Below are 71,698 nucleotides of genomic sequence, written 5' to 3'. Positions count from 1 at the left end.
GTTCTAGTGATGGGTGGAGACATGAATGCCATCCTTAATCACAGCTTGGACAGAAGCACTAGGGCATCCTGACCCCTTCAGGCACAGATAGCTCTAAAATCTCCGTGATAAGCATGGCTTACGCAAGCATGTCTACACTTACTACTCCCCAAGACATGGGACGCACTCACAAACAGACCTCTCTAGCCAGTTGCATCTGATGCTAGCATAGGCCTGATTAATATCTCTGATCATGTGCCGATGTTACTGATCTTAACTAGAGATGTCACCTGCAGCAAAACATTTATGTGGGGACTGAATCCAACCTTGCTCACAAGACAGCCCTTCAAAGAGAAAATGGTTGAGGACAATAGCAAATTTGTACGTAGACCAACAACCTGCCACAGACTCCATCAGCCTTCTGTAGGACACATTGAAGGATGTCTTACGGGGACTGTTAATTCAGGATGGCCTTTAAGAAAATGTGGGGGGCTGTGGGGAGGGGGGGATGTGGTTGGGAAAAATAATTAAAGGAGATAACCAGCCCCCATGGGGGCCTCCGTTCCACGCTATTATAATATAATAGGCCCCCAGGTACTGAGCCAGCTGTGCTGCTCCAGCTGCCCTCCCTGGAGGGGCTACATAAGCTGGCTGGCTGAGGTGGCCTGAGAGAGCCAGGGCCTGCAGGAGAGGCCACCACCACCACCACCGGGGAAGAGGCGTGCCTGCTGCTGCTGGGCCTGCTGCTGCTGCCGCTGCCACCACCACCAGGCCTTCCCTGTGGACTCCTGCCTGGCATTTTTAAGGGGATTTTAATTGTTTTGTTTGTTTGTTTTATTTTGTTGGGGGGGATTTTGTTGTGTTTTTAGGGGTGGGTAGCCTGCCTGATAGGCAGGAGCAAGGGGGCATGTGTCCACCTGATGGAGGCAGTGGAGGGAGTGTTGGGAGCCAGAACATACCGAGGCTGGGCGGCAGGCGCTGGCGGAGCGCGAGGGGCAGCCATGCCAGCTAAGGGGAACAATGGAGAGATGTGTAGTATCTGTCCCCTGCTCCGGGCCTGTCCAGAGCCAAAGGATGGCTGGGGGAGGCGTGACCCCATCTTCTGGCCTTCGTTTGCTGCTCTGCAATGCCAGGTCTGTTACCCAGAAAACCTCCCTCATCCATGACATGATCCTGTCATGTATTATGGAGACCTGGCTGGCCGAGGCTGCAGCTCCAGCCCTTGCAGCCATGTGTCCAGCTGGATTTTCATATGCACAGCAGCCGAGGGCTGGGGATCGGGGAGGGGGAGTGGCTGTTATCTACCGAGAGTCCTTGGTCTTCCCCAGACCCCCTCTCCGGGAGACCAAGGTTGCTGAGTGCATGTACTGGAGGTTGAGCCCGAAGGGCAGTCTGGGGATTCTGCTTGTGTACCGTCCACCCCGCTGCACGACTGACTCCCTGGCCGAGGTGCTTGAGGTGGTCTCTGATGTGCGTGTGCAGTCCCCTAACTTACTGGTGTTGGGGGACTTCAACGTACATTTGGAGGCCATCCTCACAGGAGCACCTCGGGACTTCATGGAGACCATGGCCTCCTGGGAGCTGCACCATATTCTAACTGGGCACCCATGTAGCCGGTCATGCACTAGACCTTGTGTTTGTTTCTGGAGAAGCGGGAGTGATCTGGAAGTCGGGGGTATATCCACCACCCCCTTGTCATGGTCAGATCACTATCTGGTGACGTTGGACTTCTCGGTTCCACACCCCCTCCGCAGGGGTGGAGGACCCATTAAAATGGTCCGCCCCAGGCATCTTATGGATCCAAATGGATTCCTGAACGCACTTGGGGATTCTCTGGGGCACACCAACGGCCACTCAGTCGAGACCCTGGTGGGTGGCTGGAATGCCGCAATCACTGGGGCATTAGATCGGGTGGCTCCGAAACGCCCTCTCCCCCTGAACAGGGCTCGGACTGCACCATGGTTCAATCCGCGGTTACGAGCTCTGAAACAGGAGGTGAGACAGCTAGAGCGCCGGTGGCGGAAGTCTCGCTCCAAAGACGATCAGACACGGGCTAGAGCTGTATCTTCAGCCTATCACGTGGCGGTGAAGGCAGCAAAAAAGGAATATTATGCTGCCTCCATCGCGTCTGCAGAGTGCTGTCCCAGGAGGCTGTTCCAAGTGGTCCGGAGCCTGGTCGGTCCTGTGGCTCCGGAACCACTGGAGCATTCTAAGGCCTCCTGTGAGGCCTTGGCAAGGCACTTTGCAGATAAAATTGATCAGATTAGGTGTGTTACTCTGCACACTGTGGATACAGTTAGTGAGCAAGAGGCGGCCTGTGGCAAACCGGTTTTGTGGGATCGGTTCCAGCTTCTTCCTCCTGATGAAGTGGACAAGGTGCTTTCATCGGTATGGCCAACCACCTGCTTACTTGATCCTTGCCCATCTTGGCTCATTATGGGCTGCAGAGAGAGGCTGGGTGAGGGGATCAGGGCGGTGGTGAACGCCTCCCTTGAGGAGGGAGTGATGCCAATAGCCCTCAAGGAGGCAGTGATAAGACCGCTCTTAAAGAAGCCCTCCTTGGATCCTCAACTTCTGAACAACTTTCGCCCAGTCTCAAATCTGCCATTTTTGGGCAAGGTGATTGAGCGGGTGGTGGCGGTGCAGTTGAAGGCACACTTGGAAGAAACTGATTATCTAGACCCATTTCAGTCAGGCTTCAGGCTTGGACATGGGACAGAAACGGCCTTGGTCACCTTGGTAGATGATATGAGGAGGGCTCTGGATAGGGGCGAATGCTCCTTCCTTGTTCTCCTCGACCTCTCAGCGGCTTTTGATACCATTGACCACGGTATCCTCCTGGACCGCCTGGAGGGGTTGGGCATTGGGGACACTGTATTGCGGTGGTTCCGGTCCTTCCTCTCCAGCAGGTACCAGAGGGTAGCACTGGGAGAGGAGGTTTCGGACCCGTGGCCACTTACTTGTGGGGTGCCACAGGGTTCCATCCTCTCCCCGATGCTATTTAACATCTATGTGAAGCCACTGGGGGCTATCATCAGGAGGTTTGGGGTGCAGTGTCATCAATATGCGGATGACACGCAGCTCTACCTCTCATTCAAATCTTCACCAAGGTTGGCCGTAGAATCCCTGTCCAAATGTCTGGAGATGGTGAGTTGGATGGGGAGGAATAAGCTGAAGCTGAACCCTGACAAGACCGAGGTACTTTTGGTGGGAGACAAGAGGAGGCTGGGGGATGTTGACCTGGTGTTGAATGGGGTACGGCTACCCTTGAAAGACCAGGTCCGCAGCCTGGGGGTAATTTTGGACTCCCAGCTGTCCATGGAGGCTCAGGTGTCAGCTGTGAGCCGGACAGCGCTGTATCAACTCCATCTGATATGGCGGCTGCGCCCCTTCCTTCCCGACCATCTGCTCCCATCGGTAGTACATGCCCTGGTCTCCTCTCGTTTAGACTACTGTAATGCGCTCTACGTGGGGTTACCCTTGAAGACGGTTCGGAAACTGCAGCTGGTACAGAACGCGGCGGCTCGCCTGATTAAAGGCAGCCGCCGGCGAGATCACATCACTCCAGTGCTGAAGGAGTTGCACTGGTTACCAGTTGTTTTCCGGGCCAAATTCAAGGTGTTGGTTTTGACCTTTAAAACCCTATATGGTTCCGGCCCAGCCTATCTTAAGGAGCGCCTCCAGCAACACCAGACAGGCCGCTTAACAAGATCAGCCTCAGATGGCCTTCTCTCTGTCCCATCAGCCAGGACAGCTAGACTGGTGGGGACGAGGGAGAGGGCCTTTTCTGTGGTGGCCCCCACTCTGTGGAACTCCCTCCCTAGGGAACTCTGTCATGCCCCCTCTTTAATGAGCTTCCGTCGTGCATTAAAAACGTGGTTGTTCAGGCAGGCATTTGGGGTGGGTTAGGGTATTTAAAAAAAAAATTATGGTAGAATTTTATTGTTTTAAATTGTTTTATGGTGTGTTCTACATCGCCCAGAGTGGCTGGGTGACCAGCCAGATGGGCGATTAATAAATTTAATAATAATGATAATATAATAATAATATTTCCTGACCACATCCCCCCTCCCCACGTCACACAGGGCCAAACCATTCACTTGCATTAACTTCCTCATATGCAAATTAGATAAAATGCTGCCTCTCGATTGGCTGCTCCCCAGGGGGGATAATGTTGTATAATCAAATGTTAGTGTACTGTTTTGAATTTTCCCATGCTCCCTAGCATCTTATGGTGCTAGGTGATCCTCCATACTAGGGCTGTCACAAAATGGCAGATTGTGCACAAAATGGCCACCATGGTTCAGAAATCCGAATCTGAGGCTTGCACAGCTCTAGTAAAGACCTAAATCTATCAGGGTCCTAATGCCCAACTCATTGCTTAAACAAAGTTGCAGTTCTGTTTACATACATCCTGGCCAAGAGACTGAATCAGTTCATCACACAGTACATCCATACGGATCAAATGGGGTTCATACCAGATCCTCAGATGGCTGATGCCATCTGACGGTCTTAAACGTTGTCCATCATAGCAACTCTACTAAATCATAGAATCATAGAATAGTAGGGTTGGAAGGGGCCTACAAGGCCATCGAGTCCAACCCCCTGCTCAATGCAGGAATCCAAGTCAGAGCATCCCTTCTTAAAGTGTGGTGCCCAGAACTGGACACAGTACTCCAGATGAGGCCTAACCAGTGCTGAGTAGAGGGGAACAAGTACTTCCCGGAATTTGGAAGCTATGCTTCTATGAATGCAGCCCAAAAGAGCATTGGCCTTTTTTGCAGCCACATCACATTGTTGGCTCATATTCAGCTTGTGATTGACAACAATTCCAAGATCCTTCTCGCTTGTCATGTGGTTGAGCCACGTATCCCCCATCTTGTAACTGTGCATTTGGTTTCTTTTTCCTAGGTGCAGAACTTGTCATTTGTCCCTATTAAATGTCATTCTGTTGTTTTCTGCCCAGTGCTCCAGTCTATCCAGATCACTTTGAATTTTGTTTCTGTCTTCCAAAGTATTAGCTATCCCTCCCAATTTTGTGTCATCTGCAAATTTGATCAGCATTCCCTGCACCTCCTCTTCCAAGTCATTAATACTAATGTTGAAGAGCACTGGGCCCAGGACTGAGCCCTGCGGTACCCCACTCGTTGCCTCTCCCCAGCTTGAGAAGGTCCCATTGATAAGCACTCTTTGAGTCCGATTCTGTAGCCAACTGTGGATCCACTGGATCGTTGTTTCATCTAGCCCACTTTGAGCTAGTTTGCTCATCAGGAGATCATGGGGCACTTTGTCGAAAGCTTTGCTGAAGTCGAGGTATATGATGTCTACAGCATTCCCACGGTCTACAAGGGAGGTTACTTGATCAAAAAATGAGATCAGATTTGTCTGGCAGGATTTGTTTTTGACAAATCCATGTTGGCTTCGAGTAATCACGGCATTGTTGTCAAGGTGCTTCCAGATGGATTCCTTTATGATCTGCTCCAGAATTTTCCCAGGGATTGATGTCAGACTGACTGGTCTGTAGTTCCCAGGTTCCTCCTTTTTACCCTTTTTGAAGATAAGGACAACATTAGCCCTCCTCCAGTCATCTGGCACTTTCCCCGTCCTCCATGATTTCTCAAAGAGAATAGACAGCGGTTCTGAGAGTTCTTCTGCCAGTTCCTTTATGACTCTAGGATGCAGTTCATCTGGCCCTGGAGATTTGAACTCATTCAAAGTAATGAGGTGTTCCTTGACCATATGCCTGACGATCTCAAGCTGCAATCCTGCCCCTTCAGCCTGTACTTCGCCTTTGCCTGGGGGGTCATAGACCCTCTTTTGGGAGAAGACTGAGCCAAAGTAGGAATTGAGCACCTCTGCCTTTTCTTGGTCATCTGTTATCGTTTTGCCCTCCTTATTTAATAGCTGAACCACCATTTCTTTCCTCTGCCTTTTACTATGCACGTAGCTGAAGAAAGTCTTTTTGTTGTTTTTAGCATCCCTTGCTAACCTCAGCTCATTCTCAACTTTAGCCTTCCTGACGGCATCCCTGCAATTCTGTGCTAGCTGCCTGTACTCTTCCTTTGTTACTTGGCCTTCTTTCCACTTCCTATATGTGTCCTTTTTTGTTTTCCGGTCATCCCTAAGCTTTTTGTGAAGCCACATTGGCTTCTTCTGTTGTCTTTTCTTCTTGTTGGAATTGCTTGTGATTGTGCCTTGAGAATTTCCTTTTTTAAAAGCTCCCACCCATCTTGGACTCCTTTTCTCGCTAGCATCGCTTGCCATGGGACCTTACTGATCATTGATCTGAGTTTATGAAAATCAGCTTTCCTAAAATCCAGGGTACGCGTTTGACTACACTCGGCTTTTGCTTCCCTTAGAACCAAGAACTCAAGTGCAACATGGTCGCTTTCCCCCAGAGTTCCTGTAACTGCTACTTGATCCACTAAGTCATCTCTGTTGGTTAGGATCAAGTCAAGGATAGCCGATCCTCTAGTTCCTTCCCCTACTTTCTGTAGGAGGAAGTTATCCGCCACACAAGTCAGGAATTTCCTGGAGGGGCCATGTTTTGCAGAATTTGTCTCCCTGGTCTCTGTTGTATACTTAGATACTTTAAAAGCCTTTTATCAGGTGGAATGGCCCTAGCTCCTCAAAACGGTTCAAAAAATGGGCATGCGTGAGCGTTTCCAGACAGCAGTGGCCCAGCTCTGCACTGCCTTGGAGGCACCTATCCATACAAATAAAATAGGCTCTCTATCTATACAGCTGCATAGGTGGATAAAACAAGGGTGCCCGCTCTCTCCTCTTCTTTTTGCCATTGCTATAGAACCCCTGGACAAACAATTTGTCATCACTCTAAAATTAAAGGGGTCATGATAGGGGCCACTATCCACTTGATTAATCTTTTTGCAGATGTTGTCCTTCTATTTCTTTCCAATCCCGAAACAGCTATACCAGCACTTAAGGAAACATCGGCCACTTTTCAACGCCATATTGGTCTTAAAATAAAGTATGACAAATCCAACTTATTTTGCCTACAAACACCACTTCACACACAAAAGAAACTTCAAAATATTTGAGACGCATCTGCTTAAAATGCCTGGCCATTCACATCCCAAAGGACTTGCAACAGCTGTTTCCACAAAATTACACACCAGTCATAAAATGCACCGATGTGCAGGTGATGCGATGTGCATGAAACAGCATTCCAAAGCAAAAATGACACATCCAGGCTATACATGTATTGATTATAAAATCATAAAAAATATATATATAAACAGATTTTAAAATGTGAAACGTTTCACAAGCCTCAGTCACAAATAAGAGTATACTATAACACCACAATATAAGTGGTATTTGTGACTGAAGCTCGTGTTTTACACCAAAACATTCACATTTTAAAATCTATTGATAAATGTGTGTGTGTGTGTGTGTGTGAATTTTAAATTCTAAATTAATTTTTTTTTAATAAATTGGGTGCGCTACTGGTGGTCATTTGTTTTGTTTGGAGTGTTATAAAATGGATGAAACATTAATTAAAAATATGGGCTAATACGAAGCTATCCATTTTGGGCACTCAGTAAAAATGATGATTCTGCCCAACTTCTTTTCCTTCTTCAAATAATTCCCATTCTCCCAATGGATAACACACTGAAAAAATGGCAACAAGTACTAGACAGATTTCTCAACAAGCGGGGAAAGTCTAGATTAATGAAGGCTGCGCAGTACTGGAGCCCAATAACTTGCTATCCCCAGAGTATGATTGTATTTTGCCCCTTTCTGGATCAAGCAATTAACAAGCATCATAAGAAATAATATGAGCATATCCTGGGTTTCTGTGGAAACATTAAATAGCGCCCTCCCAACCTAGCACTTCCCTTTAAGAAGCTTACCAGGCTGAAAGAAAGAGGGTTGAAAACCCCTTCTAAAAAGGAGAGCTCAAAATTTGAAAACCATGGGCCAAATTTCTTGCTCCCTCCCCCCTGTACCCAATTTTAGAACACCCTAACTCTGGAGGCGGTGGCTTAGTGGTTAAGACGCTGAATTGCAGACCGGAAGGTCAGCAGGACAGCAGTTCGAGACCCGAGTGCCGCGTGATGGAGTGAGCTCCCATCTTCAGTCCGAGCTCCTGCCAACCTAGCAGTTCGAAAGCAAGAAATTGCAAGTAGATAAATAGGTACCACTTTGGCGGGAAAGGTAACAGCGTTCCGTGCACCTGGGTGTTCAGTCATGCCGGCCACATGGCCACGGAAGTGTCTTCGGACAGCGCTGGCTCTTTGGCTTAGAAGTGGAGATGAGCGCCACACCCTAGAGTCGGACTCGACTGGTTGGGGACACCTTTACCTTTACCTTTAACTCTGGAGGACCAGACAAACCAACACAGCTCCTGAGTTGGAGGGAGAGGGGATTTCTCCATGGCAGAGACTTGCTTATAAGGGGACAACCATCTCCCACCCTATCCTGGAGGCTCGTCTACAAGGGGTGAGGGGTTTCCTGGCTACAAAAACCGAATAATAAATTTTGCTAAAACTTTAGCTAGAGAAGAAGGTATTCCTTGAATTCTAACAATCTTTGAAAATGCATGCTTACCCCAGAGTGGTTCCGCAAAAGATCTAGTCTCCATACTATATAAATGGTTAATCGATCTCATCTGTGGAAAGTCATCAGGGCTAAAATTAGTATGGGAAGCAGACCTGAAAACAACATTGGAACACCAATGGTCCCGACTCTGGTCTACCTGTACCCACTTCGCACAATTTCAGCGCAAATAATGGATGCCACAATGAAGGTAATTCACTGGTGGCACTTCACCCCCAACTGAAATACACAATTTTAACAGATCTCTTTCACCATGGTGCTGGAGAAGATGTGGTCACATTGGTTCTTTAATACATATGTGGCAATTAAGTCCAATAATTGTAGACTTTTGGAGCCACATTCTTTCTACAATATGTGAAATTACTGAACAGTGGATTAAAAATTGTGGAGCCCAACTCCTCCTTCCAGTTTTCAAACATGGGAACGAACATGTTCTGCATAACGACTTGTTTGCTGTTGTGCTTGCAGCTTCCCGACTTGAGATGGCATTAAATTAGAAATCATCTACTGGTCTTATCGATACAAAAATGGATGAGCAGAATATGGAACACTGCTCTTTCTGAAAAGCTGACGCATAGACCGAGACATAAAAGGGCTGGAAAACTGAGACTCCTTCATAGGCATGTGGCATCCATTCTCTGCATCTGCAAGTGCACATTCGGCAACCCTGGTGCCTCCACCCGCACAACTCCAGTTCTGGAGTGATGCATTGGAACACTGCTAGCCTCCTAATCTGTATCTGTTTGGGTTTTGTATTATATTTAAATTCAATGGAAAAAAAACAAAGGCAAAAAAATGGGAAAGAACCCTGGGCTTTGAGTGGACAGCCCCCCAAATAGAGGACTGCCTCCTGTAAAAGAGGACACATGGCCAGTTCAATGGGGCTCGAAATAAACGGCAAAAAATCAATGTGAGCATATGAAGGTCAGTACCCATCAGTCCCCCCTTCATGGAGCACTGCCTTGTTGTGGCGAAGGGGCTTGCGTAACTCAGTGAAGCCATCAGCTATGCCGTGCAGGGCCACCCAAGATGGACAGGTCATGGCAGAGAGTTCTGACAAAATGTGGTCCACTGGAGAAGGAAATGGCAACCCACTCCAGTATTCTTGCCAAGAAAACCCCATGGAACGTATCACAAGGCTAAAAGATATGACACCGGAAGATGAGCCCCTCAGGTCGGAAGGTGTCCAATATACTCCTGGGGAAGAGCAGAGGGTATTTCCAAGTAGCGCCAGAAAGAGTGAAGGGGCTGGGCCAAAGCCAAAAGGACACTCAGCTGTGGATGTGTCTGGCGGTGAAAAGAAAATCCGATGCTGTAAAGAACAATATTGTTTAGGAACCTGGAATGTCAGATCAATGAATCAAGGTAAGCTGGAGGTGGTCAAACATGAGATGGCAAGATTGAACATCGACATCTTGGGAATCAGCGAACTAAAATGGACAGGCATGGGTGAATTTAATTCAGGTGACCATCATATCTACTATTGTGGGCAAGAATCCCTTAGAAGAAATCGAGTAGCACTCATAGTCAACAAAAGGGTGGGAAAAGCAGTACTGGGGTACAATCTCAAAAACGATAGAATGATCTCAGTACGAATCCAAGGCAAACCGTTCAATATCACAGTAATTCGTCTATGCCCCAACCACTGAGGCCGAAGAAGCTGAGGTTGATCGGTTCTATGAAGACCTACAACACCTTCTAGAACTAACACCAAAACAAGATGTCCTCTTCATCATAGGGGATTGGAATGCTAAAGTAGGAAGTCAAGAAATCACCGGGATAACAGGCAGGCATGGCCTTGGTGTACAAAATGAAGCAGGACAAAAGCTAATAGAGTTTTGCCAAGAGAACATGCTGATCATAGCAAACACTCTTTTCCAACAGCACAAGAGGCGACTCTACACATGGACGTCACCAGATGGTCAATATCAAAATCAGATTGATTATGTCCTTTGCAGCCAAAGATGGAGAAGCTCCATACAGTCAGTAAAAACAAGACCTGGAGCTGACTGTGGCTCAGATCATGAGCTGCTTCTTGCAAAATTTCAGCTTAAATTGAAGAACGTCGGGAAAACCACTAAACCGTTCAGGTATGACCTCAATCATATCCCTGATGAATATACAGTGAAGGTGAGGAATAGATTTCAGGGATTAGACCTGATAGACAGAGTGCCTGAGGAACTATGGATGGAGGTCCGTAACATTGTTCAGGAGGCAGCAACGAAATCCATCCCAAAGAAAAAGAAATGCAAGAAAGCCAAGTGGCTGTCTGATGAGGCTTTACAAGTAGCTGACGAAAGAAGGGAAGCGAAAAGCAAGGGAGAAAGGGGAAGATATACCCAACTGAATGCAGAGTTCCAGAGAATAGCAAGGAGAGACAAGAAGGCCTTCTTAAATGAACAATGCAAAGAAATCGAGGAAAACAACAGAATGGGAAAGACTAGAGATCTCTTCAAGAAAATCGGAGATCTCAAGGGAACGTTTTGTGCAAAGACGGGCATGATAAAGGACAAAGAAGGCAGGGACCTAACAGAAGCAGATGAGATTAAGAAGAGGTGGCAAGAATACACAGAAGAACTATACAGGAAAGATCTGAATGTCCCTGATAGCCATGATAGTGCGGTCACTGAACTTGAGCCGGACATCCTCGAGAGTGAAGTCAAGTGGGCCTTAGGAAGCATTAGTAACAACAAAGCTAGCGGAGATGACAGTATTCCAGCCGAGCTATTTAAAATCCTAAAAGATGATGCTGTTAAAGTGCTGCATTCAATATGCCAACAAATCTGGAACACTCAACAGTGGCCACAAGACTGGAAAAGGTCAGTTTACATTCCAATTCCAAAGAAGGGCAACGCCAAAGAGTGTTCAAACTACCGCACCATTGCGCTCATTTCACATGCCAGCAAGGTGATGCTCAAAATCCTACAAGCTAGGCTTCAGCAGTATACGAACCGAGAACTACCGGAAGTACAAGCTGGGTTTCGAAGAGGCAGAGGAACTAGAGATCAAATCGCCAACATTCGCTGCATCATGGAGAAAGCAAGAGAATTCCAGAAAAACGTCTATTTCTGCTTCATTGACTACGCTAAAGCCTTTGATTGTGTGGATCACAACAAACTGTGGCAAATTCTGAAAGTGATGGGAGTACCAGACCACCTTACCTGTCTCCTGAGAAACCTGTACGAGGGTCAAGAAGCAACAGTAAGAACCAGACATGGAACAACCGATTGGTTCAAAATTGGGAAAGGAGTACGACAAGGCTGCATATTGTCACCCTGCTTATTTAACTTATATGCAGAGTACATCATGAGAAATGCCGGGTTGGTTGAATCAGAGGTCGGAATTAAGATTGCCGGGAGAATTATCAACAACCTCCGATATGCAGACGATACCACCCTAATGGCAGAAAGCGAAGAGGATCTCAAGAGCCTCTTGTTGAGGGTGAAAGAGGAGAGTGCAAAAGCTGGTTTGAAACTCAACATTAAAAAACCAAAGATCATGGCATCTGGCCCCATCACTTCCAGGCATATAGAAGGGGAAGAAATGGAAGCAGTGACAGATTTTACTTTCTTGGGCTCCAAGATCACCGCAGACGGTGACTGTAGCCATGAAATTAAAAGACGCTTGCTCCTTGGGAGGAAAGCTATGGCCAACCTAGACAGCATAGTAAGAAGCAGAGACATCACCTTGCCGACAAAGGTCTGTCTAATCAAAGCTATGGTTTTCCCAGTAGCAATGTATGGCTGTGAGAGATGGACTATAAGGAAGGCTGAGCGCCGAAGAATTGATGCTTTCGAACTGTGGTGCTGGAGAAGACTCTTACGAGTGCCCTGGACTGCAAGGAGGTCAAATCAGTCCATCCTAAAGGAAATCAACCCTGAGTGCTCATTGGAAGGACAGATACTGAAGCTGAAGCTCCAATATTTTGGCCACCTAATGCGAAGAGAAAACTCCCTGGAAAAGACGCTGATGCTGGGAAAGACTGAAGGCAAAAGGAGAAGGGGACGGCAGAGGATGAGATGGCTAGATAGCATCACGGATGCAATGAATATGAACTTGAGCACGCTCTGGGAGAGAGCGCAGGACAGGAAGGCCTGGCGTGCTATGGTCCATGGGGTCACGAAGAGTCGGACACGACTGAACGACTGAACAACAACAACCCATCAGTCCAGCACCCCCCACCCCCACTCAGCTACAGATCATCTTTATTTCCACACAGATTCCTACGACTTGCTTGATATTTTTCTAATAAAGATAAGGCATAAAGGAAAGGTGATCTCCTTCACAGGACATGTTTCTTAAGATCTAGGAATTGCTTACCAGCTTCCAAATCACACTATATTTCATCTGAAGATGACATTTAAAGTTTTTATTGCCCCTTGCTCACTTCAAAATTTCAGAAACCATTTTTGGGGATTTAGGGATGGACAACTTTAAGGTATCAGGCACAGTTGACCAGGAATGCCCCCTCCCACACATACATAAGGCTCACATTGAAATGAGTGGCTGTGATATTGATGCTATTATGCAGGTCTTATCATGAACCTCCAAACCAAACCCACCCTCATCCCCATGTACTTTGCCTACTAGAGGTTGTATCCAATAGTGTCATTCCACTAGTGCAAAGCTTCTACCACTTGCAAAACCCTGTTTTTATCCTTGCACAAGTATCAAATACAATACTTCATTTTGCTTGCACAAACTGATTCACAAGGCTTTGCGCAAGTTGTTGCACAAGGCATTGCACAACTCATTACAACTTCACTTGACTAGGTGTTGCTTGTGTTAATTTTGCTAGTTCTGAATTATATTCAACATTACACTAGATGAAAAACTATAAGAATCTATGTTGTGCAACAGCTTGCACACTGCATGAGCGACAGTTTCTGCAACAGCTTGTGCAATCAGAATCAAAGTACTGGATTTGACACTTGCATAAGGATACAAACAGGATTTCCAAAAGTGGAAAAACTTTGAATCGAGGAATGACTCTGCTGGATACAACCCTAGGCCCCATCATGCTTAGTGCTGTGCCAGTTCATTTGCCAAGCCCTGATGGGCTGCGCTCACCTCCGCGGCGACCCACTGTGTTGGCCTGCCAACCGCCGCTTTTTCCAGCCGAGATATTTCCAGACAGTTTGACAGTCATCTTTTCATATTAGGACCAGTGTGCCTTAAGGATTGCCTTTTAAAAACAACATATTTATTTATATAATTGTAAAGTTGTTTTTTAATTCAATGTTTTTAGTTATATGTTGTTTGTGTGTATTGCCTGTGTGCTTTTATGTGCTTTTTTTGTAAATGGCTTTTAAACTTTTTATATTGTATTTAATGTTTTAACTTCTGTAAACCGCCCAGAGAGCTTCGGCTATGGGGCGGTATAGAAATGCAGTAAATAAATGAATAAAGTGACAATTAAATAAAAATATTATTTTATGATTATGGTTTCATGGTTTATGATCATAAACTGCCCCAAGGGCATAAACCAGTTGGGTGGTATACAAACCTAAACAAACAAATAAATAAAAAAATAACATTGCTATGAGCAGTATGGACAAATTTGGCTCTTGGGCTGAAAGAGGTTCAGCACCCCAGATGTACATGATTGCACTGTTGGTGGTACAACTCTGTCATGAGAGTTTCTCCACCAAAGTGATTTACCAACGTTTTGTGTGTCAGGAGTTCACAGTGCAGGTTGAGGCAGCTTTGCAGTGAAGAACTATTTCAAGCTTAGCTGCCATGAACATCTGCCTTCTCCCACATGAGCCTATCCAGATGTTAATATCCTCTTTGGATCCCTCCACAGGTGAAGCAAACTGTGACCCAAGATAGGGCATGTTCAGCGGTGACAATAGAAGGCCCTCTTCAGGGAGTCACCTGGCACCACCAACCATGAGTTCTCCTTGATGCCAGGTGAAAACCTCTTTATTCACTCCATCCAGTTCAATCTTGCAATTTTAGGTCCGTGTTTTCAATTTGGTGTGATGACAATGGCTGTTTTTTTAAAAATATTATGCCCACCTGCTGTTTAAATATGTCATTTTACTGTTGTTTCTATGGTAATTGTGAGCTTCCATGAAAGCCTTTTGAGGGGACTGAGGGGCAGGGTACCGATATTCCAAGGGAACACTCAAATGGGGCGCATTCTGGGGGTGCAGCACAGAAAGGAGTTGCATGAGCACCCAGTGCTCATCTGAGCACATGCTGGCTGGGCATGATGGGAGCTGTAGTCCAACTCACCTGAAGGATGCCAGGCTGGGGTAGGCTGCTCTAATGTCTCAAACTGAAATCATAGGAAAGTGACCTATGAGTATACAAAGTCCCTCATCCCCTGAGTCTCTCTCCACAGGACAGCCACAAAATAGACACAGGTTTGAAAAATGTCTTAAACATTTATTTTACTGGCCCTCCAGCGATAACTCGCATACCATTTTTACATTTCCCACCAGCCATCAATGCAATTCAAATTCTTACCATTCTTTCAATATTTGAATGCTGATACAGCTAAACGCCAGCCACACAAACAGGGAAAAGATATGGCCATGATTGACGCTTCATAAATACCTCAGATTAGATAGACAGACAAAGCCATCCGCATGGAATTTGGGGCTTTTAGTGGTGTTTATGTAGGAAAACAAATAAAGAAATGCAATTTTGCATTCCAGAATCCCAAAATGAAGAAAATGGCTTCAGACAGTTTTTTCAGTATCTGACATGCTGTGGATTTAAGCCTGTTGGAATAGTTTTTGACAAGAAGCAGCACTGCCAAGATGGCATCACCTGACTCACTACAAATTAAGCATCACTTTTATTTATACAAGTGCAGAGGTAATCAGTCACTCCACCCACACTGACGAATTTCCTAGCCATCATTGACCTGAAACCTGCCCCTGCTGCCCATGGCTATGATGAGAAGTAGCGTGCACACCCCATTCCATTATGTAAATTTCCATTAACCATTATGCAAAAATGCCGAGAACCCGGATCAGAGCCATGGAGAGCCAAGCCCGTCTGACCCTGGCTTTTGAGGGAGATAGAATTGGGGGCGGGGTTAATTGGCTGGCACTGTTTATCTCTGTCCCTGTTGTGTTTTCAATTTTTTATGTTATGTTTTAATTAAGATTTTGTTTTAACCTGTATTTTATTGTTAGCTTGAGTGCCATTTTTTGGAGAAAAGGCGGGATATAAATAAAGTTAAAACCTTAAATTAGATCGACAGAGAGATCGATAGAGAGATAGATAAATGGAACGGGCTTTTACACACACATACACCCCTTCATGGATCACTGTCCCCTTCATGGATCACTGCCTTGTTGTGGCGAAGGGGCTGGTGTAACTCAGTGAAGCCATAAGCTATGCCATGCAGGGCCCCCAAGACGGACAGGTCATGGTGGAGAGTTCTGACAAAATGTGGTCCACTGGAGAAGGAAATGGCAACCCACTCCAGTATTCTTGCCAAGAAAACCCCATGGAACGTATCACAAGGCTAAAAGATATGACGCCGGAAGATGAGCCCCTCAGGTCGGAAGGTGTTCAATATACTCCTGGGGAAGAGCAGAGGGAATTTCCAAGTAGCGCCAGAAAGAGTGAAGCGGCTGGGCCAAAGACGAAAGGACACTCAGCTGTGGATGTGTCTGGTGGTGAAAAGAAAGTCCAATGCTGTAAAGAACAGTATTGTTTAGGAACCTGGAATGTCAGATCAATGAATCAATGTAAGCTGGAGGTGGTCAAACATGAGATGGCAAGATTGAACATCGACATCTTGGGAATCAGCAAACTAAAATGGACAAGCATGGGCGAATTTAATTCAGGTGACCATTATATCTGCTACTGTGGGCAAGAATCCCTTAGAAGAAATGGAGTAGCACTCATAGTCAACAAAAGGGTGGGAAAAGCAGTACTGGGGTACAATCTCAAAAACGATAGAATGATCTCAGTACGAATCCAAGGCAAACCGTTCAACATCACAGTAATTCAAGTCTATGCCCCAACCACTGAGGCCGAAGAAGCTGAGGTTGATCGGATCTACGAAGACCTACAACACCTTCTAGAACTAACACCAAAACAAGATGTCCTCTTCATCATAGGGGATTGGAATGCTAAAGTAGGAAGTCAAGAAATCACTGGGATAACAGGCAAGCATGGCCTTGGTGTACAAAATGAAGCAGGACAAAAGCTAATAGAGTTTTGCCAAGAGAACACGCTGATCATAGCAAACACTCCTCCCAACAGCACAAGAGGCGACTCTACACATGGACGTCACCAGATGGTCAATATCGAAATCAGATTGATTATGTCCTTTGCAGCCAAAGATGGAGAAGCTCTATACAGTCAGTCAAAACAAGACCTGGAGCTGACTGTGGCTCAGATCATGAGCTTCTTGTGGCAAAATTTTGGCTTAAATTGAAGAACGTAGGGAAAACCACAGGTATGACCTCAATCATATCCCTTATGAATATACAGTGGAGGTGAGGAATAGATTTCAGGGATTAGACCTGATAGACAGAGTGCCTGAGGAACTATGGATGGAGGTCCGTAACATTGTTCAGGAGGCAGCAACGAAATCCATCCCAAAGAAAAAGAAATGCAAGAAAGCCAAGTGGCTGTCTGAGGAGGCTTTACAAGTAGCTGAGGAAAGAAGGTAAGCGAAAAGCAAGGGAGAAAGGGGAAGATATATCCAACTGAATGCAGAGTTCCAGAGAATAGCAAGGAGAGACAAGAAGGCCTTCTTAAATGAACAATGCAAAGAAATCGAGGAAAACAACAGAATGGGAAAGACTAGAGATCTCTTCAAGAAAATCGGAGATCTCAAGGGAACGTTTTGTGCAAAAACGGGCATGATAAAGGACAAAGAAGGCAGAGACCTAATAGAAGCAGATGAGATTAAGAAGAGGTGGAAAGAATACACAGAAGAACTATACAGGAAAGATCTGAATGTCCCTGATAGCCATGATAGTGCGGTCACTGAACTTGAGCCGGACATCCTTGAGAGTGAAGTCCAGTGGGCCTTAGGAAGCATTACTAACAACAAAGCTAGCAGAGATGACAGTCTTCCAGCTGAGCTATTTAAAATCCTAAAAGATGATGCTGTAAAAGTGCTGCACTCAATATGCCAACAAATTTGGCACACTCAACAGTGGCCACAAGACTGGAAAAGGTCAGTTTACATTCCAATTCCAAAGAAGGGCAATGCCAAAGAGTGTTCAAACTACCGCACAATTGCACTCATTTCACATGCCAGCAAGGTGATGCTCAAAATCCTACAAGCTAGGCTTGAGCAGCATGTGAACCGAGAACTACCGGAAGTACAAGCTGGGTTTCGAAGAGGCAGAGGAACTAGAGATCAAATCGCCAACATTCGCTGCATCATGGAGAAAGCAAGAGAATTCCAGAAAGACGTCTATTTCTGCTTCATTGACTACACTAAAGCCTTTGATTGTGTGGATCACAACAAAATGTGGCAAATTCTTAAAGAGATGGGAGTACCAGACCACCTTACCTGTCTCCTGAGAAACCGGTACGAGGGTCAAGAAGCAACAGTAAGAACCGGACATGGAACAACCGATTGGTTCAAAATTGGGAAAGGAGTACGACAAGGCTGCATATTGTCGCCCTGCTTATTTAACTTATATGCAGAGTAAGTACATCATGAGCAACGTCGGGTTGGATGAATCACAGGTCGGAATTAAGATTGCCGGGAGAATTATCAACAACCTCCGATATGCAGATGATACCACCCTAATGGCAGAAAGTGAAGAGGATCTCAAGAGCCTCTTGTTGAGGGTGAAAGAGGAGAGTGCAAAAGCTGGTTTGAAACACAACATTAAAAAACCGAAGATCATGGCATCTGGCCCCATCACTTCCTGGCATATAGAAGGGGAAGAAATGGAAGCAGTGACAGATTTTACTTTCTTGGCCTCCAAGATCACCGCAGACGGTGACTGTAGCCATGAAATTAAAAGATGCTTGCTCCTTGGGAGGAAAGGACAGCATAGTAAGAAGCAGAGACATCACCTTGCCGACAAAGGTCTGTCTAATCAAAGCTATGGTTTTCCCAGTAGTAATGCATGGCTGTGAGAGCTGGACTATAAGGAAGGCTGAGCGCCGAAGCATCGATGCTTTCAAACTGTGGTGCTGGAGAAGTCTCTTACGAGTAAGAGTTCCCAGTAAGAGTCTGTAGTTCCCAGGTTCCTCCTTTTTACCCTATCTTCAAAAAGGGTAAAAAGGAGGAACCTGGGAACTACAGACCAGTCAGTCTGACATCAATCCCTGGGAAAATTCTGGAGCAGATCATAAAGCAATCCATCTGGAAGCACCTTGACAACAATGCCGTGATTACTCGAAGCCAACATGGATTTGTCAAAAACAAGTCCTGCCAGACAAATCTGATCTCATTTTTTGATCAAGTCACCTCCCTTGTAGACCGTGGGAATGCTGTAGACATCATATACCTCGACTTCAGCAAAGCTTTCGACAAAGTGCCCCATGATATCCTGATGAGCAAACTAGCTCGAAGTGGGCTAGATGAAACAACGATCCGGTGGATCCACAGTTGGCTACAGAATCGGACTCAAAGAGTGCTTATCAATGGGACCTTCTCAAGCTGGGGAGAGGTAAGGGGTGGGGTACCGCAGGGCTCAGTCCTGGGCCCAGTGCTCTTCAATATTTTTATTAATGACTTGGAGGAGGAGGTGCAGGGAATGCTGATCAAATTTGCAGATGACACAAAATTGGGAGGGATAGCTAATACTTTGGAAGACAGAAACAAAATTCAAAGTGATCTGGATAGACTGGAGTGCTGGGCAGAAAACAACAGAATGGCATTTAATAGGGACAAATGCCAAGTTCTGCACCTAGGAAAAAGAAACCAAATGCACAGTTACAAGATGGGGGATACGTGGCTCAACCACACTACGAGCGAGAAGGATCTTGGAATTGTCGTCGATCACAAGCTGAATATGAGCCAACAATGTGATGTGGCTGCAAAAAAGGCCAATGCTCTTTTGGGCTGCATTCATAGAAGCATAGCTTCCAAATCCCGGGAAGTACTAGTTCCCCTCTACTCAGCACTGGTTAGGCCTCATCTGGAGTACTGTGTCCAGTTCTGGGCACCACACTTTAAGAAGGATGCAGACAAGCTGGAGAGGGTTCAAAGGAGGGCAACAAAGATGATCAGGGGACTGGAAACAAAGCCCTATGAAGAGAGACTGAAAGAACTGGGCATGTTTAGCCTTGAGAAGAGAAGACTGAGGGGAGATATGATAGCACTCTTCAAGTACTTGAAAGGTTGTCACAGAGAAGAAGGCCAGGATCTCTTCTTGATCATCCCAGAGTGCAGGACACGGAATAATGGGCTCAAGTTACAGGAAGCCAGATTCCGACTGAACATCAGGAAAAACTTCCTGAGTGTCAGAGCAATACGGCAATGGAACCAATTACCTGGGGAGGTGGTGGGCTCTCCCACACTGGAGGCCTTCAAGACGAGGCTGGACAGCCATTTGTCAGGGATGCTCTGACTTGGATTCCTGCATTGAGCAGGGGGTTGGACTCGATGGCCTTGTAGGCCCCTTCCAACCCTACTATTCTATGATTCTATGATTCTATGAGTCCCCTGGACTGTAAGGAGGTCAAATCAGTCAATCCTAAAGGAAATCAAACCTGAGTGCTCATTCGAAGGACAGATACTGAAGCTGAAGCTCCAATATTATGGCCACCTAATGCGAAGAGAAAACTCCCTGGAAAAGACCCTGATGCTGGGAAAGACTGAAGGCAAAAGGAGAAGGGGACGGCAGAGGATGAGATGGCTGGATAGCATCACCGATGCAATGGATATGAACTTGAGCACACTCCGGGAGAGAGCCGAGGACAGGAAGGCCTGGCATGCTGTGGTCCATGGGGTCACGAAGAGTCAGACGCGACTTAACAACTGAACAACAACAACAACACACACACACACGTTTCCCATTTAAAAAAAATGTAATTATGGTTTTTATTTTCTGAAGTTTTTGTAAACCAATCATAGCAAAAAAAGAAAAAGAAAAAAAAGAATACCTGTCCTGATGCCTGGGAAAACTCCTTTATTGCAAGTAGTTTGGAGAGTTGGACCTAGGGTGTAATCCACAAAGAAAGCTACATTCCATCTGCCATTTGTGGGATCCCTTTGAGTGGGGACCAAGGTGACCAGTCTCTGGGGTGGTGGGCAGTTTCAGCCTCACTGCAACACTGTCCCAAGTGTAGTGCTTGACTTTCCCCCATACGTCTCTACTATTCACTTATATGGGAAAAAGTAAAATGCCATTATAACAGTGGAGGCAGGTTTCTTCCCCAGCTGTGTCTTAAAATAAATTTATACATTTAGGATTGTATCAGATGTTAGTCTCACTTAAGCCCCATTTATTTCAATAGGTCTACTCCAAGCAGACTAACATGGGATAGAACCCTTATATCCCATCTAAACCTGTATTGTTGCATGCTTATTTTCTGTCTCTTGGTCATGGCGCCACACTACCATAGGAGAGAAGGGGATTCAGATGTGCTTCTTTGCACATTCAAACAATGCAGGAAAGAGCTAGCCAGGCCTCCCACTGTTGGTTCCAACAGCCCCACCCTCTTGTGGAGTGTGCAAGAAGCGCCTCTAGGCATGCACAAAATTCTCCATGGGAGGAGGGGTCTTGGCGCAATCAGTGTGGAACTCTCCATGTGCAGAGAGCTCCTTCTCACTGTGCGTGGAATGGGTGGTGGTGGCATGGATGCTAGGTGGGTTGGCAACGGGGTTAGTCCCTGCAGTCTTGTGACACCCCCCTCCCAGCAATGTCACACTTTTTCAACGCAGGAGGGGCTTCATCTGAACCACTCCTCCATCCCCTAGGGTGCTGTCCGGAGGGGAGACAAGGTTGGGAGCAGCTCCTTTTCCCCTCTTACGGCCAAAACAGACATGACTTGAAATCTAGCCACTATATCTTGTGTTCCTGTTTATTCTAGAGTAGGTGTAGGACTCCCAGCCTGGAGTTTAAAAGCCCCCCCCCACAGGGGGGGTTCTAATCCAAATCAGGTCCCCTGCCCCCTACTCTAGAGTAAAAATGAAAGGAAGATGTAGCTTCGACACAGATTTCAAAACATGTCTGTTTTGGCTCTTAGGGCCAAACTAGGGGTGAGACCATTCACACAATTAGTAATTGCATATGTAGTAAATAGCAGGCACACAGGGTGGTGCAATTTGGGTCAGGATCCTGGCAGAGGGAGGGGGCTTTAACTCTTGGCTCCGTCTCCAGTTTAATTTGGAAGGAAAGCTTCTTCCATTGGCACAAATGAGAGATTCCCTTTCAATGCAAATGGAAGCTGCAGGTCCCAGTCTGGGTGGGAGCACAGCAGGAGGCAATGGATGACAGCTCTCCCCCCTGCCCCCCCACACCTACCATCTACTTAAAAGAAAATATTATCACAATTGTGAATTGTGTGTATATTTTCTCACTTGGCCCGTTTATGGTATTGCATTTGCACTCAATGCACTTTGAATACATTGTCTGATGTCCTTACAAAAACTTTGTATGGCCAGTATTATCTCCTACATAGTACAGAAGAGGGTTTGTTCTGGGATAATCCATGACCAAAGGCCACCCTTGGCTGAGAGTAGAACTGGGGATTTCCCATCTCACAGCTCCCAGTCAGACATTCCATTTGATCAGCTCTCAGACTTGAATGTAGTAACTAGAGTAACCCCATGGGAACCAGAGGTGTACATTGTAAAATGTTCCTATGGACTAATCACATGTGGTTCATAATGTGGGTGGGATGAAAGAACTACCTCCTCATCTTCCCTAAACAGCAGCCCTGTGGATTGCACCAGTTCTGACACCCTTCACACCTGACCCCCGTGGGTTACACCACCAGCTGGGAAGAGAGGCGTAACGGTGCACCATGCATTCACTTTCAGCACGGGTGGGAGGCAACGAGTAGCACAGAACTCAACTTGTCAAGCGCAGAATGCTATTTTCCCCTTGCTCCCCCTTATGTTTAGAACTACCCCTCCCTTTCAAATCCCTTATCCGCGAAGCCTTTCTTTCAAACACCCTCCAGCGTAATCCCAACTATAATGAAGCCTCAGTAAACCGACTGCATCCGCTCACCCTCTGCCTTGGTTACCCTCCTCTTTGTATTATCTCCCCTCATGAGACGGGGCCTGTCAACTTTTTGCTTATGTCATACTGTAAAACATTTTGTGTATTGAAATGCTACATCGACAGCATTGCTATTTGGCTGTTTAACATTACCACTGCATGCTGCACCTCTCAAGTCAGTTTCCTCTGAATGACAGCAAAACAGGCAACTTCCTGTTTTTGGACCACGGTCCTCCAGTCTGGAGCCCTCCAGATGTATTGGCCTACAGTTCCCAGCATCCCCCAGCCTACCCAGTTCCCACCTGGGCTCCCCCCTCCCCAATCCTCCTCTTTTGACACTCAACATGTCAGAGAGGGAATGGTGACATAAAGATCCACAGGGGCTGGAAGGGTGGATCTGAAGTCTGAGCTCTGATCTTTCCTAGGATTAGGATTTCAGCCCAAGCCTTCCCCTGGCTGAAAGGTGCCTTGTAGAACTCCATGACTAGCAAGAACAGATATTTTTTAAAATATGGAATAAATTATGCAAAAGAGCAAAAAAAGGAAGTGATGCAAAGAATTACATCTGCTTCCATCATAATTTATATCATTTACAGAATTAAGTTTTTCCTAGCCCAGAATTTGGCTTTTCCAGACATGATTGCTCTCAGGCCTGAACACGATTTGCAAATTCTAATAGATTCAAAATAATCAAACTTAAAATTCTGTTACAATGTAGACATCACAGGTTTTTCATTTTACTTTTAGTAACACTATGATTTCAGGCAAGAACAAGTAGGAGCATCAATAGCAGAAACTAGCAGTTTGGGTTTAAGCTCTTCCAAAATAGCATCTCAACCCATCCCTTTGAACACTGATAGTTCGGTAACCCTGGGCGGAATCCTGTGCTGCCAAGGTACCAGCTGGACTCGCTGCTCGTCCACTGCTAGTTCGGGGGTTGTGTATGAAACGCTAAACTACCACTGTGCAAGCGGTGGGTCCCGCTCGCATGACAGACTCAGCAGAGCGCAGCAGCACCATTGGATACTATCCTCTGTGTCTGAAGCTGTTGAAAGAATTATCCTAGCATAGGGTAAAATCTGTTTAAACACCACCGGATCTTGCCAAATTGGCAAGAACAGCCAACCTTGGGGGCAAGTGTGCAACCTCAAGCCACGTCCAAAGGAGCCAATGACGGTGCCACTGTGTGCATGGCTGAGCACTGAACTGCAGTTGCTGCCCCTTGGGCCTTGGTTTAATTCAGCTAAGGGAGCATGCCACATGGCAGGGGACAGCAAGACAACAGGCCATAATCGGGTACTTAGGTGCTCCTGATCTGGTCCAGAGAACCACAACATCTGCTGCAGTTGGCCACTCATAACTAGGGATGGGGGAGAATTTCTCCCCGAAACTTCGGGGGGCCGAGTGCCAACGCATTCGGTCCTCCGAAGGTTGTTCGGGGAGAAATTCTCCCCCCCCCCCGCCCAGGATGGGACTTACCTTTCACGAATGTCACTCCCGGTGGCGGTTCAGCAGGTCTTGGTCAGGGGCAGCAGCCGGTCTTTTGACCGGCCGCCGCCGCTGCCATTACAAAAAAAAAACAAAACCATGCCCCTGTGATAGGCTACATAACGATTAACGTAGCCTATCACGTCTAGATCTGCAAAGTCAGCCGTGATAGGCTACGTTAATCGTCACGTAGCCTATCACGGGTGACTTTGAAAAAAAAAAGAAAAAAGCGCGTACGCTAATGGCGGCCCCCATAGGGAGCCGCCATTCGCATTCCGTATTTGGTCCCTGTAGTCTACGTAAAGATTTACGTAGACTACGGCGAAAATAAGGGCAACGCAAATAGCCCCTATGGGGGCCATTAGCGTACGTGCTTTTTTTTTTTTTAAGTCACCCGTGATAGGCTACGTGACGATTAACGTAGCCTATCACGGCTGACTTTGCAGATCTAGCCGTGATAGGCTACGTAAATCGTTATGTAGCCTATCACGGGGCTTTTTGTTTTTGTTTTTTACTTTTCTTTTGAAGTTCGCGGCCGGGGAGACGGGGTGCTTCTCCCCGGCCTGAATTTCGGCCGGGCGAGGCGGGAAGCCTCCCCCCCGGCCTGAATTTCGGCCGGGCGAGGCAGGAAGCCTCCCCCCCCCCGGCCTGAACTTCGGGGGGAGAAGCGAAGCGCCTCCCCCCCCCCCGCGAAGCAAGCCGCGAGACCAGGTAAGTGACTTTCGTACATCCCTACTCATAACCTTCCCAGGCAACCTTTGCAGTGCTATGAAACACTGAAAAGGTTACAGGGGGTTTTCTGGTACTTTAAAGACTAACAAATGTATTCTGGCATAAGCGTTTGTGAACTATAGCCCACTCCGCTGCAATAGACTAACACGGGTACCCTGTGGGAAAAATGCAAAAATTGTGAGTTAAGGAAAAATATCCAAATGCTCGAGTAGCAGACCAATAAAGACTGCCAAAGATCAGTGACAAAATGTTTTATTAAAAAACCCTCCCTTTTCAATTTCAACAAAGAATGTTTTCAAAAGTTTCGAACTATGCTTGTAGGATGTTTAAAATCAAAATTAGTACAGTATTAAGTATGAAGACTATATACTTTACAAATCCTCAAATCAGCACAGGTGGGCTGTGCAAACAGATGAAGCACGGAGTTCATACGTTATTTGGTCCGTTGGGTGAATGGTGGAGTAGCATTTAAGTTTTATAAAACATCCTATATAAATAACCTGAAACTGTAACAGTACACCAAAATCCGTTTCTGACACTGACATCAGGCAATATGAGCTGACAAGAGAGCAAATTAACATTGCTTTACAGTAATGTACATTGTGCCGGTTGATGAAACACAACACACCTTCACTTTCAAAATTTTACTTTGTGGGTGTGAAAAATGGCGAGAACTAGGCTAGGCGATTCCTTTTCTAGCGGGAATTCAAAACCTCTCAGAAGCTATAAATGATAAAGCCACTTCACTAAAATGGAGTTTCGTTGTTTTCCCCTCCTGATTCATCATTCAAACATTATAAACAAAAGACATGCTTTGTTTTCATGACTGCTTAACAGTGTTTATAAACTAGATGTCTACTATATTTAGTACAGCTTATTGGAGAAGTTCTATATCCTACTGAATGAGAATGGCAGAGATTTTGCAAGTCAGAGGCAGCGCTTTTCTCTTGGAGCAAAGGCTAGTTCTGGACATTTCACACACCCCAACCACCCTCCCTCTTGGCCAGGCCCACTAGCTGGAACATTCCAGCACTCAGTCGAGTGCTATCACATCATCTTGCTCTTCAGCCGGTGGTTCTGAGCGCATCCTTTTTGTGCCAGTGTGTTCCTTATCATCTAGCTTCCTCTTGCGGCTTTTACTTTCTGTGTCATCAGCATTGCTGGAAGGACCTTCCTCAGTCTCAACAATCAGCACATCATCATCTTCATTTTGAGCTGGAAAAGAAAGAGTCACTGCTGTGCAGTCTAGTGCTGACAATATTAAAATATTTCAACATAGGGGCACTAGATATGATACACTTATACATAAACTAGGCACGTCACCTATTACAGGATGAATATATTATATCAAATCTTTCAAAAAACGACCAACACTGGAAGTGATGGTGTTGAATTGCCATCTTGCAAAATGATGGTTCAGCTCAATTCATAAAATGTCTGGTCACCCAGTGGGTAGTCAGATATATTGGTCACATGTGTATGGCAAGCTGAAGAAGAAACTGTAAACAAACCCGTACGTGGATTCAGGAGAATGGCTAGAATTAAGTTTCATGGAAAATTAAAAGGCTTTGTAGAAGTCTAATGTAGCTGTTTATGTTCTTACATTTCAGTATTTTACGGGGCTAGCAGGGCCTCCCAATGGCAGCAGCGCTTCAGCACTGTCCCCTCCCGTTGCCACTGTTTACCTGTGGATGTGGACGGCTGTGCCCCATCATCACTCCCATTGGTGATATTCTTTGTGGGCTGTTCTGAGGGCTTGGGACCCACAACTTCATCACCCACAACTTCGAACTCCACATCTTTCTCAAGCTCTTCACTGATAAAGAAAGAACACCACAGGAAAATGCTTGGATGTGAACACCACTACAGCCAACAAGAGGCCGATTCTGAAACCGCTCCCTCCACCCGAGCAGCCCCCCCGGCTCAAGCAGTGCACCGCGTGCAAAGCCGCGTATAGGCTCCGCTCCAACAGTGACCCAGGAGAGAAATTCCTCGGCACCACAGAGAACTACTGGCTGTCAACTTTGTCTTGTTTCCCACAAATGCCAAGCAGGTCTCTGGGTTAGAAAGAGCGGTATCATTTATGGAATCTGAAGGTCCTTTCCCCAGAGAGGCAGTTTCTGGCTTCAATAACACTCCATTAAATTAAGACTTTCAATAGCTCTCACCTGTGCAGCACATTGATCAGCAGGGTGTAGTCCTGTAGAAAGTCGTCTGCTTGCAGCCGAGTGCCATTTCGGATCCCAAATTCTGACAATTTCCTGTAATTATTTGCTAGGAGGGGCGCGGGGGGGGGGTGGGGTGGACAGGAAAAAAGAAGCATTCAGTACTTTGTGGAAACTTCAGTGGCCTTCACGATGTCTGTTAAATCAAACACATGAAAATGAAGTAAGGTTGCTAAGAATGCTGAACTGTGTTAACTCTGATATAGTAACAAGTACACAAATTTCTTTGCCTCCCTGGGAAAGGCGTCAGAAGTAAGGAGGGATGTGCATGGCAATTCCAAGGAAAAAAGAATATACACTTCAAAAAGATGCAAAGGCTCTGCAAGAAAGGGCAATGTAATATTTTCAGGGCTTGCTGGCATCTCTCTCTCTAGTTTGACTGCCATGAACACTTGTTGAAATCCCAAAAATCACTGTTGCAACCACGACTGCACTATATGCCCTAAGCAAAATTCCCCAAACACAACTTTGTGGTAGCATGCAGCCATCCGTGTGTGATAGTCTGCCTCAAGGCCACACAAGGGTGGTTTCACCCTAACGTAACGAAGCGGCGGCCCCCGAGTGGGCGTTGCATGCACAGCCTGGTGCCTCCGGCCGCTGCGGCTTGCTGTGGGTAAGCAACCCGGGACGAGCTGCAGCGTGTCGGCTGCACCCAGTCCATGTGCTTGTGTGGAGCAGCTTTCTCCAACCCGGCGCCCTCCAGATGTGTTGGACTGCAGCTCCCATCATTCCCAGCAAGCATGGCCAGGGTGGTGTGGCACCTCAGGCTGGCTTTTGACACTCACTTCATGCTGCTGTAGTTTTCATTTCATACCTTCAGTTTCTCCTTCTTCTGAAGAGATGAGAATAGTCCCCTTTCCATCTTCTATCTGGACATCTGGTGCTACCATATTGAATTTTTCTTTCACTATCTGAAAGGGCAAAAATGTTAAAAATATCTGGAAACAATCCTCAGAAGCAAGAATGGTTTTCCAAATCTTTTCCAAATACACATTCACACACTTTCTGTATCAAGTGTATTACTGTATTACTGCATCAAAGTAATGTTTTCGACAGCACAGAGACATTTCTATTGTATTGCTATTAATGGAAACAAATGTTATCTCCATCTTGATGTGACAGTTACTCCAAATATTCCTGTGTAAATTGCACATGTTTTGAAACATGTATTAGCCATAAAAAGCAGGTATCTGTCACTTGGATGAAAGTCACCTGGGTGTTCTGATCAGCGCGAGTCATATCCAAATAATTACTGGTAGAAGCATGGTGCACGGCACTGACTGCATCTTGAGACATTGCTTCTTGTAGCCTGTCCCCAGCTTGTAATCCGTCAGGCTAGTCGGTACCCATATGCCTGCTGACATTTCCATTTTCAAAGGGAAAGTCAACCCTGCTTCTTTGCCCTATATGCTTTAGTGCAAACTGAGACCTTTTGCACTTGGCACAAAATAGCTCAGTCTGCAAAGCATCTCCTGAATCACCATCTTAAGGCCGTTACCTGATGCAGAATAGTCTCCACCATCCCCTTACTAGCAACATCTTTTCTAGTCTCCCCCTCACCCCTCTGTTAAACATCCACCATGAGGAAATGTTCTGTAAAATTCAAAAGCTAGCTCACTATTTGTGACTTTGTTGGCCCTAATCAAAAGTAGTATGCTCCTGCTCGGATGGTACCTGTACAAACTTCTGTGTGCGTGCGCGTTACACTCAAGAGCAATCTCCAAAGGAGCATATTTTATTGAAAAGGGGGGAAAACTGAAGTGCAAGCAGCAGCCTGGACTGCAGCCTGGACTGCTCTCTTCCATAGGCTATGAAACATGACAGTGTTCATTTTCAAAGATTTCCCTTTTCTTTAATGAAACCAAGGATTCCCGAGATCCTGAGACCACCAACTGTGCAACTGGGGTGAGTGGATCACAGGTCAATGTTAACTGAAGCCATGTTTTTAAAGGCTGGGAAGGGGGGGGGGAATGGGACAAAGGATTTTATAGATGAGCAACTTATGAAAACAGGAGTTGAATAAAGAGAGATGTTCATTTACCTTATCCTGCAGCGTCAAAACTGTGACTTTGTGGACGTTCAGTTTCACAGTCACCTCTGGCTTACTTGCACACACATAGCAGTTCGGATTTGGGTGGTCCAAAGCACAAGGAACAAGCAGCTTCTTTCTTGGGTTTGGTTGTTTATTAAGGAAGATCTCGGAGAATAAGAGAAAATGAATCAAATGTCCAGCATGAGCAAGCAAAAGAGAAGAGAGCAAGAAATTAACACTTACTGCTCTGCACTGCTCTATTTTGCCTGAGAGGATCTTTAAACCCTCCAGCACTATCAGACCAGCAATTATGGCATTAGTGGTAGCTATAGCTGGGATGATGTTTCCTGCCATTGCTGTAAAAGAAGGAGAAATGAGATGTTTCTCCTGCACGTAAAAAAGACAAAGCAAATACTTGAAAAGGTCAACAGGAGCATTTTATTCTTACATTTGATATCAAATCTGCTCTTCATATTCATACTAAAGATATGCATCCTGAGGTTTGCAGCAGAAGTGACAAAGTCCATCGCAGAAGGGTCATCCTGCCAACAAGTTTAATTATAAATGGTAAACAGAAAATTTCTGCAGCTTCAATACAAAACCCAAAGCAACTCTATGCATAAGTTTGATTTAAAACTCTTACATGTTATTCACATAACACCCTTCTAAGTGGCTGAATGCATTACACACTAGCTTAGTGTCACCTAGTAACAACCCTATAATGTAGGTCAGTATTACTATCTTTTACAGGGTCAAGAGTTCATGGCTAAATGCACAAATGAGCTATGCGTTCAGCATTTCCATCCCTCAACAATAGTTATAAGCGTGCAGTTGGAAACTCTGAAATTCAGCAGAACTTGAGCCTCAGCCTCGAGCCTTTGTGGCAGTTTGATTATATTTCACAGAAATCAGACACTTTGCTAACAAATGCCATGGGAATAGATCGGGCTCTAAGAATTGTTCATGTATTACTTCCCAAGAGGGAAGCACATATGCACAGGCCTCCTGTGAGATTTCTGGCAGCCATCACAGCTGGCTATGCAGTCTCCTCCTTGACTCACTCCCCCAGCAAGGGGAGAGCAAGCGCTGCTACTGACTCATCCTGGTGGGAGTCCTGCTTTTCTCCACAGAAAGGAACAAGGAAATCGTTGCCTTAGCTATGCTCTTCCTTTGTTCTTCTCAGATAGGTAGAAGTGAGGTGCTGCTTGCAGGTGAACAAATGGCGGCAGCAGCTCTCTCCTTGTCAAGAGCACGAGGTGAAGCAAGGGCTGGACAAACGCTCTCTAGCTGCAGCCACCTGTAATGGCTGTCAGAACCAGCGGGCCATGCAGGTGCATGTAGCTTCTGAACACGTGATACCTGATTCACCTCATCTGAGGGACCACACAGGTTCTGTGGATTACAGCTCAATACCAGCCTTTACTTATGGCTATGCCCTGCACAGCCTCAACTCTTCCAATATCAGAGCATTTCAAGCTCTGCCTTTTGACACAGGAGTACAGGAATTAAACTACTCCATTCCCAACTGCCTTTCCCTGGACAAAAATGGAGAACTGCCCACCAGCACTCTCGCACAGCCCTCCATCATTTCAATACGGCTTGTGCAAGAGAACTTTCCAGCTGAGCACACCTTCTGCATCCGTGACCAACACAGGATACACAGCTTTTGAAAACTTGCGAATTACAATTGGGATGGCAAGACTGTTCAATGTCCTGATACCTTTCACAAAGACCAAACACATCTATGATTAGTGTTGTGCTATAATCCAAACAGGTCTACTCCTCTGTATGAAACACATCCCCAAGCATTTGCTGAACTAACCTTATCCCATATAAGTTCAGCTCCATCACCTTTTTCTGCCAGCTGAGCTCTCAGGGTCTCTACGCTCTTAGAAAATAGGCGCGCATAGCTCTTGACATCTAGAACCTGTTGGTCTTTTAGGCCCAAGGAAGACTCATTCTGTTGATCAGATGTGCTGTTCTCTTCAAAGGAAGGAAAGCGTTAGGAGACCAAGTACTGCAAAAAAAAGTGTTCTTTAAAGCCGTTTCCAAATCCTCTAAACTCAATGCAATTTATTTTCCAGCAGCACAATTCCAGCACAATGTTGGGCTTTAAGGTTAGTTTTACATGCTACTTTTAAACTTTTAAAGTCTTATAGTATGTTTTATCGTGTTGCATTTTATGGTTTTAATTGTTGTGAACTGCCCAGAGCCTCAGCTGTTGAGCAGTATATGAATGTAATAAATAATACCACACCACTCCATTCATCTACCATGAAAATGTGTCCTTAAATTGTCCGCAAATGCAACAGTTACAAACATTGTGCAATGACACAACGGGCTGGTTCACTGGATTTCTCATCACTATGACTCTCAGCCAGTAATGTAGTGGCAAATTCAGAAGTTCAGGGTCCCTTCATGATAGTCACAGCCACACCCCCTTCTAAAATTATACAACCTTGTAAGATTATACAATACAAATGAGCTTTCAGTTGATTTGTTTGGGGTATCTGCTCACTCTAATTCAGAATTATGAAAAGGTTCATTTGAAAGGAAAACACACACAAAGTCTTGTCCAGCAACTTCCTAGAAAATATTATTTGGTTAAACATAGATTAGTCCTAGAATCATAGAATAGTAGGGTTGAAAGGGGCCTATAAGACCATCAAGTCCAACCCCCTGCTCAATGCAGGAATCCAAGTCAAAGCATCCCGGACAGGTGGCTGTCCAGATTCATCCTGCCACCAGTGTGGACTAAAAAAGTTAGTCCTTTTTAATTCAAGAAACATGTAGTAGTAATAGTAGTAGTAGTAGTAATCATATAATCATAGTATATTTATTATTAATTATTATTATGAAGAGCCATTGCAACCAGGTGAAGCAATGCCCCATTAAAATAAATGGAACTTAGTCTGCAGTGACCAACAACTCTTTTAAGGCTGCAATCCCATACACGCTTATTTGGGAGTAAATCCCATTGAACATAATGGTACTTGCTTCTGAACAGACAAGGAGGATTGCCCTACAAGGCTACAAGCATAACTACACTCACTAGGGGGCTAAACGAAAGTCTGAATCTGCCCCCCGTCGGTAGCCACAGATGTAGACGAAACACACTCAAGTGGTGGGTTAGGAACAGACTTTTACTGGAGATATAACAAACTTACATCTCAAGGTAAGCTGGCTGAGGTCAGCATCACTTGAGGAGGAAGAAGATAGGAAAGTAGAGGGAGGAGAACAACCTCTCAGATATCCCCTCCCACCTTACTCATATTAACCCTTCAAGTTCAGGTTAAGTGACTCATGGCCCTAGTCCCTCCGACATAAACTCCACTAAACACATTGGTAATTACTTTAAGTAAACAAACCTAGGATCCTACTGTCAACCAGAGGGGTTGGACCCACCCCAGACCCCCTCGTGCACCCTGAAGGACAAACTTGATGTGCAAAAAACAGGTGAAAACTTTTCACTGCATGGTACTAAAACATGATCCCCTATTAATGTCTGCACATCAAGCCCACTAGAATCCCTCTCCCACAAAGCAAACCCCCCGCATAAGCACGAGTGACAGACAGTGGCTGCAGCAGTGCCCCCCAGCCGCCCCCTGCTGTGGCCAGCAGCAGCAGCCCTGAAGGGGTGGCTGGTGCTGCAGGACGACGAGAGCCTTGCCAGGAACGGAGCGGGGATGGGCAGCAGGGTGGGAAAAGGGTCAGGAAGCTGAGGGGCTGGCTGGGGACGGTCGAGTTGCAAGGCGTGGCGGGTGCTCAGGGGGTGGAAGGCGGAGAAGCCAAGAGCTGAGGGGGAGAATAGGGGGTGCTGAGAGCTCCTTCAGGCTCCCTCTCTCGCCCCCTTTGTCTGTCCGGCTCTGCGTGGTAGGCGAGAGGCAGTCGCCTGCACTCCCTTCCTCTGCTCTCCTCCTCCCGCCGTGTCTGCCCCGCCGCTGCCTTTCACCCGGCTCCAATGGAAGTGCAGGAGCGAAGCCCCGGCGCAACCCCAGAGCACTACACTACTGCTCTCAGCTGAATGGATGAAAAGCAGTATGTCAGAGGTGACCTGAAACTTCTCTCCATGGCATTTGTTTTGGCTTGTCTGCACCTGCCAGTCACCAATTGCATACAATAAGCTTAATTAAATATGACCTTTGTTTATAACAAACAGTCATTTTCTTAGCTACACTTGTGAATCAAGGCGGACTTGTCAAATTTAAAACGACACCGTCACATCCTCAAATGAATGGAATACTGCAACACAAGGCTTTGGGGAGGGGCCACAGCTCAGTGCAGAGCACCTGCTTTGCATGAAGGAAGTCCCCAGACCTAGGAAGGTCACTGCCAGTCCATCAACAATGCCAGACTGGATGGGCCTGGTCTGACTCATAACGGCTGCAGTCCCTGAACAGGTGTATTATATGCTCAGGTATCTTTGCAGACGTCTCTCTTATCCTGGCTGCCACCCTAACCCATTGTTTACACTAGGAAGACCTAGGAACACAAGCAGCACCAAAACTAAACACATCGGGCGAACGCGTGCAGCAACTCTGCTGGAGCTAATTAAACCCATGGTTTTCTTTACATGGGATGTCCTGACAGATTTTCTTTAGGACAAAGGCAAAAAATGCTCACCCTGATTTTGTATTTCATTCCAGTCCAGGGGCACTGGAGGTTTCCTTTTCCTCCAGAGCTTATCCATTGTTAGCAGATACCTGATGTCATCTTTGAAAAGCTGAAAAAACAGATTTGGAAGCAAGCTTAATACGAAGTGATGCTTCGTTCTTCTATCCTTCTCAGAGTACATTTGGGTTCTACAACATCTAGTATTAAGTACCATTGCACATTCCTCCCGACCCCAAGAGCCAAAGTGCCTTTAATATTAGAATACTGTATATATTTATTAAGTTGTAAAACACCATGGAATCAAGTTGATGAAGGGCGATATATAAATTCTTTAAATAAGCAACCCCCTTCTAAAAACACAATTGGAAAATAATTGCCACCCTCTTCCATTAAGTTTGCACGGCTACAGATTCCTTAGCTAAAATGGGCAGTTTATCTCTAGGCATTTACCCTGTCGCTATCGGCTTTCCCCATTCAAAATATTACTCTGTACTAATAAAACAAAGCATCTTGTAGGACCTTAAAGACAGACAGATGTATTATGGCATAAGCTTTTGTGGACCAGAGTACATCACTTCATCAGATTCACCCTGCTATATAGATAGTGAGTGGATCAAATGTAAAGCTGAACTCAGTTTTTTACTTAAAGTCCCCGCTCTTTCACTGACAATTTTTCTTCCTCAGCTTAAATGGAAGGGTGCAGAGATTTCTTTTCATATCACGAGCTCAAGACCAATACCTTAGTGAAGAGTTTAACTGAATCGTATCCTGTGGATTTAGCCCATTGCTTGGTTGAAACACGTTTAATGTCACCATCTTCATTCGATGCTCTTGCTCTGGCCTCGGCTTCTGCTGGCTCCCCTGTCAACAACATGACACTTTACATTTGCTATGAAGACCGCTCAACTGACACAGGTACAGTTTATCCAGAGCGCATAATATACAGCCACTTCTGAGGTAAACCTATTTAGAGGGCTCCTGGCACCTTACTGTCCTACTACAGAATCAGAAGGCTAGCTGTCTATTAGCTATGAGCTATAATGAGCTATTAGGCTCCAATGACTGGAACTAGGGCTCAAAGCAATACCCATTATTAATACTAACTATTTAAGAGGAAAGCTTAAGGTTCAGTTGAGTTTGAACCAACAATTGAAGCTTTTCTTATACACAGCATATAGAACCTTTCAATTTTGTGGTAGGAGACAAAGAAAATATTTTTATGTGGCAGCTGGTTCCCAGCCACAGCAGCAATGTGGGTTCCACAAGGAACACCTGATGCCGAGACTGCTAAACTAAAAAGGCAGTATCCAACGGTGCCATTCTGCAAATGCAAACGGGGCTAGAGGAGCTCTGCTGAATCTTTCTGTTGCACAAGTGGTTGTCCATTATGCTTGTGCAACCATTTGTGCAGGCAGTTGTGCAACCGCTCACACAACTGGAATGCGCAACCATTTGCACAACGGGCACAATCAGTTGTGCAATCAGTTGCACAAGGGAAATGCACAACCAGTTGCACAAACAGAACAAGCTGTTGTGCAACTGGTTACACAATTAGCTGCACAAGTGGCATGCACAACCAGTTGCATAAGCATAACACACAACCGCTTGCACAAACATAACTTTAGATGGATTCTTCTCTTGCGCATAGTTCACAACTTAGTTTTTGCTTGTGCAACATCACTTGTACTAATGGAATGACACAGTTGGATACTATCCAAAGGCTGCAGGGGCTTCCAAAAATGAACAAGCAGGTTAACACTTACAGGCAGCTTCAGGATCAGCTCTGTCAGGTGACACTTCTTGATCCGCATCTTCTTCTCCAAACAGCTGACTAAATCATACAAGATGTACATTTTCCTGGTTAGGGACTGAAATGTCTTTTACTAGGATAACCTTAAAAGCAAATGACTTAGGCAGAATGTATTCTGCTGTTAACATACAGGTTTACTTTAAAACCGTATAGTGAAAACACACATGTGCATACACAGCTACCTACATACCGCCCCCCAAGAAACAGAGAAAGGGGAATGTAGTCTTCTAAAAACAAGCGAGTCTTGAGAGATTTTAAGAATGAGGAAAAAACCCAATTTACACTGCAACAGAGCTCAGAGATGTTTCGTGTCCAAACTGTTCACACAGATTTGCGAAGCTCGCCTGTCTTAACAAGCAGAACTGACAACAAAATATCCTCCTTCCTAAAAGGAGTGCTCCTGTTCAGAGTTCCAGCCAGCCATCCCTCCAAGCAGAACATTGCACTCTCCTTCCTACACCATGTTTTGTTTTTATTTTTCAACGGTTACTCTGTATTCTAGGGCTACTGAGCACACTCAGTCCTTCTTGGGCTTTCATTGTTGAGTTTTTTGTCCCCTTAATTCTAAAGATTTTTTTGCACTTCTACAAACTTTGCATTTTCCCCAAAGGTACTGATACTTCCCTTAGGTTTCTCAATAACCCTGTTTTGGTGGCAATCCTACTACCACTCACCACCCGAGTTTGCTATTAGAAGGAGTCATCTCTACAGATTTATTCCACAGAAAACCTGCACTCAGGCGACCTACAATACAATAGGATAGACCAGCCTGATTTGCTAGCTATGTTGCAGCCTGCCAGCAATGAACTAATCTGACAAGAAACACAAGCCCATCAGATCCAAGGCACAATTTCCCACATATCAGCCTCTTACAATTAACCTTGATAATGTACCAGGCACAAAAAGCAAGACCTAACCGGGCATCTCCTGGTGCTTGTAGAGCAGACAGTGTCAGATCACTCAAGATCTTTGTAGCTGGCAAAGAGTTATATAGTACTAACTTTTTTAAAAAGGAGCAGCTTACTTGAACAAATACTTTGCCCACACGATGCAGTGGATGGGTTCAGAAGGTGTGTTGCGAATGGTACAGCCTGGAAAGGTTTTCTGGGTTGGTTTAGGTTGACATTCATAACACTCTGTCACTCCCTACAAAGGGGTGGGGGGAGAGAGAGTTAGAAATTTCTTTTTTTCCATGAGGTTTCCATTGCTAGTTGGAAACTACATTTTAGGGATCATAATGCTACAGCGCATGGGAATAGAAAGACATTTGTCACACCTTTTTGATGACAGTTACTTGTCCAAGATAGCCGGCAGTTCCACTCTCGATAAGGGGGACATCAGCAGCTAGACACATCCTGTTCACATGGTTACGGGCAGCTGTGCGTGGAAGAAATGAGAGAGTCACAGACTTTCAGAAAGCTAGACTTCAGTCTGTGGCATGAACCTGGCCTTAGCTAAGTCTTACCCCCACATTTTTCAGGTACTACAAATAGCTTTCCTCAATACTGCAGACTTTCTCAGTAAAGTGCGGAGACTGCGATCGCCCTTAGCATTTATTACAGGACAACTCTGATTGTGTATAAAGTGCAGCTTGTAAAGACAGCAGCTGTCCTTGATATTTACCCCTAAGTACACTAAACTATTAGGAAATGGGGAGGTTGATACAGATTGAGAGACTTCGTAAGGCCAGAAATTTTTTCTTGTCACTCCACCCACTTTCAAAACTTCAGGTCTGTCATTTCATACTACCAAATAGAAATCTCACCTCTATTATCCAAGGCATTCATAACCAGGGTAAATTGCCGAAAAAATTCCACATTATAATCAGGGCTGCAGAAAAAGAACACATATGTAGCTCAGTAAATGCCTGCTGACTTTGACATAACAGAGATACAGAACTATTTTAATACAACATCTGCCAAACAGAATGACACAATGTGTTGTAGTTGCATTAGTTACACAGTCCATCCCACAGAACAGGTGAATGTTTGTGTTTAAAAGACCCCCAATTTTTTTCAGTCAGTGAATAAAAGCAGTTCAAGGCAAAATAAATTAAATTCCTATATTTATGGACTGATGGCTAGCTGACTGGGAATCTTTGTGCCATTTCACCAAAATATTTCTCTAAGCAAGGGCTGTCTAGGGCTGAAACTAAAATAGCTTGCTCTTACCCCCTTTATTTTCAGAACAAAATTGCCTGTGACACTTCGACAGAATATCTAGTGAAATTTATTTGGTTTTGCTTTGAATATGTATGGCTAATGACAAGCCCATATCTTCAGAAGTTTTAACAACTATTTAGTCAAAGCTGTAATTTCATATTCCAAATATGCATATAATTGAATCACTCCAACTGGAAGCTGGCTAGAAAGTGGAGAATTTCACTCTAGCCTCTTACAATCTTAAATATGCAAGCTATGGAAGGAGCTACATACTAGAGGACAGAAACAGAGTACATTCCCAAAATTAAGCACATGATGTTTGGAGGATGAACTGCAGCCATTTCATTTTCAAATAATGCCTGTATGGAAATATAGTGACCTGCTCAGTCACCTGTCCCCTTCATGGATCACTGCCTTGTTGTGGCGACGGGGCTTGCGTAACTCAGTGAAGCTATAAGCTATGCCGTGCAGGGCCACCCAAGATGGACAGGTCATGGCGGAGAGTTCTGACAAAATGTGGTCCACTGGGGAAGGAAATGGCAACCCACTCCAGTATTCTTGCCAAGAAAACCCCATGGAACGTATCACAAGGCTAAAAGAGATGACGCCGGAAGATGAGCCCCTCAGGTCGGAAGGTGTCCAATATACTATACTGGGGAAGAGCAGAGGGTATTTCCAAGTAGTGCCAGAAAGAGTGAAGCGGCTGGGCCAAAGCCGAAAGGACACTCAGCTGTGGATGTGTCTGGTGGTGAAAAGAAAATCCGATGCTGTAAAGAACAGTATTGTTTAGGAACCTGGAATGTCAGATCAATGAATCAAAGTAAGCTGGAGGTGATCAAACATGAGATGGCAAGACTGAACATCGACATCTGGGGATTCAGTGAACTAAAATGGACAGGCATGGGCGAATTTACTTCAGGTGACCATCATATCTACTACTGTGGGCAAGAATCCCTTAGAAGAAATGGAGTAGCACTCATAGTCAACAAAAGGGTGGGAAAAGCAGTACTGGGGTACAATCTCAAAAACAACAGAATGATCTCAGTACGAATCCAAGGCAAACCATTCAAAATCACAGTAATTCAAGTCTATGCCCCAACCACTGAGGCCGAAGAAGCTGAGGTTGATCGGTTCAATGAAGACCTACAACACCTTCTAGAACTAACACCAAAAAAAGATGTCCTCTTCATCATAGGGGATTGGAATGCTAAAGTAGGAAGTCAAGAAATCACCGGGATAACAGGCAGGCATGGCCTTGGTGTACAAAATGAAGCAGGACAAAAGCTAATAGAGTTTTGCCAAGAGAACATGCTGATCATAGCAAACACTCTTTTCCAACAGCACAAGAGGCGACTCTACAAATGGACATCACCAGATGGTCAATATCGAAATCAGATTGATTATGTCCTTTGCAGCCAAAGATGGAGAAGCTCCATACAGTCAGTCAAAACAAGACCTGGAGCTGACTGCGGCTCAGATCATGAGCTTCTTCTTGCAAAATTTCAGCTTAAATTGAAGAACGTAGGGAAAACCACTAAACCATTCAGGTATGACCTAAATCATATCCCTTATGAATATACAGTGGAGGTGAGGAATAGATTTCAGGGATTAGACCTGATAGACAGAGTGCCTGAGGAACTATGGATGGAGGTCCGTAACATTGTTCAGGAGGCAGCAACTCAATCCATCCCAAAGAAAAAGAAATGCAAGAAAGCCAAGTGGCTGTCTGAGGAGGCTTTACAAGTAGCTGAGGAAAGAAGGGAAGCGAAAAGCAAGGGAGAAAAGGGAAGATATATCCAACTGAATGCAGAGTTCCAGAGAATAGCAAGGAGAGACAAGAAGGCCTTCTTAAATGAACAATGCAAAGAAATCGAGGAAAACAACAGAATGGGAAAGACTAGAGATCTCTTCAAGAAAATTGGAGATCTCAAGGGAACGTTTTGTGCAAAGACAGGCATGATAAAGGACAAAGAAGGCAGGGACCTAACAGAAGCAGATGAGATTAAGAAGAGGTGGCAAGAATACACAGAAGAACTATACAGGAAAGATCTGAATGTCCCTGATAGCCATGATAGTGCAGTCACTGAACTTGAGCCGGACATCCTCGAGAGTGAAGTCAAGTGGGCCTTAGGAAGCATTACTAACAACAAAGCTAGCAGAGATGACAGTCTTCCAGCTGAGCTATTTAAAATCCTAAAAGATGATGCTGTAAAAGTGCTGCACTCAATATGCCAACAAATTTGGCACACTCAACAGTGGCCACGAGACTGGAAAAGGTCAGTTTACATTCCAATTCCAAAGAAGGGCAATGCCAAAGAGTGTTCAAAGTACTGCACAATTGCGCTCATTTCACATGCCAGCAAGGTGATGCTCAAAATCCTACAAGCTAGGCTTCAGCAGTATGCGAACCGAGAACTACCGGAAGTACAAGCTGGGTTTCAAAGAGGCAGAGGAACTAGAGATCAAATCGCCAACATTCGCTGGATCATGGAAAAAGCAAGAGAATTCCAGAAAAACATCTATTTCTGCTTCATTGACTACTCTAAAGCCTTTGATTGTGTGGATCACAACAAAATGTGGCAAATTCTTAAAGAGATGGGGGTACCAGACCACCTTACCTGTCCCCTGAGAAACCTGTACGAGGGTCAAGAAGCAACAGTACATGGAACAACCGATTGGTTCAAAATTGGGAAAGGAGTACGACAAGGCTGCATATTGTCACCCTGCTTATTTAACTTATATGCAGAGTACATCATGAGAAACGGTGGGTTGGATGAATCACAGGTCGGAATTAAGATTGCCGGGAGAATTATCAACAACCTCCGATATGCAGACGATACCACCCTAATGGCAGAAAGCGAAGAGGATCTCAAGAGCCTCTTGTTGAGGGTGAAAGAGGAGAGTGCAAAAGCTGGTTTGAAACTCAACATTAAAAAAACTAAGATCATGGCACCTGGCCCCATCACTTCCTGGCATCTAGAAGGGGAAGAAATGGAAGCTGTGACAGATTTTATTTTCTTGGGCTCCAAGATCACCGCAGACGGTGACTGTAGCCATGAAATTAAAAGACGCTCGCTCCTTGGGAGGAAAGCTATGGCAAACCTAGACAGCATAGTAAGAAGCAGAGACATCACCTTGCCGACAAAGGTCCGTCTAATCAAAGCTATGGTTTTCCCAGTAGTAATGTATGGCTGTGAGAGCTGGACTATAAGGAAGGCTGAGCGCTGAAGAATTGATGCTTTCGAGCTGTGGTGCTGGAGAAGACTCTTACGAGTCCCCTGGACTGCAAAGAGGTCAAATCAGTCCATCCTAAAGGAAATCAACCCTGAGTGCTCATTGGAAGGACAGATACTGAAGCTGAAGCTCAAATATTTTGGCCACCTAATGCGAAGAGAAAACTCTCTGGAAAAGACCCTGATGTTGGGAAAGATGGAAGGCAAAAGGAGAAGGGGATGACAGAGGATGAGATGGGTAGATAGCATAACCGATGCAATGAATATGAACTTGAGCACGCTCCGGGAGAGCATGCAGGACAGGAAGGCCTGGCGTGCTATGGTCCATGGGGTCACGAAGAGTCGGACACGACTGAACAACTGAACAACAAGAGTCACCTGTGGTGAGCAAGAATCACCTTCTGGTGACCAGGTAGAAAATGTTTTCTTATTGAGAACAGTTCTCTTTTTTGCCACTGATGCAACCCTAATAACCAACACAGTTATTATGGGCAGCCATGACTAATAAAAGTGTTTGTAGTCACTTTTGTAGATTTTTTTTTTTTTGCAAGGCTTATACAAAATTTCCTATATTTAAGACCAAAAGAGACAGACATACTTCATAATGCTGTCATGGTAAGCTGCAATATTAGCTTCTGGATGAAACTGTAACACACTTTCCTTGGCAACCTGAAAGAGACCAAGAACACATATCCCATTTTAATTAATCCTTTCAAGAATCACCTAAGTTCAAATTTCATACTATGGTTTAGAAACGACCCTATGGATTTTTTAAAATAGTTGTGCATAAGCGGCTAATTAACAAAGCTAAGAACATTTCAATAATAACAGTTGCATAACAATATATGATACATAAAGTAACTTCGTTATAAGTTATACATATACAGAATATGATACATAAAGAACTTCAGTAAAAGATATACGTGTATGACATATAAAGTAACTTCAAACTGAACTGCCTGAGGTCATTACATAAATTTACGTTTAGTAAACACCTAAAATACTCATTTTTCCTAATGTTCTACGAAAAACAATATTGATCTGAATTATTTGAAAACTGAGCTCTGGGATTCCTCTTACCTGTGCTTTTGATCTTCCAACATGCTTCTTTTGAAACAAGAATTGCCTATTGAGATTACTGACATCAATGGTATCCAGATCGATCTAGAAATACAATTGCAAACATTTCAGATTTGTTCAGCTAAATTAACGAAAAACATCTGCATTTATCAGAGATCACAGTCTTGCAAATTATACAGGGTGGGAGGGAAGCACTAAGTCTGGATCCAGCCTAGTATATATGCGGACAGTTAGGAAACAAGGCAGTGATGATTTTGAAACCAGTGACAATGTTCATATAATACCTCTCAGCCCATTTTTCCAGGTACAGTGTGGTTTACTAATGCACTTGGTTTTCTAGCCTTGACCCTGCAATATTCAGCTAGCAACCAAGCTGATTTTATTTGCATAATAAAACTAAATCTGTCATGCTTTGACATGACAATCTGGTCTAGCTGGCAATCTGATCTAGCTTGTCTATTCTAACTACAGAACTGTGTTAATTCTAGTGAAAATGTGACATTTAAAAAAATCGTTACTTATTAATAAAAGTTACCTACAAATTTACAGATATAAAAATGCAATTATCTAAGAAAAAGATATAAAAACACTAAGAGAGCCAGAATAGTTTGTAATACTTTTAATCACAAGTGTCAACACTGCGGCATGTATTGACATATTTATAGTTATGGTTAGAAGTATTAACAAACTATTTTCTCTCTCTCAGAATTTTATATCTTCTTTTTTTGCTTAGATAATTGGACTTTTAACCTCAACTATAAAGATGTCAACAATACCACTGTCATTATATAATTGATCAATGCATCCACTCCAAAAAACCATACATTTCTCCCAGTTCCCCTTTTCTGCTCTTTTACTATTAACATCTGTGCTTCACCTCTGGCTAGGAGATTGCTTGCTGAGTATCTTTCTTTCTTGTATTTCCCAAAATATTCAAAAAATAATCGTTGTGATATCTATCATAGGGCCATGACATACTGTTAATGATGTTCTGTAAGATTTTCTATACTTTGCCCCCACATTCTTGAGCTGGATCACAATGTCATATATCTTTATTAGCAGTATGGCAACACCAATTAATCTTGGATACATCCTCTTAATCAGGTTTGGGGTACAGTACCAGTGATAAAGTATTTAAACAATTTTCCTGTATTATCTGAAATTGTTGTCCCTTCCCTGCAGATCTTACTCCATTTAGATGAAGATATTTTAATCCTCAGCTCTTTCCCTCAGATCAATAGCATTTCCTTTTCTTCAAAGATCTCCTCAATAATTTATAGATTTTTGCTAATAAGCATTTGCATGTTGTCAAGGTTTCCATCCCAAACAAGTCCTTCCTTGTCTGATCCGGGAAGCTAAGCCAGGCCAGGCCCAGCCAGTACCAGAACAGGAACATACGACTTTCTTTTAAACGTATCTAACCCCTTACTTGGGGGAAGGGGAAGTGAAATTACTACAGAAACAATCTTTCTACATTGACAATGTTATTTCTGGGACCTCAGATCACATTCACTTGCATGCATCAGTAGTGTACTTTGGTACAGACAACAGAGCACAAAATACATACAACCTGTGGTAGTTGTAACTGGGACACAACCATTTAAATTATGACTTTTCAGCAAAATACACAGAATCGGAAATGAGGAAAGGCACATGATGCTCCAACACACATGCTATCTACATCTATGCAAGTTATTACTAATTTTACCACATTGTATGCTCACGCTGTTATAACTTCAAAGCTAGACAACCATTAGCATGGTTCAACATGGGAACCGGAGTTTGGAAGTTTCAGCCTCTGCAGATCATGGGTGCCTTTGAATGGGATGTACCACCCGGACAACAAAACAGCTCAACCACCTGCACTGGCCTTCCACAGTCAGTTCAAGACGCGGGCTTTTAAACGAGAAAGCCCTGAACATCCTGAGCCTAATTTGCCTGAAAGACGATCTCCACCACTAAGTGCCCAGACTGACCGAGAATGTCACCTGAACTTTATTTCTCCTACGTGCCGCTTGCCAGTGAACGGTACAACAGAAGAATCACTAGTCGGCAATGAAGCCGCATCTACGCGGGCGAGGCCGCACGGCGGGGAAGGCCGCATGAGGCCCGGGGCTTCGGCGGCGTGCGCGGCTGGCGCTCCCGCTCGGGACTGCGCGCAGCCTTCCCCAGCGCGGCGCCTGCCGGACGCCTTGGGCCGCCGTTCCCAGCCAGCACAGCGTGAGCCGCGGCTGGGGGCGACGGGCGCCGCAGCCCGAGGCATCCGGGCAGCAGCCGGCTGGGCACACGGCGGCCGCCCGCACCCAGCGCCCTCCAGGCGGCAGCGCTCATCGGCGCCGGCCAGCACGGCCGGCGGCTGGGGATGATGGGAGATGTCGTCCAGAACTTCGGAGGGCACCAGGCGCGGGGCGGCTGCTCCAGGCCCCCCGGGAACCACGCTCGGCGCCTTCCGGGGAGCCCCCGCGTTACGGCGCGATGACGCCCGCCGCTAGGCCCCGCCCCCGCGCGGGTCAGAGCCGGCGCCCTCCCGCGGGCGGGGGGGGCCGAGCGGCCGAGAAGAGGCGAGGCGAGGCGGGCGGGACCGGCCGGCGCGCGCGCGCGAGCGGGGGGTCTCGGGGCCTCCCTCACCACGTCGATGCTGACGAAGCCGGTGAGCACCAGGTCCTTGAGGAGCTCGCAGCCGATCCCGCCGGCCCCCACCACCAGCAGCCGCGCGCCGGCCACGGCCTGGGCCAGCTCCCCGCGCAGCGCCGCCGCCATCGCAGCCGCGAGGCCCCGGGAGAGCGCGCGCGCGAGCGGGGGATGTCCGGCGGGAAAAGGGGCACGGAGGAGCGAGCGAGCGAGCGGAGCGGGGCGCCGCGCATGCGCGACTCCCTCAGCGCCTCCTCCGGCGCAGCGTCGCCACGGAGGCGGGGCCGCGGGAAGTCCCAGCGCGGCCTCCGGCGCAGCTACGGGCGACCCCTAGCGGCTGGGAGGCGGCGGGGCAAGGAAGGCGCCCGGGGGGAGCCGTCGGGTCGAATCCGGGCGGGGCGGGAGCCGTCGAGCGGCCCTCGGGGAACCGGCCGTTCCGGGCTGGGTGGCCGCGGGCAGCGCCCTCCGGAGAAAACGCACCTGCCAGAGCAGCAGGTTTGCTCTGGGCGAGACTTCCCCACCCTGGTGCCCTCCAGATGGGTTGGACTGCAATTCCCATCATTCCCAGCCAGCAGAACCAGTCAGAGCCAGTGTGGTGTGGTGGCGAGCGTTGGACTGGGGCGCAGGAGACAGGCCCCCTCTCCGCCACGAAGCCCAGCGGGTGGCGGCCTAACCGGCCTCGCAGGGTTGTTGTGAGGATCAAACACAGGGGAGCAGACACGCCGCCTTGGACTCCCTCGAGGAAGAAGCCGGGATGTGCACGTAACAACGAAATATCCATCGCAACTCGCCTGCAGCCTGAGGTGCTGCCTGCAGTCCGCAGCCAGCCTCTCCCCCCGCCGGGGTGTGCTCCAAGCGGCCCGAGTCGTTTTGCCGGCCCCGGAGCCCGTGGCGGAACGGAACACTTACCCTGCGGAATCCTCTTCGGCCGGTTCCTCCAGCTCCGAAGCGCCAGCGATACGGCCGCCCTGACGCCATTTGCGTCCGCAGTCAGTCGCCTTCAGCCAGCGATACGGCATGGCGGCCGTATCGCTGGCACTTCGGAGCCAGCCGAAGGAGGATTCCGGGGGGAGGAATGGATCCCCCCCCACGGGCAGACTCCCCACGGACCGGCAGGTAGGGGATCCGCCCATCCCTAGGTCGGAGCAGTAGGTAGCGCAGATGTCATTCACGCTACTGTGCCACCTGCCCTCTTTCCCTGTAGGGCTGAAGGCCAGGGCGTCCTCGGAACGGAGGCAGAGGAGATAAAACAGCTGCCACAGGCTATAGCAGCCAATAGCTGGGCCGGTTGGAAACGATGGGAGTTGCAGTCCAAGACATCGGGGGGGCACCAAGTCAGGCAACTGGATGTAGAAACTGGCCCCCCGAAACTGGGGGGATGGCGGCCCCACGAGCGCGCCCTCCCCGAGAGTTCTGCCATAAGCACTTTCTTCATTTGACTTCCAGCCTGCCCCCTTCCTGGGGGTCCGCCCCTTGGCTTGCATGTGCTATCTTTATCCCCTTCCCAGCACAAACATTTACATCTGATAGCAACACAACTAGGCAAACACGGGGCCACCCCTAAATAAATGCTAAGAAGGGCCAGGAATGCAAAGGGCTCCTCTCAGAGGTCACACATGGTATCTGAACAGTGGGATTTCCACTCGCCTGCATTTTGGCACATGTGTGTGCGCACGCACGCACACACATCCTATCCATATGTCACTAGGCCAGTGTAACACAGCCTGTGGATAGTGGAGGCACGTTTCATCTGAATTAAAACTAGAGGCACACATTACAGTTAAAAAAAAAAGAGGTTTACTTTCATTCTGCATAAGAGCAGGAGTTATCAGAGGAGCTCAAACCTCTCCGTTTCTGCATGAGTTACAGTTCTGGCCATGCCTCCTAATCACTGATCCTCTAACTCAGCCTTCCCCAACCTGGTGCCCTCCAGGATGTGCCAGACTACAACTCCCAGAATCCCTGACTGGGAGATTTTGGAGTTGTAGTCTACCACATATAGAGGGCACCAGGTTGGGGAAGGCTGCACTCAGTAGTCTGTGATAAGTTTTTGGTGCTTTTGTTTTTTTTATAATTTTACTCAGAGAATTTCTATACTGCTTTACTTTATTTTAAAAAATCCCAAAGTAGTTCACAAGATAAAATCATGATAAAATATAATAAAACTAATAAATAAAGCTGTAATAAGACAATATAATATCTTATAAAAATAACCAGGGTTAGCTGACCATGCTAAAGTCCAGGGAAACATCTAGGAAAACAAATATGTCTTAAATCATTGGCAGAAACACTCAAAACAGAGTCTGCTTGATCTCAAAGGGAAGATTCATTCCTCATGGTGGGTACCACCATACACACACACATATATATATAACTTTATTTATGCAAGGAATTAAATAGGATCTATTTAAATAATTTTTGATCTGGGTCTTCTTGTACCAAAATAAATTCTTCCAAGGGTGTTTTCTGCTCAGCAGGCCAGCAACTCTTCTCACACGTGTACACTAATGCTGTTCCAAATTCCACTGACACATCTGGTGAGGGGGGAAAAACAGCATTATCCAGGTTGCAAAACCATAACATTTCCCCCACTCCATACACACTTAGGAAGATGTTTCTCAAAGTTCATTTAAATCTCCTTTGTCTCCTAGCAATTTAACCAGTTTTCAGTATGGAACAAAGAATCTTTTTAAACATCACAAGCCTGGCAAAAGCTAACATCTTCAGGACATTGACTTGGAACAGTCTCACAGGCTCCAGTAACTCTTACCTTATTTATTAATTTATTCAAATTATTAGTCGCCCTATAACAAATTGTTCTCAGGGTGACTTATGTAAATACAAATACAACACAAATAAAAATAGTTCAAAGCTGGTTCAGAACTGCAGTCAAAATGCCAGAAACATGAAATAACACTTAAGACAGCTGACAGCCCAGTCCTACAGAATTAGGCATGCCTGAACCCACTGAACTCAACAGATCTAGGTGTGCTTAAGTTTGCACAGGATCCCCTGGCTGTACGGCTGCTACTGTCCAAGCTTAAATGAGGAGGCAGCCTTTTCCAACCACATGCAGGAATAAAGAATTCATTGCAACCAATCCCATAGGACAAGTCAACCCAAACCGGCAAACTCATTTTTAATAATAAATACAGCATCACCAGGCAAGAAAAGAGCTGGAAAATCATCCACATCAACTTTCAAGGCAGAACGCCCCCTGCCCCCCATATCTGGCCTTTCTCTCCCCCTTAAAATTTATCTGACATAATTCAAATTACAATGTGCCTTTAATGTAGTGCAGAAGAGAACAAATCTGTCACAGAGAGCCTTGGGGGGCAGGCAGGGATAATGATAAGCGGGGCGGGGGAGGGATTGCGGAAGCCCACTTCTCCCAAGTCTCCCACAACTCCCATTATCCTCAGCCAATGCTGTTTGGGGGATGATGGGAATTGTAGCACAAACATCTGGAGGGCACCAGATTGTCTATCCCTGTGTTAAACTATCAGCATGAGGCAAATCCAATCTACAGGGCTGTTCCAAAAAGTAAGTTGTATAGGGGCAGATTTTCACCTATGCAACTCCACTCCCATACATAAGTAAGTCCTTGATGGTTCTCTCAAAGCCTTTATTTGAAATAGTGTGAAATATTCTTCAAAGGGCAGAAATATTGGTTAAAATAGTACTACGTTACAGCTGGTTGTAAGATGTCCTAAGCAAACATAGCCAATGGAACGGCTGCTTCTATTGAAAAACAAAATTAAAATAGACGTATAAAAGATAAGTTGCAAAGAATCCATAAGAGAGTATTGCAATATTAATTTCGGGGAGGCAGTTGCACAGGAACACCTGAGGAATCCTGATCCATCTCAACAGAACATGTAGGGGAGAAGATCTTAGTGCACTGGGCCTACTGTCTTCATTCGATAAGCTTTTCTGTCTGTCCTAGGAATACCAGAGAAGCTTAACTTGATTCCAGTTACCAAGGACAAGATGCTTGCTTGCTTGGTCACTACTTCAGACAAGCAGCAAGTACAATTTAGTAGATATTATATTGGATTCCCTGAACATACATTTCAAGGTATTAAAAATAATTAAGACATTTGCAACACAATCCTATGCAAGTCTACTCAGAAGTAAACCAACTGAGTTCAATGGAGCTTACTTCCAGGTAAGTGCGTGTAGGATTGCAGCCTAGACATGCAAGATCCTATTGTAGCCTCCCCCAACCTGGGGCCCCTCCAGATATGTGATGGGAGTTCTGGCCTGATGTCTCTGGAGGGCACCACGTTGGGGGAGGCTGCCCAATTGTCTCAGCTTCTGAAAGTAATGAAAAGGAGAAGAAATTGCAGGCTGCAATTTAAAGGGGTCTGTACCTTCATCTCTGGCCTTGAGCATGCTGACCAAAGTGGGCATAAGTTGAAATTCAAAGATTCTCTTGCTACTGCAGTTCCTACAGGGTGGGACTGCTGTCTCGATGTCTGTTGAAGGGCAGGTGATAAATAAAGGCTTCCCCCCCCAGGAGTACCTAAAGGTAAAAAGAGCCCATACATTTGCCTTTATCAACATTTAATCACATTAGAGGAAACAGCCCCTCATCACATCATGTCCTCACTTCATGCTCACCCTCTCCCTCCCTCACACATACAGAGGTGTAGGAAATTCTGATCTGTAGCGCAAGGCCACACCACTGGAAGGTGCCTGTGAATCCCCCAATCATAGGGGCAGGGGTCTCAGTCAACTGACATTCTATCTGGAGGGTGGGCCAACCAGGTCGGAGAGACCCACTCAGTTGCTTATTTCTTTCACATGCGAACACATGCAATGCAGAGTCCACCAAGGGGAAATGGCTCTTGCACTTCTGTGCGTGTGAAGCAATTGTCTCTGTGAACCGGTAATTCAGAGATCACTCAACCTGCTCTGTACTTAATCTGGCTGAAACTCACTGAAGTCAGGATGATAGGTTGGAATCCTCAGGACCTCAGCCCCCTGGGCCAAATATATCCCCCTGGGGTTCCGCAGATGGCCCCAACTCCTTTCCTTTGCCCCACCTCTTTTCCCCAACCAATATTCTCATTGGCTGCCTCTCAACTTCAGAATTCTGGTCCCTTGGGGACTCATCAAAGCCTCAGCCTGTACATAGTCTAGAAACAGGGTTTCTCGCTCTTGTAGCTTTCTGCTGCAAGATTTGGCAACTCCTTCCTTATTAGATTTTGCCTTTGGCCAAGCCTTAACCTGGCAATTTGGATGCAGTTGATCCAAAATCCATCCTAATGCTGTCTTCCTCGCATGGATTTCTCTTCAGTTTCCCTGATCCAATGGATTGGAGTAACTATTTAAGATACATTCCTTGATAGTGTCTAAGGCAATCTTCTCCAACCTGCTGCCCTCCAGATGTGCTGCAGCATGGCCAATTGGGAAGTGGCCATGCTGGCTGGGGGAGTTGTAGTCCAACGTATCTGGAGGGCAACATGGTGCGAAAGGCTGGTCTAAGGAAAAACTAATTTAATTCCTGCCCAATGCTCTGCTCTCCAATACAAAGAAACTAAGAAAATGAGCCAGCCTACCTTAAGATCTGTTCCTGGCAGGCAGAAATTCTTTTCATAAACTTATGGAACACCTGGTCTCTCTTTTCAGCTTCAGTCTTCTCATATTTCTCATTAGGTGCATAACTAAGCATAGGAAACATTTGCCAATGTTAGTCATCGTAACATTACCAAATGACAACACACTCAGAAATGTTTTCTACTTAACAGGCAATGCATAAATACTGTTGGTATTAGTTCAGCAGATGTCCCAGTACTGAGACATACCAAAGTTTCAGGCACACATGAATTTAAAGTCTTGTCTGCCCCCACCCCTCGCTCTGATCATTACGTTTTGTTCCCCCTTAAAAATATTGGGGCCTCAAAAATGCTCAGTTGGGGTTGCTCCAATCACTACCCCTTTTCGTTCCACGGTTAAAAAAAATGGTGCCTCAAAAATGTGCAATTGAGGTTGTGATTTTTAAAAATTATTTTTTAGGTTTGTCTTTCACAATTGTGCACTTATGACTGTCTGATATATGGTCTTGCCTGGTCAGTTTCCTTGTATGTGTCAGCTCTCAAAGGGAGCTCTGAAGTAAAGTAGGTAATACAAAAGGAAACTGACAAGATGAGTTTGCAAATGGGCCAATTTGGGCACAGTTATGAAGGACTGGGGAGAAATAACGGTAAGAGAAAGTAGCACAATTCAGAAGAAACGAAAATGGGGGGGGGGGCAAACCAAGTAAGTGAACCCAAAGGCCTGGATAGACGTGCGCACGTAATATCTCCCACTTGGCAATGTAATCCTCTCACTTTTAAGTGTTGAATTGACACGTGTCAAGAGTTCTCCACCTATTTGACACTTTCCCAACTCTCCAGCTACTCTAGAAAGGGGAGATTTCTCCCCTACCCCCATGATTTCATGGGTCCTTTTCGCAGCACTTACTGCTGCAGTTGCTGTGTTACTACTGGGTCTTTCCTTTCGCTATTATTTCTCCCCTGGTCCTTTGAAACTGTATGCAAATTAGCTGATATTGCAACCTCATCTTGTCAATTTCCTTGTACGTTACCGCTCCACTTTGCTGCTTCCTTGGACAACTGAAGAACACTGACCAGTGGACACCTGTAAGAGCGCACTTGTGGAAGACCAACGTTAAAAAAAAAAATTGCAATCCCAATTGTGCATTTTTGAGGCACTGAAAAATAAACTAAAAAAAAGCCAGGCAACGGGTGGCAGTCCTTCCAAAGTGCCATGTCATCATCAGTGGAAGGGCAGTCACCGGCGAGATTATGAAAAATGAGCAGCGTGGGCTTTTTTGCCACTCTCAGCGAGTGGCTCTGTAGCCAATTGCCGCAACCCACGATAAAATTGCTCTCCTGGGTTCAGAGGACATGACAACCCATTGTGGGCAAGAACAACCCTACAACAAGCCATGGGTTTTTGGCATGGCTTGTTCCCCCCAAATAAGCCACACCACGGAAAAAGCTCCAGGTTCAGATGACACAACTCATCATGGCTGGCTGCCCATGGTGGGTTGTCGTGTGGTGTGAACCCAGTCATTGTTTAATGTATACTCTTGGTAGCACAAAAGTGATTGTTACCAAAAGTTGGTAGGATAATTTCAACCCTGCATCTTATTGATTATAGTTAAAAAATGGAATTGGAGATGGCAGGAAGAGTCCGACTTATTTATCTAGTAATCACTGAACTAAAACTATACAGGAGCAAGAAAACATCTGACAATTGTTAGATCTAGAGAACTGTGTTCAAAATTGTTTAATGTGTGGTATCAGACCCCATTAAAGTTGAACAAAATAACCAGTTTTATGTAGCTGATTTTCATCTTTAAACCAGTGAATTCCTTCATATACATTTTTATTAGTTATAAAATTTTTAAAATGCATTAAATATTCTGCACAGGACTAAAACCCAGAAGAAAAAACCCGTGAAGTACATATATATTCTTTAAGTGCAAGGTGTTGGTGTAATGTTCAAAATGCAGGCTTTAGACACAAGTATAACTTTCTTTTACATTTATGAGAATCAGGACAACGAAAGGAGAAGGACCATCTTTGAAACCAGAAATTATGTTGGTAGATTGACTGGATGGATAAAAAAATAACAACAATCTTTAATAAATAATTTGTGAATTACATTGTATTTTGGTTGCAAGACACTGGAAAAAACAATAAAGCTACCGTGCAGTACATGGATAAGATCATGGGAGAACAAACATTATTGGACAACTGGAGATGTCTTAGATCTATTAGAATAACATCAACTCATGTGAAGGAGTTTACCAAAAATACTAAATGTTGTACAGAAAGCTTTTTAAAATTTTCTTTTAAGTGTTTAATTATAAAACTGTTTTTTTAAAAACATGTTTTACTCATAAAGAATACAAAAACTGTGTGATTCAAAGGCTGGAATACAAATTTGATCCAATCAAAGATACAACTTTTCCCTAGGTAAACATGTTTAGGGTGAAGGTGCAAGTTCCAGTGAGGTCTAGCCGAGTCAATGGGGCTAAATTCCAAGTATGTATGTTCAGTGCTACAGCATTCAACTGCTCTGCACCTTGGAACAAGCGATGAGACACAAGTGGATATATAAACATTATTTTTGGATTAAAATAGGTCAGTTCTTTTTAGCAGTTAAATAAAATATACATCAGTGAATATAGTGCTTACTTGAATCCAGAATTATTACACTCCTGATCCCTTGATTCTCAGTGGACTAATAATCCACTATACCAAGGAAACATTGTAATTGGCATTAATCTTTTAATTTGGTCACTGTACCTTTTTGACAAAGGTACCTGGAGTGATAGAAGCCACCATTTTGAGTCCTGAGAACATCAGTATTAATTTGGGGTGTGGAGAGAAGACAGATTTCTGGGCCTTGGACTAGCTGAGGTTCCATCTCTGTATTCTTTTACCCTGCTTGAAAAATTGTATTTTGTCCTTGTGAAGGCGGAATGTTCACTTCTGCTGATTCTAAAAATATTTTATGCTGTTGACTTTGCTGCTTTTGACCACCCTTCTTTTCTGGCATTTGGACATCTGAACAATTTTAGTTTTATCTCTATCTTTCTCTGAAGTCTACAATAGAAAAAAATCAGATATTCAAACAAACATTTATTGTACAAATGTTCTATGTTGTAAATCCTCGTTTGCAGTTCTTCTAACAAACAAACGTGGCTGTAGCCCATGACAGACCCTTCAGCTGTGCTAGGAGCCCCCCGAAGCTGAGAGACTCTGGCCCCTCTCTGCTACGCAAGACCTCCCACACTGGCCCTGACTTGCATCTCACCTTTCCGACATCATTTGTTCCAAATCACCACCCTCCCTCTGCTGATATGCCATCAAGAGCTTCTGGGCATGGTCCACATCTTCAAAGCCAAGGTAGTCTTCCTCGTCCACTACACTGATGAAGTAGGACTGGAACATGGGAACACTGCTGGGCGTGACCTGCTCTTCACCAGTTGGATCACAGGAGCAGAAGGGATGTGAGATGCCTGGGACTTCTCCGAGGCTTAGACCTCGGAACTGGGTTTCACAATCTTCTTCTCCGGGCAAAGAGTCTGATGCTGGACGTGAGCTCAGGCTGTGGCCTGTGGTATGTCCAGAAGATGCTATTCCAGTGTCTTCTCCCCAGTCATCTGCTCCTTCACACCAGTCTTTGGCTGCAAGAATACATTCTTGCTTCTGGGAATACAAGAATACAGGAACATAGAAAGTGGGCTTATACCTGAGTCAGATCCAGCCCAGTGTTGTCTACATCAACCTTCCCCAACCTAGCGCCTTCCAGATCCACTGGAATACAACTGGATTCTGGGAGTTGTAGTCCAACACAGCTGGAGGGCACCAGGTTAGGGAAGTCTGGCCTACACTGACAGGCAGCAGCTCACCAGGGTTTCAGGCAGGAGGAGTCTTTCCCAGCCCTCCCTGGACCTAAGGCCTTCTCCACGCAAAGCAGCTGCTCTGCCATGGAGCAATGGCCCTCCAGGCATGCTTCAATGGATACAAATATAGGTCCTGCAAAGTGGTAGTCCCATCCTAGGTCTCTGGAGAGGGGGAGCAGCGTTAGTCTGCTGCAGCCAAAATGAAACGTATTACAGCCATTTAAAGATGAACAAATTATAGCATCAACTTTCCTGGACTAAAGTCCAAGAAAATGTATGCCAGAATAAATGTGTTAATCTTTAAGGTGCCACAAAACCCTTTGGGGTTTTTTGCTTCAAATTTATAAGATGACTTGAATATGCTTTAAAATATGCTGATTTCTAACCAGACTTTCTTTTGACACTTGGCATGAACCTTTTGATTGTATCCAATGTTAAGTCCTACTTAAGAGTAGACCCACTTGAAATGAATGGGACTAGTCATGACTAACAACTCCCATTCATTTCAATGGGTGTACTCTTTAGGACTAACACTGGATACAGCCCTTTGATAGCTTGTCGAAGGGCTGTCTCAGGTATCGGTCCTATTTAAGTTCAACATTATTATTTAGTACATTTCTATCCAGCCCTTCATCCATCATGGAACTCAGAGGAGATTAAATGCGGTTCCCAGGTGGTCTCCCATCCAGGCATTGGACCTGCTTAGCTTCAGCAAAGTGGCTGCCTCATGCGTCTTCAGACTAATGGTTCTATGGGACCTATTCCCAGGTTAGTGTGCATAGTATTGTGGCCTAAGGTCACAATTCTAATATAGACTGCCATCCTAAAGAGTAAGCTGTTCCACTGGACACAGTGAGGCCTACTTCTGAGTAAACATCCCCAGGACTATGCCATTCATCTCAAACATATATATGATCTCTTATTAGCAGTGCTTTAAAGGTGTATTTGCAAGATAAGAGTCTGTTATTAGCCCATAGGAAGAGCACACAAATAGTGGCCAAGATCTAACACAGAATTAGGCACTGTTAAGCCCATTGATTTCAATGGGCTTTTGTATGCTTAACTCTGCCTTGTGTTTAGGAATGTGGTTGGATCCAGATTTGGTTAGAGCAGATCCACTGAAATCAATAGGACAAACTGGCCATCACTAACTTAAGTCCCTTTGATGTCAATGAGTCTACTCTAGACATGACTGTCTGGATCTAACCCTATGACTACAATCCTATCTACTCTAAATCAGGTTACTGCCTTGTTGAACACAGTGAGACTTACTTCCAAGTAAATATGCAGACTACAATTCTGCAAAATAGATAATATGTGAAATCCTTTTTTGTGCACATGCTAACTGAAGCCAAAAATTTAACTCTAATACTATTTACAAGAGAGATCTTAAGTATTTGTGGAATGACGGTATAATAAACCACCAAAGACACACTAGGAATAAACATTTTCAAACAGAACTTGAAAAATAGGGTTGACGCCCTAATCTTAATTGATCAAGGGTGCAATCCTACTGACTGTGCCCTCGATGATCGGAAGCCCCCAAATGTCCAATCATCCAACGCAGGGTGGGAAGAACAGTGGAGGCAATCTTCGCCTACCCGTCTTCCCACCCTACATTTTTTGCTAGATGGGCTTTTTTGCCAGTCTAGCAACAGTGCTTCAGAGGGAAAGGAGACTGGAAAGGCCTCAGGGATAGCTCGTACCCTGGCCAGTCTGGTCTCCCCTCTGTCCACCGCAATGCCCCCTTTCGCCCTCTTTGAGGTTGATTTTCCAACCTGAGAGGGCAGCCAGGGAGGTCAGACCTCCGACTATCCCTCCTGAGGGGGGAGCGCCGTCTTCAACCTCAGAAGCGGAATCCCCTGTGACCTATGGCATCTCTGACAATGTCTAGGGGCCATAGGATTGTTCTATAATCATAGGAGTTTTAACTGATTAAATGCGCATTAATTTCCATATGTATTGCATCAAAGTAGCAGCGTGCAAGCGTCAGATTTCCAAAGCATGGCAGCCATTTCGTCACCACCTGCCATTTGTGTAACCCGTAACACCACACCACCCTCCGCTGGTCAAAGTTGTTATTGCTACTTCCTTGTTCTTCTTCTGGAGGTTTTATGATGAAGCAAGACCTAAAGGCCCTATTACTGCCACATCAAATTAGATCAGGAATTTAACTCACAAACTGCTGGCTAAGCTACTATCAAGAATGAGCCACCAGATGGCAGAGATCACAGAAGACTTAATCTCACAGATCTTAAGGAGACCAGCCAAATCCCCAACAGGAGCTCCCCTATCCCTCAACATACGGAGAAAGGGCTCCTGTTTTCTTCAATATTTTATACAATCCCATAGAATATGATCCATTGTCTCTGATACTCCACAGGCTGCACAAATATCTGAACCCACTTGCCCAATACTGAATAGATTGCTTTGAACTGCACAGTGACCAGTTAATACTCGAAAGATACAAACTTGCCAAGCTCAACCAGGCTGATTTTAAAGTCTCGCAAATTAGGGCAAAAGGAGAAAACCCTGCAACTGGTACTGCTCCCTTCCCAATTTTTTTTTTGCTATCTTTGACTACATTCCCGTAGCAGGAAGCTCTTAATTTCACTATGAGATAAAGGTACTTGAACATCAATAAAGGTTCTATTTAAAGCCTCCTTTGCTGTACAATCTGCCATTTCATTCAATGTAATGCCAACATGAGCTGGTATCCAACAAAAGCCAGCCCATATGCCCATTATATGCAATTCTGAGCCTAAGGCCCATATTTCATTTACAATGTTGTTCTTGTAATCTATGCCACCAGACTGAATAGCAACTAGCCCAGAAAGGGAATCAGACAAAACAAGGGCATGGGCTGGACGAACCTCCATAATCCATTCTAGTGCCAAACAATGGCCACCAATTTGGCTGACATAATCAAGATCCAGTTGGAAAGGCAATCTCCTTTATGTATACCAAAACTAGGTACACAAAATGCCGTGCTAGCACAACCATTCATACGATCTCTAGAGCCATCCATATAGATCATACAGCGCAAGCTCCACCAAGCAAGGGCACTGTTTTGGCACACAGAATTTGAGTATCATATAACTTCAAGATGACTGGAGAGGCAACCACCCAATGGGAAAAGACCATCCCGGCGGTTTTACTAAGGGAGAACCGAAATCCCCAGGAATTTCCCCATTCTTCTACTTTACCAAGAGCCAAATTTAGTCTAGAAACAGCTACTTGCAAAGACCTACTACGAGCCCAAATCACACAATCATTTGACCAGAGGAAGATGGTTAATTATGACATTAAAAAGGGAAGAACTGGTATTACTGCTCTGGGGGATACCTTTTTCCAGAGGCCGAGCCTCTGTTAGTTCAGACCCCACCCTAACTCTCAATTGCCACCCAAATAAAAAAAAATCACAACCACCAAAACATCCTACCTCTTGGACCCAACTGATAATGCTTGTGTAACAAGCCCTCCTTCCAAACCATGTCATAGGCTTTTTCTATATCAAAAAGACTGCTACACAAAATCCTTTAATACAAAAGGATTTCCAAATCTCTGTTTCTAAGCGAATGATGTTATCCATAACATGATGACCACGGTGAAATCCACTTTGCGCCGGAGACAATAAGCCATGTTTTTCCATAAAAGCCATCAATCTAGAATCAATGATATGCTCCATCACTTTACATAAACAAGAGGTGAGAGCTACAGGTCTACAGGAAGCTGGATCAGATATGGACTTCCCTGATTTACCAATGGGGAATACAACTGCCTGCTTCCATCTTTTAGGAATCGAACCCTTCCTCCAAATTACATTATAAAATGTCAGGAGAATTCTTTGACATTCACCAGGTAAATGTCAAGGGATTTCATAACTTGTATCATCTTCCCCAGGGGAAGTATTTCTGCTAGTAGTTCTGAAAAAAAAAGACCTTTTTTTCAACATAGGCAGCCTCTCCTCCTTTTGATGGATAGGGACCCTTGTATTGCGGATGTACTGAATATAGATTTTGCTCTTTGGGAATTGGAGAAGGCTTTGAATAAAAACAGAAAGCTCTCACCTCTTGTTTATGTGGGCTAGATGAAACAACTATCTGGTGGATCCACAGCTGGCTACAGAATCGGACTCAAAGAGTGCTTATCAAAGAGATCTTCTCCAACTGGGGAGAGGTAACAAGTGGGGTACCGCATGGCTCAGTCCTGGGCCCAGTGCTCTTCCACATTTGTATTAATGACTTGGAGGAGAAGGTGCAGGGAATGCTGATCACATTTGCAGATGACACAAAATTGGGCAGGATAGCTAATACCTTGGAGGACAGAAACAGAATTCAAAGTGATCTGGATAGACAGGAGCACTGGGCAGAAAACAACAGAATGACATTTAATAGGGATAACTGCCAAATTCTGCACCTAGGAAAAAGAAACCAAATGCACAGCTACAAGAGGGGGGATACGTGGCTCAACAACACGACAAGTGAGAAGGATCTTGGAATTGTTGTCGATCACAAGCTGAAGATGAGCCAACAATGTGATGTGGCTGCAAAAAAGGCCAATTCTCTTCTGGGCTGCATTAATAGAAACATGGCTTCCAAATCCCCGGAAGTACTAGTTCCCCTCTACTCAGCACTGGTTAGGCCTCATCTGGAGTACTGTGTCCAGTTCTGGGCACCACACTTTATGCAGACAAGCTGGAGAAGGTTCAGAGGAGGGCAACAAAGATGATTGGGGACTGGAAACAAAGCCCTATGAGGAGAGACTGAAAGAACTGGGCATGTTTCGCCTTGAGAAGAGAAGACTGAGGGGAGATATGACGGCGCTCTTCAAGTACTTGAAAGGTTGTCACAGAGAGGAAGGCCAGGATCTCTTCTTGATCATCCCAGAGTACAGGACACGGAATAATGGGCTCAAGTTACAGGAAGCCAGATTCCGGCTGAACATCAGGAAAAGCTTCCTGACTGTTAGAGCAATGCAACAATGGGACCCATTCCCTAGGTAGGTGGTGGGCTCTCCCACACTGGAGGCATTCAAGACGAGGCTGGACGGCCATCTGTCAGGGATGCTCTGACTCGGATTCCTGCACTGAGCAGGGGGTTGGACTCGATGGCCTTGTAGGCCCCTTCCAACCTACTATTCTATGATTCTATGATACTGGCATATCCATTCTAAGATTGCTGCAAAACTGGCGCCAACTAGTCCTTTTAACATCTCTTGACGTTCTTTTAACCAAAGCTTTACAGCGTTTATACTCTTACCAGGTTTCCTGTTGTAAAGGATTGTCTAACTCTCCAATATGCTGCATTATGCATACGAATACCCCTACTACATTCTTCCGTCCACCAAGGAACAGCTAGACGGGGCCTCAATTTTGGCTTACACTTTGGGATAGCCAGAGAGGCAGCATCTATTCATCCAGAGGTAATTTTGTCACAAAAGACTTCCACATCTGTTGTATCAATCAGAGATTCAAAGATGCTTAGACATTTTTCCTGAAAAAGTTTCCAATTGGCTTTATTGAAATTCCAATAAGAAATCGAGCTATTATCAACTAAATTACCCTTCCCTCTATATGTTATTTTCACTGGGAAACGACCACTGCCTGTTGAGCTTTCCTCTAGGACCTCCCATCCATATAGAAGAGCAATTCGTCTCAGTGCACTTCCCAAATCCAAACAAGAGGAGCTGCCCGTATCAACGTCAAACCAAGAAGACGTTCCATTAGTTAAAAGAACCAAATCAGCAGAATCACGCTCCTCTAGTATTTTTCCACTACTATCCGCCCTACAGCTACCCCAGATACTATGTGACTATTAAAATAACCACGTGTAATACGAGGCCCTGTCATTCCAACTAAAACTTGACCCAGGCCCTCCACGCTCAAAGGAAGGCAGGGATGATAAATATTAACCACATGTAAAACACCCGAGTCATTCATTAGAGGAATATCCACTGCTAAAACGTCAAAATTTGTATCTGGTACAACCACCACTACATATACCAACGTCTCCCTTATAAAAACAGCCACACCTCCTCCCACTCCAAACTCTCCATCCTTCTGAATAAAGACATAGCCTGGCAGCTTACAATTTAAAGATTGCAACAACCAAGTTTCTTGTATACAAATGCTATCAGGTAAACTCTCTAAAGAGGAGAGGAGGTGTTTCAGTTCTTGGCCATGGGCAACTAAACTATGTGCCTTCCAGCTCCAAATTTCCAATCCAGCAGAATTAGATCTCAGGGCTACCTAAAAGCTCACAAATAAGCTCAGTAGTTAAGTTATCCACTCCCAGAAATTTTCCAGCCACTTTTAAAATAATCATCACTTTCTCGGTCTTCTTTTGGGTTTGAGCTGTGCAATTAATCACCTCTACTACAAAAGCAAGGAAGCGGTCCTTTTTAACTACCAACAGATCTTTATCAGCAACCCCTCCCTCTGCTAAAATAGTAAAAGAGGACACTGAGGGAATAGAAGGGGGGATAAGCACCCCACTCTCCCCTTTTTCCTGTTTCTTATAGCACCCAACAGCAGTTGCAATGGGCACACCCAGCTTCACTCTCACAGTATGGATGCCCAAGATTTCTGGGCAGTTGGACAACCTCTAGATATAGGGCCATGAGGTCCCCCACTGTTACAGCAAGTCAAGGTAAAGGAGCCATCACATAGTCGGAATGAATGAGGACCCCCCACACTTTCCACATCGTACATTACTCCAACATACCGCAGCCACATGCCCAAAGGCTTGACAATGAAAACAACGAAGGGAAGGAGGGATATACGGTCTAATCCTAAAAGCCTGATACCCAAGCATTAAATGCTCCAGGAGAGTTTGTCCCTTGATAGAGAAAACAGTGGTTGACAGAAGAACCCTGCCACCCTCTTTAAATGTAAAATGCTTAACTAGAGTAACTACGTCTCCCCTCAAAGCCTTTTTAATATCAGCCCCTGTAACTCCCAAAGGAATGCCCAAAATAACTCCCCGTTTCTCAGCTCGGAAATGAGGAAGTTGACAAGAAATTTTAATCTTCCCTAATGTCCACAGAAGCAGCATTTTATCAACCTGTTCTTTACCCCTGTATTCTACTAACAAGTCTCCACCCTGCATATGACATCCATGGGCAACATTGCCCACAGCTTTTTTAATCCACTCCACTAATTTAATAGGGTTCACATCTCCTATTTTCTCTTGAGTTAGAGACTTAACTACCACAAAAAACTTAGATGTTCCCCCTTCTGTAGGAGAGACAGAGGGAGAAAATACTCTAACAGAATCTCCCGCTCTCTTCCTCTTCACTCGGAACCCCGCCCCTTCCTCCTCCTCACCCCAGTCTTCCATAGGTCCCTCTGTACTTTTCCCTGACTCAGGCAAAGAGAGGTCTTCCATTCTCCCAGCTGTCAAGAAAAGAATGCTGCAAAAAACCTTCTGCCCTGCCAAAACCAACCGTTCCTGCTTCCTTGTTTATTACACGGACAAACTTGTAAGCCCCACCGACCCCCAGACACACCCCACTTCATGCAAATGACCCCCAGGCGACACCCCTTTCTCATGTAAAGAAACAAACTGCAAAATGTGGCATGCTTGGCTTAGTCCTCGCTGTCAAGACAATGTCAATGTTGACAAAAGACAACTCCTTCCCCCTCCCTTTCCCTCCCCCTCCCCAAAAGGCGGAGGATGGTAGGAAAAGGGGAGGAGAGGGGTTCAGGGGGAGAGTGAATTGGGCTTCAGCCACAGTTTATGTTCCCACCACAGAGGGAAGAGGTCATTTTCATGAAGTGGGACGTGTCTGGCGCTGTGGGACGTAGAAGTTTGTCTGTGTAACGAACAAGGAAGTAGCAGTAACAACTCTGACCAGTAGAGGGTGCTGTGGTGTTAGGGGTGGCACAAGATGGTGGATGGCGACAAAATGGCTGCTATGCTTCGGACATCTGAAGCTTGCACACCCCTACATAACAGTACAGAAGAAAAAAAATCTCTATTCTTAAAATAATACATGCACATGCTGTAGGAGAGACCATCTTTAGAAGAGGCAGATTCCCTCCTAAGCAAGAAGGAAGGATGTACATCTCTTATAAGAATTTCCAGGGGGGTATCCATGTTGTTCTGTTGCAGCAAAAACAACGATTTCTTTTGGTCCTTTCCACTCAAGGCTTTTTTTGTAAGTGTACTGAGAACCGTTAATTTAACATTAGCCACTGGCAGTGTATTCAAAGGTCCTTTAAATTGCCCATTAATGTTAGATATCACTGTATTAAACCTAAATGCATAATAATAATAATAATAGCAGTAGTAGTACCTTCTGGTTGGGAACGGCATACATCAGAAGGGGAGGAAGCAGCAGTTAGGCACTCTCCATCATGCCTAGATTCACCCCTCCCTCCTGCTACTAATGGCTACTACAGAAGGCCATTAGGGGAAGAGAAAGCTGCGCCTCTTCCACTGTATTAGATCCAACACCATGACCTGCTGAACTTTGCAACTAAGAATCTTGTGCCTGAATTTGCTTTTTTCCTCCTCCCTCCCAATCCCCTTTCCTTTTGTGTCATGTCTTTTAGACTGTAATCCTTATTTCTTGTCTTGTCTCTGCGAGCCTTTTTGGCTAAAGGGTGGGATAAAAATGCTTTAAATAAAGAAATTGTCAAGGCCTGTTCCCAGCTAACCTTGTGTTTCTTGTGGAACTATTTCCATGGATGTTAATATGCATGAACCAAATGAATGTCTGGTTGGCACCTATTCGTTAAGCTACTTCTTCAGTAACTATTCAGTAAACTAGTTCTAGCAGGAATCCACAGATCATCCCTGTGCAAACTACATGGCTGATATGCCAACAACCCACTTTCCCCTGTACCCATGTACTTCAAATCATTCCATGGTTGCCTAACATTACAGTTGATCCTTGGCCACATGTGATTACTTTACGGAAATGTACCTGCTGGTACACAATACCTGCTTCAGTTTGCAGTCTTGCGTTCCTTTTCCTTGAACTTGTAAATACTGGGATCGTAGCACCTTCCAGCTTTAGAAATGCAGGATACACAAGAAGCACAAAGGAAACATAGTTAATGTTTGTGACCAGAACTTCAGTGTTTCATAGCCTTTTCCCTAAATAGTATAGCACAGCGACTAAGAGGCTGAGCAACATCAATCAGGAGCCCCCGGCTTGAATCTCTTCTCTGTCATGAAGTCATCGGTGGTTGTAGGAATGTAGGAATCCACCTTAGAGTGTGCCAGACTCTTGGTCCATCTAACTCAGCACTGGCCGATAGGGGCTCTCTGGGGTCTCAGACAGGAATCTTTCATAGCCCTACCTGGAGACGCCGGGGATTTAATCTGGGACTTTTTAACATACAAAGCATGTGCTCTACTCCAGAGCTGCAGTCCTTCCCCACAAAATAAAATACAACTCTAATCCTCATGGTTCTGAATAAGGGGCTCCTTTAAATAGGGATCTACTAGTAGATCAGTATCGTCCACAGCAACTGGCAGTGGCTCTCCAGGCTCTCAGACAGGAGTCTTTTGTAGCCTTACCTGGAGATGCCAAGGACTGAACCTGGGACCTTTCACATACAGAGCAGGCACTCTGTTACTAGGCAAGCCACTTGGTTCTCGGAGATCGTACGGACCTACCTTAGAGGGTCATAAGGACTGTTGAGAACTTCGAATACATGGTAAAATATCTTTATTATTATTTACCACTACTTAACGATGTGTCTCTAGTGCTCAGGGTCCACCTGCAAACAAGCTATAGCTGCTGCCCCAAATCACTGAGAAGAGACAAAGAAACTGCTACCCACCTTTCCAAGTTCCCCCAGCAGCTTTCCACGGCACAGGCAAAGACATTAATGACACGATGGAAGGGTGAGCCTTCGAGGGGGCAATAGACCTGCACAACGTGCGTCAAGCCAGTGCCGCAAATGCCACAGGCAGGATGGACCAGAGTTACTGAAGGGAGGCAATCCTAGGGCCAAAGGAAAACAACGCAGAAGGTGACGCGCTCTCTTCGTTGTCAGCGGAAGGCATTTAGGTCAAGCAAAACTTCCCAATACTGGCTCAGATTTGACAAAGCCACATAGCGCACATTGGGCTGGATCCGATGTTAGTCTAATTTAAGTCCCATTCATTTCAATGGGTCTACTCTAAGTAGGATCAACCCACACTCACCACGTGACTCTTCTCTCCTGTTCCTCTCCTACTGCTGGCAACAACCAATTAATTATCAGGAATACGATCGCAGTTCAGTGTTTATGCCGACTGCAGTTCAGTGTTTACACCGCAAGATGAGGAGAAAGACAATATTGTCGATGGTTTTAAAGGGGGGACAGACAAATGCATGAGGGAGGGAGGGGGGAGGGAGGGGACAACAGTCAACTCTGGATAATAGTCATATCGATGACTATTAGCCATGATGGTTCAGCTTCAGAGGCCATTGCCCTTGCACCCTGCTTCGGACTTCCCGGTGGCAGCTGTCTGGCTACAGTGGCAAGCAGGATGCTGGACCTGAGGGGGCCCTTCAGTCTGACCCATCCAAGGGGCTCTACTTATGCAAAAGCTACCTCTTCCCTTTCCAGTGAAACTGAACACAAAGAAATGCATCATACCAGGTCAGGCCCCTCGGTCCACCTGGTGCAGCGTTGGACCACAATTTCCACCAATGGCCAGCTATGCTGGCAGGGAATGGTGGGAGTGGCAGCCCAACACATTTGGAGGGCACCAGGCCAAGGAAGACACAATTATATTGGCTAACAGTAGCTCTTCAGAGATTAAGGTCGTAAGAAGAGCCCTGCTGTATCAGACCAAGGGTCCATCTAGTCCAGCATTCCATTCACACAGTGGCCTACAGGAAACCCACGAACAGGACAGAAGTGCAGCAGCACCCTCCTGCCCATGTTACCCAGCAACTGGTGTACACAAGCTTACTGCCTCTGGTAAGCACATAGCCATCAGGACTAGTAGCCATTGATAGCCTTCTCCTTATCTAACCCCCTTTTAAAGCCATCCAAATTGGTGGCCATCACCACTTTCTGAGGTAGCGAATTCCATAGTTTAACTATGGCTGCGTGAAGTCCTTCCTTTTATCTGTCCTGAATCTCCCATCAATCAGCTTCATGGGATGACCCCGTGTTCTAGTATTTTGAGAGGGAGAAAAATGTCTCCCTACCCACATTCTCCACAGCATGTGTAATTTTATACACCTCTATCATGTCTCCCCTTACTTGCTTTTTTTCCCAAGCGAAACAATCCCAGCTGTTGCACTCTTCCCTCACAGCCCCTTGATCATTTTAGTTCCCCTTTCTCCACTTCTTTCAGCTCTACAATATCTTTTTTTTAGATATGGTGACCAGAACTGTACACAGTATTCCAAGTATGGTTGCACCATAGGTTTGTATAGAGGCAATATGATGTTGCCAGTTTTATTCTCAATTCCTAACTATGCCTAACATGGGGTTGGTCAACATTCTCAGTCAGTCACGGCTAGCTGAGATCCCATCAGGCTATACTTGAAGTTGCATTTTTTTTGCCCCCACGTCCATCACTTTACACTTGCTTATACTGAACCACATTTGCCATTTAGAAGCCTGTTCTCCCCGTTTGGAGAGATCCTTTTGGAGCTCTTCCCAATCCCTTTTTGTTTTAACCACGCTAAATAATTTGGTGTCATCAGCAAACTTGGCCACTTCACTGCTCACTCCTAATTCCAGATCCATGTATGAACAGGTTGAAAAGCATTGGTCCTAATACAGATCCCTGTGGGACCCCACTATTTACTTCCGTCCACTGGGAGAATTTGCTGTTTATTCCTACTCTCTACTTCTTGTTGAACCAGCTACTGACCCATAAGAGGACCTCTCCTCTTGTTCCATGACAGCTAAGTTTGCTCAGGAGCCTTTGGCGAGGGACTGTGTCAGAAGCCGTTTGGATTCAGACAGGGGTCTTTCCTCGCAGCTCCTAGAGATGCCAGAGATGGAATCTCTTCCAGTGAGCCGGAGCCCTTCCCCTCACACTCCACGACTCTCTACAGGACTGGGGATTAACACAGTCAAGACCCACAGCTGGTTTGACACCTATGCACAGAACCAATGGTGGGCACTTCGGGCACAATCCTAGGAAGCAATCCTGTGCATGTTTAGACAAAGCCAAGTCTTACAACTCCCAGCACGCCCCGGCTAGTGTGGCTGGTTGGGGCACGCTGGGAGTCGTACAACTTTTTCTGTCTAAACGTGCACAGGATCGCGCCCTTCAGCACCAATTCTGCTCGGAGCCACCAATCTCTGCCTGCCAATCCGGAACGCCGTGGGGCCTTCCTTCTGAGCAAACATGCACAGCAGGGGCAGGCAACCTGGTGCCCTCCAGGCATTCTGGACTACACCTTCCGTACTTGTCCCTGCAGACATAATCCCCGCCCAGAACGGTGGTCTTGTCTCCCTCGCCGTCACGCTCTTGCAAACCTTCCTCAGCCCCGCAACCACGTTTTGGACTGCAACTCCCACCACCCCCAGACAAAACGCCCACCGGCCGGGCACCCTGGGAGTTAGTCTTGGCCGCCCTCCAGGCCTTTTGCACAGCCAGCGGCCACGCTGCCTGGGGGTGACGGGGGTCGCGGTCCACCCCTTCTGGACCGGGCCGGGCCGGGCCGGGCCGGGGAGGGCTCTGCGACGGCCTGGCCCGAGCTCCTAGGCGCGGACGCCGGCGGCCTCCGCCGCGTCATGCCCGCCGGCGAGTACACGCCCCCCCGCGCCGGCTGAGGCTGACGGGCGCGGCCGCCCGAAGCCCTGGGCGGGGGCGCGCCTGCCCCAGGCTGCCGAGGGGCGGCGGCGAAGGCCCGGGCCGGCGCGCCCCCGCCGGAGGGCGAGCCCGCCCGGCCGCGCCCCGCCCCCTCACCGGAGGCCCGCCCACTCTGCTCGCCGCCCCGCGGCGCTGCCGGCCGGCCCGGCGCGCGCGCGGCGGGGCGGGGCCGTCGCGCAGCCCCAGCAGCACCGGCGGCGCGGCGGCGGCGGCCATCGGCGGCGCGGCTCCGGGGCACGCGCAGGGAGGCCTCCCGGAAGCCGGGCCGGCGGCGTCACGGGCCACGTGGGGCGGCGGCCGAGGCGGGCCTTCCGCGCCGCGCTCCCGCCCCGCCCCGCCTGTCCGCGGCCGGCCGGAAGCAAGGCCCAGCGAGGAGAAGCGCCGGGCGAAAGGCGCCTCGGGGCGGCGCCCGGCTGGCGGCGGGGGGGAGCGCCGAGCGCCGTCCCGTGAGGCGGCCGCGCCCGCTCCCCCGTGTTCCGCGCGCCCCGGGCGGCGGCGCGGCTGGAGGGGCGCCGCCGGCGTCGGCATGCGGTGCGCGGCGGGTGCTGGCGCCTCGTGTGAGCCGGCGCTGCCCCGCGCTTGGGCGCCGCCCTCCGCGCTTCGGCCGCGCGGCCCTGAGGAGCAGCCCGCGGCCCGCCAGCAGGCGCCCCGCGGATCGCTAGGGAGGACGGTCCCTCCGCGGGCCGATAACGCCGTGCTTCGTGCAGTGGCCGAGCGCCCTGGCTGGCAGCGCCCCCCCGGCCGGGGAAGGCACGTTCAGCCCCTTCCCGGGCAACGGCCGCGCCAGCGCCTCCGCGTGATGCAGCTGCTCGGGCGTGGCTCGAGTTCTTCCCCGCGCGTGACGTCTCTCTGCATAAAAGTTTATCCCTCTGCGGAAAAGTTTGCCCGGTGTAACAGTCAGGGCTCTCTGCCCCTCTGCGGACAGGGTGGCTGGCTGGCCGCACGTTTAGATCCAGAAGCCTCGCCCGTGTCCAGCGTGATCCGTTGTCCGGCTAGACATCGAACGAAGAGCGTGTGCCGCTCACGCAACGGTGACAGAGCGCATCTGCCTCCACGGACTGAACCAGAAAAACCACGGATCCGCCACTCACGGGCGCAGACACGGCACAAAAGCATGGGTTCGAGGCGGGGATCCGCTTGGTTTCCTCTTATTTTTATAGAGCAGATACCCCAAACCACCGTCATATCATAGAGCACTTCTGCCTCCGTGGACAACCAGAAAAATCCTGGATCTGCCGCCTCTGGGCACAGCCACAGTGCAATAACATGGGTCTGAGGCGATGATCCTCGGGGATCCTCACAATTTTTACAAGAAAGATACCCCTCGTATCTTTCTTGTAAAACACAAGAAAGAAACACAAACACAACCGTATCACAGAGCACGTTTGCCTCCACTGACTGAATCAGAAAAACTGCAGATCCATCATCTGACACAGGCACGGCACAAAAGCATGGGTAGGAATTTTATATGGGATCCACGTGAAACCATGGTCAAATCCTAGATGACACGGATGCCCATGTACTGAACCAAATTACTGATCCTGTACCTGACCATTCCATTCCAGTAGGAAAGCATTGATTCAAGGCGTGCATCCTCAGAACTGAACCTTAAAAATCATGGATCCTGTAATCACTTCTGTGGGGTTTTAGGAATGAGTGAGCATACTAGTGCACGCTGCCTGATCGTCTGTGAGTGAGAGCGGCTAAATAATCCAGGAATACTTCATCCTTGGGTTGTTTGTCTTGATGTGCAGACAAGGAGGTCTGGCTTGTCTCTTCCAGAACAATCCAGAGAAATAACCCCAATCCAAACTGTTGCTTATTTCTCTGGGTTGATTGTGAACAGACAAACTAGAGTTCTTGGTTTCATGTCACAACAAACTAGCAAAGGGCCAGAACATCCCTGGGTTGTTTCGTTGCTCCCACCCACAGCAGAGGCGATCAGGCAGTGTTCACTAGCACGCTTCCACGCTCACAACCCAATATTGTTTTGCTATGTTTACCAGGTCTTTCTCCAAATCCATAATCAAATCAGCTCTCATTGTTCTGTACTTGCTGGCCTCTAAACAGCATGTATCCATTGGAGCATGGTGTCCCCATGGAACAACAACAACAGGTATATGAGGAATAGATCCTCATGAATCATTTTAATAGTTTTTATATGGAACACCTAAAATCAAATGTTAAGTCACACTTTACACCCTTACCTGTGGAGTGCACCATAAAAAGCAGCTTGGATCCAGCAGGCTGCACCACACCATGCTGCACAAGCTTGGATCAGAAGCAGGGTCTTCGTGATTCTTGCACACAAGCCCCACCATGTAATCATAATGACAAAAACCCATCTCTGAGGCACAAGCTCTAACGGATCTCCATGGTTTTTGGAGGCATGCCCATCTAATTACAGCTCACATCCACCTGCAGGTAATCCAATACAAGTAGGGATGTACAGATTTTGTTAGATCCTTTCCAGCTGCGTTTGTCAGGTGTCTTTAATTCTATTGGCCACTCACTGACGGAATTGGATTACTTTCTACAAGAAATTACCTTCCGCTTGTGCAAATGCACATTCTCACTCATGCTCATGAGCACTACTGTGCATTAACACATTATTGCAACACATTAGCACTAATGAGCAGTGATGCAAATCTCCCCCCAAAGTAAAAGAATGGTCTGGAAGGCCACAGAATCTGCAGAAGAAGCCGGTTTGCAGCAGAATCTGCAGGTCACAGAAATAGAAATCTGAACTCATTTGAATCCATTGCAGATGTTGCCAACATCCCCAACTAAAAGTATGGTTTTTTAAATTTCTCTGCTCTTTTCCTGTTAAGAAATGGCAATTCAGTTAGCAATACAACAAATTAGCAATACAACATCAACAGTTACAAAATAAAATAATAATATACAAAACAGAACCAATATATTATTGTATAATAATATACAGCACCAATATCTGTAAAGAGAGCAAATACATAGATTCAGGAGGATAAAACTGTAGCTTCAATTATCATTAAAAGCCTGGTGAAGAAGGATGGTCTTCACCATTTCTCAGAAGGTGGAATGAGAGGAGGCCAGGCACATCTCCCATGGGAGACAGTTTCAAAGGTTTGTTGCCAACACAGAGAAGGTCCTGTCCGTTGTACCAGTGAAACTAACCTCTGACAGTGACAGAATGTGAAGCGGAACCCTCCAGATTTTAAACAGGTGCGCTTGATCACATGGAGACACGTGGTCCTTCACATAATATGGTTGAGCTGGTAATGCTTCAAAGATCAAGACCAGCAATTATATTGCCAATGTTATAGGTATAACTTTTAAGTAGAATGGTATTTGAAGTTGGTGTGTAATGGAGTTTAAATTTAATCCTTTTAAGTAACTTTTTTATATTTTTTCATTTTCTTTCTCGACTTCTTCTTCCTTCTTCCGTTTTCTCCCTCCCCCTTTTTTCGTTATTGCTGTGTCCTCCTAAGAATACTGTATTGTTGGGAAACTGTAGATACTGACTAGGTTGTTGGTACTGTTTATTTAATTTATAAAGATAAAAATAGAATAAAAAGTATTTTCAAAAGACAAAGATCAAGACCAGCATTTTGAATTTGGCATGGAAACATACCAGGAGCCAATGCAGCTTAAAAAATATAGGTGCAATTTGCTCCAGAAAACTGGCCCCTGACAGCGGCCTGGGAGCTGTCTGCCAATATAACTGGGTGGCTACTAGTTCAACCACAATATGAGAGGAAGAAGAAAAAAATCAACTGACTGTTGGCATGCTGCATTCTCTAATTTCTACATGACCAGGGGCAGAATCCAACGCAGCCCTTGCGCGTGCGGCCAGCCCCGCAGATTCTGTTCTGCAAGTGGCCACTACTGGTGGTTTAGCGCTTCCGGGGTTAACCCAAAACAAGTGGAAACGCTCATTCCTGGAAGGGGGCAGATCACACCAACGATCTGCCGTCTTCCAGAAACAAGCATTGCCGCTTGTTTTGGGACTTTCCCCTGGAAGCGCTACCTTGCTGGTCCATGAGGGGTAGGGGCCGCTTATGCAACAGAATTGGTGGAACTGGCCGTGTGTGAACCAGAACCAGCGGCCAGCCCGCTCAGCAGCCTGCCCCGAGACACCACAGTTTAGGAAGTTCAATCCCTGAAGGGATCCAGGGCATCGTCTGTTGTCAGAGGACTTTCCGTTTTTATGTCCCAAGGATGTGGATGAGGTGCTCGCTTGAGTTAGCCCATGCACCCCTGCTCTTCGTGGCTTATGACATCCAGAAGGGAGGGGGTGACAGGCTTGTTTCGAGAGGTTATCAGTTCTTCTCTACTGGTCGGAGTGGTGAGACCACTACTGAAATAAACATCTATAAACATGAAATAAATGCTTTCAGAACATTTTTGTTCCCATAAGCAATACGATCTTCCAACATTTACATGTTAAACTACAAACCTGTACTCATTACCACTGAGTGTAAAAAAGAAAAGGGCTGCTGTCATGCTGCATTTACTATAGCATGAGCCTCTGATGTTCCCAGGAGTAAGTCTCACAAAGGCCAATATGGCTTATGCATTAGAAATGGCAGGGCCAGCAAGCATGCTCCTGATTTCCTCCTCTCATGATTGTATTCACCTGAGGGACAATCCCCAAACGGGGCTCATGTTATACCCATTTGCACCCTTAGTAAACAAATAATAGACCACTAGCATTTGTAGAAGAAGTTTCTCCTAGAAAAATTTTCCTTAAATCTTTTCATGACTAAGGGGCAAAATAGACATGTTGGGACATGAATCTTTATCCTCCATGTCTGGGCTTTTGAT

At 46.0% G+C, this 71,698-nt stretch overlaps 2 protein-coding genes across 5 annotated transcripts; both read right to left on the bottom strand.

Moving 5' to 3' along the window:
- Positions 1-25,115: 25,115 nt before the first annotated feature.
- Positions 25,116-44,923, bottom strand: UBA2 (ubiquitin like modifier activating enzyme 2). 4 transcript variants are annotated; one of them, XM_084812234.1, is made up of 17 exons: positions 44,678-44,923; positions 42,050-42,133; positions 41,568-41,638; positions 37,340-37,404; positions 36,851-36,951; positions 36,599-36,720; positions 35,528-35,595; positions 34,504-34,625; positions 33,774-33,873; positions 30,973-31,133; positions 29,599-29,692; positions 29,394-29,506; positions 29,160-29,315; positions 27,933-28,029; positions 27,062-27,167; positions 26,579-26,709; positions 25,116-26,108 (listed from the first exon to the last, which is right to left on the bottom strand). In XM_084812234.1, exons 1-17 carry the CDS (start codon positions 44,807-44,809, stop codon positions 25,927-25,929), a joined length of 1,905 nt encoding a protein of 634 aa, XP_084668360.1. In that variant the 5' UTR covers positions 44,810-44,923; the 3' UTR covers positions 25,116-25,926. The 4 variants fall into 4 exon arrangements, with proteins under 4 accessions (XP_084668360.1, XP_084668362.1, XP_084668359.1 ...); XM_084812236.1 differs by lacking the exon at positions 44,678-44,923 and adding an exon at positions 44,026-44,556; XM_084812233.1 differs by having other exon boundaries at positions 25,129-26,108; positions 29,160-29,506.
- Positions 44,924-46,462: 1,539 nt separating this feature from the next.
- PDCD2L (programmed cell death 2 like) lies at positions 46,463-70,450 on the bottom strand. The gene is made up of 8 exons (XM_084812237.1): positions 66,989-70,450; positions 63,904-64,067; positions 63,056-63,125; positions 53,516-53,910; positions 50,245-50,349; positions 49,054-49,205; positions 46,738-47,214; positions 46,463-46,607 (listed from the first exon to the last, which is right to left on the bottom strand). The coding sequence occupies exons 1-7, from the start codon at positions 67,418-67,420 to the stop codon at positions 47,084-47,086; spliced, it is 1,449 nt and encodes a 482-aa protein (XP_084668363.1). The 5' UTR covers positions 67,421-70,450; the 3' UTR covers positions 46,463-46,607; positions 46,738-47,083.
- Positions 70,451-71,698: the final 1,248 nt, after the last annotated feature.

The sequence above is a fragment of the Heloderma suspectum genome, chromosome 8 (genome assembly GCF_057233095.1).
Source record: "Heloderma suspectum isolate Gila_16-S chromosome 8, 16-S_ref, whole genome shotgun sequence".
Taxonomy (NCBI): Eukaryota; Metazoa; Chordata; class Lepidosauria; order Squamata; family Helodermatidae; genus Heloderma; species Heloderma suspectum.
This window is presented reverse-complemented; position numbering and strand designations above follow the sequence as displayed.

What these genes read in the sequence shown, in the direction of transcription:
- UBA2 (XM_084812233.1), bottom strand. Translation starts at nt 44,809, where the DNA reads ATGGCGGCGGCGCTGCGCGGGGAGCTGGCCCAGGCCGTGGCCGGCGCG. An exon ending in GCTTCGTCAGCATCGACGTG is followed by an intron (nt 42,134 to 44,677) that starts GTGAGGGAGGCC and finishes TTGTATTTCTAG; the next exon opens with ATCGATCTGGATACCATTGA. An exon ending in TACCATGACAGCATTATGAA is followed by an intron (nt 37,405 to 41,567) that starts GTATGTCTGTCT and finishes CTTTTTCTGCAG; the next exon opens with CCCTGATTATAATGTGGAAT.
- PDCD2L (XM_084812237.1), bottom strand. Translation starts at nt 67,420, where the DNA reads ATGCCGACGCCGGCGGCGCCCCTCCAGCCGCGCCGCCGCCCGGGGCGC. An exon ending in TGCTGGGGGAACTTGGAAAG is followed by an intron (nt 63,126 to 63,903) that starts GTGGGTAGCAGT and finishes GCATTTCTAAAG; the next exon opens with CTGGAAGGTGCTACGATCCC. An exon ending in TGCCAGGAACAGATCTTAAG is followed by an intron (nt 49,206 to 50,244) that starts GTAGGCTGGCTC and finishes TTTTACCTTTAG; the next exon opens with GTACTCCTGGGGGGGGAAGC.